This window comes from Micromesistius poutassou (genome assembly GCF_964030765.1).
Source record: "Micromesistius poutassou genome assembly, chromosome: 7".
In the NCBI taxonomy this organism is placed as follows: Eukaryota; Metazoa; Chordata; class Actinopteri; order Gadiformes; family Gadidae; genus Micromesistius; species Micromesistius poutassou.
The window spans coordinates 9,656,967-9,717,914 of record NC_140277.1 but is presented as its reverse complement, the minus strand read 5'-3'; the positions used below and the strand labels follow the sequence as shown (position 1 = coordinate 9,717,914).

Here is a 60,948-nt window from a genome sequence, read left to right as displayed (position 1 = left end):
ACTTTCCATGCAGACAACAGCTTGTACCTCATGACAAACTGGTGCTACACAGGGCTGACTAAGCCCGGGTGCAAGTGTACTGAAGTAAGGATCAAATTGCCACTTTCTCATGTTGACTAACTTAAGTTATCTGCCCTGACATCACAAGTGGAAGTGTCCACCCAGAGACGTATGACTGATAGATTGACTTAACCAACTTCACTTGTCGACTTTCCCACTTGTGATGTCACTACAGAGTCGACTGGCTCATAGTGGCTAAGTGGATAATCGCTGCTGCTGGCAAAATTGTAGACCTTTGAAACTACTGAAGTACGGTACTGAAGTAAGGATTTATAATAATAAAAATAAAAATGAATTGGGTTACTGCTTTTATTCTGAAAACCTGTGATTTTGTGAGCAATTAAACCAAAGGCAACATAACACACAGAATGAAGCACATCAATTCTAATCATATTAACAAATGTCTCGTCTATCCCCCAGAACACTGTGGTATAGTTCACAGGTCCAGCGTTTCACATCCAACCAAGACTCGCTTTAAGTAGACCAACGGAGCAGAATAAATCCTCATGCAGAAGTGTACAGTTTTTATATATCCACACGTTGCTTAATTAGAAACCTATAGCAGATGAAACCCAAACAGGTTCCATACAAATAACCAACCACAGGATTAAAAAAAAATATATCAACAGCAACACATCCTCTGGTGTCGGTCTTTAGAGAGTCCGCTGCATTGGGGGTGCGGGGGTCTTTGCCACGCTGCGGGCCCGTCCACCTACGATCGAAAGAGGGACGTAGGCAATAGAAAAAGAAAAATCAGTGTGTCTGTCTGACACGCTGTGGACGGACAAACGGAACACAAGAGGCAGAAGAAGAAAACTTAAGTTTGCGCTGAAGGAGAGAGCAGTTCAGTTGCGTATCCCGGAGAGACAAGACGCGGACCGCGGCGCTATGCATAGGCAGAGACCCCCTCGCTGACAGCAGATATGTCTTCTGTATCTCTGTCCCTTGCAGCCAAGTAGACACTACTGCAGCCCTTTCGCCTCCCTCCCTCACCACCCACCTCTCCTCCCCCTCCCTCTTACCTCCCTCGGCTGGAGTCCTTGGAGGATGAAGACCTGGATCAAATGAATGCAGGGTCTTCTTCTATGAACACTTACATTTAACCGAGGAGAGGAGTAAATACACAATGTAGCAGCAGTCAAGCAACATGTTCTGGAAGCAAAGCAAAGCCCCGGTAATGGCAGAAGCTGCAATCAATAAAGTTGTAAAATATATCAATGGTATTTTTTTATTTTATTTACCTTCCCCTTCAGGTCAGTACTGTCTGTCAGTACTTTGACAAGTTAGGACCGTTGAAGGCACTGCACTTGTGTTGTAGATAACAAAATCTTTCTTCTCTATGAGCTGAATGATGTGATGTTATGTGGCTGATGACTGTTTTGTTTTAATGCATGCACACATCACATAAAAATGTATAATCTACCTCCAAACAGATAATTTGATGTCAGATGCGCAAGGAGATGGAGGAGAAGGGCCCAGCTCTGCAGCTGATACATTTTGGCATCATTTGTTTCTTCAAATCATTTGTCATTATGTTGAGTTGAGTACCAATTTAAATCTTACTCTTTTTCATTCAGTCTGCCCCAAGTCACCCATACAAGGACATGACATATCCCTCTAATGAACTCCTACATGTTGTGTTACACTCACAATGAACACGCTGGATAAGAACACAGATGTGGTTCTCTCCCGGATGGTAATTTGATACATCTCGTGATAAGATCCACCGATTGTGGGAAGACATAATGAAGAACTGAGTTTGTCTCATAGTCGTGTGTAATTTCCCACACCGCCACCAAGTCCTGTGGGCTCCCCACTGCACCAACACCAGGCCCCAGATCTGTTCGATAACCATCATTCAAAATTAAATTATAGTACAGCAGTGTCCTGCTTCTTTCCCCACTGTTTTCATACGTTATATCCTAGTACTATTGCAAACACATGGACAGACAGACACAGACGCATGGCACAGACAAGATAAAACAATCCGGAAAAAACACGCACGCGCATTGCAGCTATGTATATCCAATATTTACATAAAAATCGCAAGAGTTCCTTCCAAAAATACAAGAGCTTTGAGTCCGAGGAGGAAAAAAAAGCGGCCCGTTTATTTTTTGAGGAGCGTATTGGCGTATAAATCTGTACACATCTTCTCCCTCCGCCACGGCGTAGCGGGCAGCGCGGTGAGCGCTTGTCTGTCCACGCACGAGTGGCGGAGAAAAAAAAAAAGGAAAACAAACCCAGGAGTATTCACCGAGGCCCAGCCATTTCATAGTCTGCGTTTCTGCCACGGAAGAGCCGACTGCCAAAGAAGACGTATTGCTCTTCCACTTGGTCATAGACTCCCAGCATTAAGACACATGGGGCGCTGCCTCCAAGAGTTTGATGTCTGTTCGGGAAGGCAGGTAGCCTGGCAGCAGAGGGAAGGGAGGGGGAGAGAGGGAGGGAGGGGTGGGGAGAGGAAGGAGAGGGAGAGGAAGAAAGAGACGGGGGAATTATTTTATTTTTATTTATTTATTCTCGTCTTATTATGCAGCATTGAAGTATTAACATATCCACCGTCGTCTTTTATTTTTTTGGTGTGTGAGTGTTTCTCTCTTCCCCCCTCCCGTGTCAACACATCTATCTAGGCCGCGGGCAGGGAGGTTGTTCAGCTACTTTAGGTAAATAAATCAGATGGAAATCGGATCAGGAGGAGCAGATGAAAATGCTTTCAACGCTCCGCTGCTTTCCCTCAGACACTAATTAATTTATATGGACAGCAGGGGGGGAGGGGGGGGGGGGTACCCATCCCCCCCCTCACTCACCGTGCACAAACAGTGCACGTGTGTTTAGCATTGCATTAACACACATGTAGATTGGTCATGTGGTTTATTAGCACAACCCACACGGGGGTATCTAGTCTCTGCACCAGTGGCTATTGTGTCTGCTGTACAGCCTGCGGCACACGGTTTGGGGTCTACAGTATTTCAAATTGAAGCCCACAAATGTAGATTTGTTTGATTTCCCCCCATGTCTATAGCAGCCTAACCTGTTGGCAAGATGCCCCTCACTCCACTACCTGCTCGGGAGATGGAAACTGTATAATAAATGATCCGATGCAACAATAGAAAGGCCGCGAGGGGATACAAGTGTGCTCCCAGGTCAAGGACAGAGAACAGGGAACCTCTGGGCACAAACTATACTGGACAGAAGAATAACAATGAAACAGCTACAGCCTATTGTGATTCTGTCCTTGTTTTGGTTTTATATGCAAATACGGAACATGAGTGAACATGAGCGTCTGCCTAACAGTGGTACGTGTTGTAAACAATGTGTTGCTTCAATCAGTGTCTGGAGATATGAAGCTACGAATGGGTACCAGCCCTCTGACCATCTGAGCTGCAGTGCCTCTCTTCTATTCACAGCGATCAGTCAACGAGAGCATCTCCACGGGCGACTCACGTCTCACACATGCATCACACATGAGTGTTTTGGTGTACGCCCAGGGTAAAGGTGAATCAGAATCAGAAGCAGGGGTTTCATAGTGTGGGTCCCGACCCCGTAAGTGGGTCACAGCCAGAGCCGGATTAAATAAATGGACTACACTAGGCAGACTGTATTTTTTGGGCCCCCTCCATCGATGTTATTCATAAATTGAAATCTGAAACTTACCAAAGTTACTAATAAAAGTTAATTCACATTTTACATAGTCTTTGGTTACAAGTTGGTTATTTGTACACCAAAATAAGTCATGTGTTGTATATTAAACAGTCTATCAGACTATTTTTTGATTTTTATTATTTATATGTTATTACACGGCTCCATTAAATGCTATTAAATTATCCTTATCTCTTATCCATTGCTAGTGTCATTGTTAAGGCAGTAGTACCAGTAAATCACCAATAGGTGTCAGCATTGCAGGTTCACAGCTGTCGGACGGCTCGTGATTTTCACATGATTTTTGGGGAGGGGTTTGAGTCCGTCCGCCATGATGGCATCCACGGCTATCGGTTGCCAGGGGCAACGTTGTCAGAGCGGCATAGAGACAGATGAGGAAATACGCGACATAGAGACGCAGGAGACATTACGAGATAGAAATAAAGAAATAAATGGAGAAGAATAAGGCGAAGGAAAAGGGCCCTAGTGAAAATGCAGAGAACACACTCTCATCGACGAAAATCGGCCAAGATTATCCTGTCTCTAGTGTTCCAAGATATAATCTCATCAACTCCAAGAGCACCCGATCGCAAAATCGGGGTTATCCAACATGATAGATATTTTCGGAATGTTGAGTGAAGGGCAATTTCCACCAGAACCGTCACGGAAGCGGCACGGCAATAAAAACGTTCGCCGAAGACATTAAGCCCAGTTCAGACCAAAGATTCGCGACGCAACGACTTGCAACGAGACGGTTTTAGAACGTCGCAGGGGGAAAGTTGCAGCAGTGTGAACTGGTCGTCGCCAAAGATTGAACATGTCAAATCGCCAGGTCCAGTTTTAGAACGCAACGATGTGGCTATTTCTCTTCAGCCAATCAGGACACAGCACAGAACAATTTAGGCTTATTAAATAGGCCTACAAGTTGTAGATCCTTATCTTTGGTTCCAGAACAACGATTGTAGATAACGTTAGGCTTGAGCTGATTCATTGACATTATTTTAACGGGACCACCGTTACCGTTACACGTTAGCCGTTGTTATGGTTACATGCTGCCAGTCCGACATGTTCCCATTCCGACAGTCCTGTGCGCGTATGCAAATTAGCCATGTGCGCCAAACAGAAGAAGGGCCCTATCTTGCGCCCGGCGCAATTTACTTTCTACACCGACGCATGTGTCGTTGCTAGTTTGCACCCGGCGCAAAGCTGATTTTCCCCCGCAGCAACCAGGCACCACTACACTTGCATGTTAAATATTATGATGTCAAAGATTATGCATAAGTGTGAAACTGCATAGAAATAGCGTGTGGATTGTGGAAACATTTTTTTTCCATAGGGCTGCATGAATGAACATGAATGAAGTACCTATAGTAAGCTATGCCATGCGTTAAAATAATAATAATAATAATAATAATAATAATAATAATAACAATAATACATTCGAGAAAGTATATTCCAGGCTTCCAAAACAAAATCTAGTTTTAGGGTAAATGATTGGTTAAATGATTTGGGAAAGAACAGCTGATACAGCGGTAAATTGTAGGCCTACTTTTAAATCAATGCATCTGCAAACACCGTACAGCAAACACATATGTTCTTGACAAAGACATCGTGCACAAGCCCATTACTTTTAGGATTGATGAGTATTTGATCGTGAGAAAACATTTTAACAGTTTTACCGCGAGTGAGTGTTTAAAATAATGAATGAATGCGGGTGATGCTTGGTGCGCGTGTGTGTGCACGCCCATCTGTCTAAACACACGCAAATTAAACACGTAAGTGTATGAGAAGGAAATCGAGTCAGTCGACCTGCGATAAGCAGCTGATTCTGAACGAACTCGTCTTCGAGATGGACGTGTTCTAACGCATTTTAATCAATGAAATGTTAACACAACAGTATATATATGACCATTTAATTTTCGGGGAATTTTAGGGGAAGCCGAGCTTCCCTTGCAGTCGAGAAGTCGCCACTACGAAAGAATGCAATGTATCCAACTAGCGGGATCTAAACAAACTAAGCTCCAGCGAATTACTACAATGCAGACGTAGTGGAGAATGGCGAAACACAGCAACTCTAGCCTACTCTCAACCAAAATAAAACTAATCGCAAACCTAAGTTAGGTTACTATTTAGCAGGATGGAAGTGATGCTGATGCGGCTCTCAGCTGTGCCAGAGCGTTCACAGTTACTAGGGAGACCACCTGCCGTCGCCGCCCGGTGCAGCGGTGTGAACTGCCCCGTTTTTAGAACGTCTCAGCCCGTCTCGTCGCAAGGAGTCGCAAGGAGTTGCGAGTTGCAAGCAGTTGCGTCGCGAATCTTTGGTCTGAACTGGGCTTTAGAAACCATTATAGTCAATGTAGGCTATTCCACTGGATACGGCAGCGGCACGGAACCAAACCGGCACTACTTTTTTTGAAAGTTGCCGGTTCGCAGCCGTGTCTCACAACACTTGTACAGCCATTCAGTTTATGATGTTTATGATCTTTATTCATTAATTGCGCCGCGGCCGAACTGACACGGATATTCTCTGATATTATGTAAGCATAAGCACCGCGGAAACCACTGCTGTCAAAAGACGCTGATCCATCTTCACTGTTGACGCGAGTTGCTCTACCTCCACAGCCCTGCAGCGGGCAATTATCGGACAAGATTGCCCTATAGTGTGTGGTGTTCCGTCTTGTGTTCGAATCTCATGTATTTGTATTTACGATCGGAGAGCAACAATCGGCTGAGATTCTCTTTATGTGTGTGGTGTACATTCGACTCAAAAATCGTAGTGTGGGGCAGCCTTCAGTGCGTTGTCCATTTAGGGAACCAGACAAACTGTAGCCCACTGTTCTTATGGTTTACTCGACGATCGTGTGAGGCATTGGAGCAGTTTTTAACGCAGCAGTTATTTCCAGGCATTGTTAAAACAGTACAGAATTGCAACAACCTCCTCTGCTAGCAGCTACCGTGTCAACAATAACGCAAAGCTCAGCTGCACTCGGAGGGGCGTACCTTCCAACATGGCGGGAAGGGGAGGGGCTCTGTGCCGTGACGACAACTCCTCATTCTCAATAGCCCCCCGCTGTCTCTTCTTTTGTTCCTCTTCATTTTTTTTCTTAAGTCCCCTCGGACTTAACTGATTGGCGTTAATGTGACGTAACGTTAAGATAAACAACGTCAGTATTTTTAGTTAATTAATATATATTGATATATTAACACTGAAATAAATAGTAGATAGGACATTTGTAAAGGCTATTTCAATTTTTTTTTTTGTTGTTCTTCTGTCTGGCCCCCCCCCCCCCCCCCCAATCAGGCCCTAGGCACGTGCCTAGTTTGCCTTTGGGTTAATCCGGCTCTGGTCACAGCAGGGCACCAAGTGGGTCACAGCAGGATGCGTTTATCTTTTCTTTTCTTCAGAAATCGAAATGCATGTCTACATTCTTTGCCCATTTCTTTTGATATGCAAATGTGGCTCAAAAATACATTCTATCATGTTGACGCTAACTTTAGGCCTACGGGGATCTTGGTTAATTGCTCTGACGCTGCAGCAGTATAGAGAAATCTTTTTTGATGGGTCGGTTTGGGTGCCAAAACTTCCTCCACAGGTGGCCCGCGCTCTCAAAGGGTTCAGAAACGCCTGATATGTCGCAGTTAAAACGACCAGGTGGGCGGAGCCTTTACCTCGGCGAGGGGAGTCCATCTTCACGTCGAGGCGCTCTAGTGATGTCATCGCACCACCCTGGACGTCAGCCACCACCATAGAGGTCACCGTGGGAATCACTTCCTGTTCCTTCTCTGGCTGCTCCACTGTGTAGGCGTCGCCGCGCAGAGACTTCCTGTTGGGGGTTTGGGAGCACAGACATTAAAGCATCGTAAAAGTTTTTACTTCCAGCCTGAAAAGTGCTGGCTTTGATCCCTCATTGCGTGCAGCCTGCTCATTCATGACATGTAAATTAAAGTAGAAATTACCATCTGTAAGGTAGTGGCTAGGGTGTTCGATTCCCAGCCTGAAATGTACTGGGTTGATCTCCAAAATCTGCTTCTTTGAGCAAGATGCCCTCACCACACTTCCATCTCCTTAGTGGAGCACTTATCAAAAGTTGTTTTGGCCATAAACACCTGCTAAATGCCAAACATTTTAAATAAGAAGATAGCAACCTGCTCTTTGACTACATAAAATTCAATGCAAGTCCATTTTAATAAAATGTCATGCTATGCAACTGAAACAAAGTCAATAGTAGTCAATAGGAAGGTGAAGCGCTGAGCTGCTTCATGGTTGTGTTGTCACATGAGGGCTGGTCGGCCATCTTGATGGATTGCGGGCGAAGATCTTTTGTTTTTCAGCGTTTCGAGATGCAACGCAACACAGCACTTTCACTCTCCTTCCCCGCCTCATTTTTCGATCAATACTTTTTTTATTTTGTGTACCCAACAGCCGGCTTCGAAACAAGATCCTACCCGCCTGCCGTTTTTTTACTCTCTGTGATGTGGAGAAAGAACATATAGATTGTATTAACAGAAAATACTAAAACACTTTGTTTTGGGGATGGGAGGGGATGGGGAGGGGGGGGGGCTAGACCTCATTGTGCCCCCCAGGAGTTTGTCCTCTGCCGGGCACGTGTCGTTGTATAATAAATGCACTCGGGGGGCTTATCTCTTCAACCTTAGGTGCCATTCCGCACGCTGTACCTCCCACCCAACCACTGTGTTTAGCATTTTCCCGAAAGGTCAAGCTTCTCCTTGTCAGACAGATGAATATTGATAACTACGGGACTCTGACACCCGGTTCGCCATGCGAAGAGAATTGATTAGGCTGTCATTCCACCGTAATACTGGGCTGATTGAGACAGAGGAGAATTGTCTTATTCCTTGAGGCTATTATTGTGTCGCAGATGTCCATAACTGCAGGATGTATGGCGTTTGGATTCTCGGGGGGGCCGCAGGGAGGGGAAAGTTTTGAAGGTGTTTTAAGGAGGGGAAGAGATCCAGTCAGACTGCGCTCACGTCCATTATGCTAGACACGTGACCCCGCCTTCCCCGTCGGTGGAGACGCTGAGCCCTGCTAATCTGCTGAGTGATGACTGCTGGGGGTTCCACAGAAAGTGCAGACTGCAGTGCTTTTGTCTGGGTGCTACGAAAAGTCTGTGGACCAATTGGACTGGGAGGCGACGCGGTTAATTGAGTGATGAAGTCGCGTGCCAATTTGAGTTTGGTAAGAGTTGTTTGTTTTCTGGTTGCCGCTTTTCAGATGAATGTTTTCCAACAAGAGTTGTCTGTTTCCAAAAAAACATTTTCAAATTTTTATGTTATGGGTTTTAGACTTTATTAGACACAACAATAAGTTGTGGGAGAGAATAAAAACAAAATCAAGCACTAGTCATAAATTGGTAACAAATGTTTATTTAAATAAAGACAAGATGGCAAAATAAAAGAAAAGCCGACACTTGTTTGTTGTCTTGTACTTGTATTTACTTGTCTGAGTCAAGGCACTGTTGTACCAACCCTGACCCCACCTTTAAAAATGCTGGCTCCACTGTAAACGCCCCTCCTATTCAGCTGAAGGAGCAGTGGACAAGGTCTCTCGCATCAACGCTTAAATCAGCAGGTGACCGAGGAACCCCATCAGAAGTTATGCACGTAATGGCATGTGTTTAACCTAGAGAGAAGGGGTCATTTGATGCACCACTCTACAAGTGGTGTAGGGGTTGGGTTGTCTTATAAGGTGGCTGTACCTTTTGAACTTGTATATGGCGAAGATGACCAGGCACATCAGAGCGATGGACACCAGCATGATGACTGCCGCACCACTGTGATGGTGACTGTAGATGCCACTCTCACTGATGTCCACTAGGGGCGCTGTCACACCACCACACACAAAGCACAATCAGTGAAATACAGCACTCTGGATGGATTTCTGTGAAAATACAACGTACAGCATATGAAGGTCTAATCTTATATGACCATTCTTAAAGTATATTAGGTACTATATAGGTGTATAATAAGTATATTATACACTTTATATACAATGATTTCAACAAATTCAGTTAACATTCATGGCATTATGGTATTTTGAATCTACACTGATGGGATAGTATACTGTAGTTTGACTCCCAGCAGAAGTTGCGAGTTGGAACCCTGATGTGAGCAGTGTCTACCTGTACATCATGTGAGCAAGATGCCCCAACCCCTGCCTGCCACATAGCCAATAATTATTCCAAAATATTTAAAAACACCTTTGAGTCACTTCGGATAAAAGTGGAAAATGAATGTGCTCAAAGTGCTACATGATGTACTTGTGATATTTTAAGGGAACAACAAATGTCTGAGCTGAGACTAATGACAATACAAAAAAAATACTAATTAAAACAAGTTTAGAGACAACAACACATTAATCAGAGAGCGATTGATTAAGAAAGAGTCACATTTCAGAGTACCTAACAACTCCCCATGAGACAGACATGTCTGTCTGTCTGGGTGCAGTGAGGACGGACTGGGGCGGTAGGTAAGCAGACTCACCGGGAGAGAGGCGCGTGGCATAGACGTTGATCAGGACTCCCGGCCTCAGGCTGAACTTGATCAGATCCTGGTTCAGGGCACTCATCAGGACCTGGAAGAGCTGGGGGGGGGGGGGGGGGGGGGGGTTGAAGTGATGAAGGGATGAGCAGAGAATCTTCTGGAAGCATCGACGGCAGAGCAGCCAGACTCCACTGTCATCAATATTTCAAGTATTCCCATATGATTGCAGTCTTTCTGTAACTGCCGGTCACTACTGGGTTTGTGTCTGTATTTACCATTTTTTAACCAACATGCATATATTTGAATGTCAATATAATGCACACATGTACACAAATGCAATTACAATACACACACATGCATGGACCGCATCGGCATTGTGGGAGTCCCCAAAGCATGTACTATGAGGAAATGAGTGTTGTAATTTTCCCTCCAAAGTGCTCAGATTTTCCTTGTTTTTCACACCTAAATGAAGCACTCATTAAGGGATCCCGGAATGACTTCCAGAGCCCATTTGACTCCTTAGTCATGCCTCACTAATTCCATCTCCCACTTTCTCAAATCTTTCTTCCAACGGTTAAAATTAGACCGCGCCACGCAGTATGAATAATTACTTTTTATTCTAGTGGCATATCAGGGTCAGTAAATCTATTACACATTTTAATGGGCGGCTCCACACACACACACACACACACACACAAGTGTGTGTGGCCATGTGCCCGCACACACATGGACACTTCACAAACACCTGCAGATGGACACACACACACTACATAGTGAAAGACACACATATACACAACATACAATCAACCACAACACATAATGATACATTCACACACACGTTGCACAACGAAAAACACATAAAGACGCCATACACTTTATATCTTTCCTCACCTATCTCCCTCTCACTCATAAACACACACACACACATACTGACATATATATATATACCACCGAAAACCATCCTCATTAACTGAATATTCATTGCCAACACACACACACACACGCACGCACGCACACGCGCACACACGCGCGCACAGAGCAACCCCAGTGCTCTGAGTCTAGCGGGGAAGTGAAGATTTATGACAGTATTGTGTGCAAGGCAGTGCCAGGTAATCAGACAGCCTTTAGATAAATAGGTCTTCGTAATTCCCTCAGTTTGCTGTCGACCTGCCAGCCCATCGTTCTCCCCCTGTTCTAGCTTCAATTACACCATTGCATCGATGTAATTAAATACCCATTAACTTGGTGCAAGACAAACTATGAGCCAGCCAAATTATTATTCTTCCTTTATACTTATTTTCTCCCAAAGAAATTGCGGTTTATGATTAAACAACATGGAGCATGCCTACCTGGAATTCACTGCGATGATCGTTAGTTGCTCATGCATATTCAAACCGTACGGTTACGCCATAATTAATGAATATTGAATTTGTCCGACACTGCGGTGATGTGCACGTACTGAATAGTAGCCTGCAATATATAAACGCTAATGATATATATATTTACGCATTCTGATTAAATCTATCAAAATGAATCCACGCCTGTGGATTTATTAAATTAGTATGAGCTATTCAGGAGGGCGCTTATATATATATCGTGATTTTGTTGTAATGTTAACGTCCTGTACCCATAGCAGCGACGTCAAGTAGATAGGTGAAGAGTGCCCTCTAGTGTTAACAGCATACATTACACTTCCTAATTGTAAGTCCTTACAACATTCATACTGAGAATGTAGCTTAATAATGTACACATGTAATCATAGAAAGGGCTGTGCAGTGTAAAACCATGCACTATTCAAAAGATCAGTCTCGGTAGATTAGACTGTCGAGCAGTCAAACTTGAAAAGAGATCAAAAGTTCAAACCAGAGTGAATATCTCCCAATGCTGGTACTACTAATATATGAACTACCTGATCCAGATGGGCTGACTTGCCCTCCCCGCTGCCGTGTCCGGGTACGATGAAAACCTCGGCAGCCGTAGGAAGTCCAGGGAAGACAGAGACCAGGACCTGCTCCCTGCTGATCCCCGTGGCCTGCAACCCCAGAACAAATGGACCAGGATCAGTGGGGGGGGGGGGGGGGGTCAGCATCAACACAGGTCATAATACAGTGTGGCCTAAGTTTCAATCGAACCACCATGGCTCAACCATGCAGATGCACAAAATGTATACGTATACAATATATAAATATGAATGTTATACAACTATGACCTTTTAGTTCAGCTTTAGTCCAGCACTCCAGCAATCCAGTAGTGTGAAATCTTTTACTTTACATCCACCTCTCAAATCTGTGATTCTCTTTAATCATCTCATCTCTTAGTTCTTGCAGGCTCCCCCCGCCCCCCCCCCCCCCCCCCCGCCCCACACCAAGTTGCTAAGCACTGCTGCACTGCAGTTTCGCTGCACGGAAACCTCTGCATGAACCTCCATGACTCTCACTTGGCATTTGAAGAATGAACGCATGCAATTAAACAAACAACTATTTGCAGTCACCAACGCCTCCGCCGCGCGAGGTGCTTTAGCGGGCCCTGGTGCCATAAAGCCCTCCTTCGGTGGCATGGCGGTTAATTTTCGTGTTGGGAGAACGCCCCCTTCCCCCCCCCCCCCCCCACCAAACCCTGCCTGCTCTGCTCTGCTCTAAGTATTGCTTGGCTAAGTGCGGCCACGCGGGCTGTCAGCCCGGACCACGCAGATCAGCCCGGACCGCCCGCCCTGAGCTGACAGCCGCTGGTAAAGGGCAGGGTGCTTTTAAGTGAAAGCAGAGGTCTGCCGTCTGGCTGCCAGTGCAAACTATGCTAATGTATGACAAGACAGAAGGTCAGAATGTGAATGTTTCATACGCCGACGTGGGTATATTTATATATGGGTCCTGGTATCTAGGTCTTTTATGTAACCTGCTGCTTTCTGACATTCCTGGATACACCCCCACTGGGGGATAAGCGGGGTTCAACCTACACACACACACACACACACACACACACACACACGGGTGTGTTAGTTGTGTCCTTGTGTTTTGCCAACATCTGTATCCCTTTAATGACCCGTGCGCTCCGAGGTGTTTGGACAGGCGGCCAGGGAAAGTGATAATTACACGGCTAATGAAGGTGAAACGGTAGTGCAAATATATATCAACATGACAAATACAAGCATGCAAACTAATCGCTATTCGCTCATGTGGCGCTCATGACGGATTGTTTTTTTTACTATCTAGTAATGTGCTTCTAGAATCTACTTAGGGAGTCGAGGCGTGTCTCCAGGCCTAGATCTGTGGTATAAATAAAATAACTCACTCTGCGAGGGCATATACATTCTCAGCACGGCTCGGGGAAAGTACAGCGTTGGGGTCGTGTGCCGAGTGAATTATAATGGGACACGTGCGTGCCGGGGAGGTCTGTAACCCGGTTACCTGGACCACCGAGGTCTTGACCACCCGGCTAATGTCCTCTCTCCACTCCGCCACCCCGGGGTTCAGCTCGTCCAGGTTGGGGGAGAAGGCCAGGACATTCGACCGGAAAGACTCTGCAGTAAGAGGGAGGATAAAAGAGAAAGAGAGGGCGGGGGGGGGGGGGGGGGGGGGGGAAAGACAAATTACAGTTCAATACGGGGAGACATCCCGGATCAGTGTTTTCTTTGGGTTCTGTTTCTCCGGTTAGTTCCGACTCTTTACAACTGTAATGTGTCACAGCTTTTTAAACTCAACGTTAAAGCTTACCTTTGCAGTTAATGGTGCTTTTAAAGAAGCTGTGAGTCGTGTTCTTTGGTCTAAATCTACCTCTCAAAGGTGTCTGAGATTCAGCTTTTGCTGTTTCTGGTTCTTTGTTTCCCTGTCCCTTGTTTCCCTTGTTAGGCCCTTTGCATGGAAAGTGCCATATGAATCAAATTGATTGATGGATTTTATCAGATTACTTTGAGACAGTGAGAAGGTTCTAGATCAGCACTTCCAAGTCTTTTGTTTGTGTGAAAAGGACTCCACTTGTATCTGCTCTCCACATATGGTCTTCTTAACCCAGTATCAGTATTCACCAGTAACATCAATGTCCCAGTGAACATATGCCAATAAAGCCACACGAGTCACTAGTGGCTAGTCTCTTTTTAATGCAGGGGACTTTTTAAAGCTTTAGAAATTATTATTTTTATCAGAAATGCACCATCAAATATGTATAGCTTAAGGGCAACTTTCAGAAGCACACCATTCAATCAAGTCCTATACCAGTGACAACACAATCCTACCCAATTAATGGAACTACATTTCAATTCTATTCAATGTTTTTTTTTAAAGTGTGCCCTGTGTAACCCAACCAGATTACGTAGAAAGTAAGAATCTAATCATGATTCCGAACGAGTCAGCAATCCCCTGCGACCTGTAATTGCAAATCAGGCAACCGTGAGTGGTGCCCGACCCACATATTGGGAACCACTGTTCTAGATGTTGCTCTCTGGGGGGTAACAGCAGAACTGGAAGGTCAACGAATGGGGGCCAGGGCTCCTGGGGGTCTCACCGTACACCGCCACGGTTCCCTGGTCCTGATGGACGGTGTTGCCCGCGGACGCCTGCACCACCACGTTGTGGAGGCCCTCCCTGGAGAAGGAGCACGAGATCCTCGCATCCAGGGTCACCATGGGCTGGAGGGGGGACAGACAGACAGACAGACAGACAGACATGGAGAGAGGAAAAAGAAAGACAGAATGAAGCAGAGGAAGAACAAAAAACACAGACAGACAAATTAAGAGGGCTAGAAATAAATAGACAAAGACATAAAGAAAGAAGACAGACAGCAAAATAATCAATAAAAGATGAACGAGGGCCATTAAGTGGAGACAGAAAGAGAATGGGGATAAGTGATTGTTGCAACCTATAGCAGCACAACATGTGGCACAGTGTTGTAAAATAAGACACCTTGAAACCTCTCTGGCTCTTACTGATCTGTTTAGATTTTTCCACACCATGTTTGTGTTTTATGTTGCTTCTCAAAAAATGTATATGTTTAATATATCAATGGATAAACTGAACGCCATTTTAGTTTAAGTCTAAGTCACTTTCACGCCAATAAAGCTTTACGACGGTAACACAGAGGGGCTGCTGACCTCCGTCTTGTTATCCAGCCACCAGTAGTAGGTGACGGCCCCCACGGCCCCGGGCTCCAGCACCGTGGACAGATTCACCGCTCGGTTCCTCAGGGCCACCGGGGGAGACAGGAGCCGGACCCGCTCCAGCTCACCTTCAACCGGGACACACAGAGGACACCGTTTGAAACCCAAAGTCAAAGGGCTCTATGCTAAATGTTTGCACGACAAACGGTCATTCAGTGTTGTGAGACGGTCGAGATAAGATATCATACTTTAGAACACAACCCAACGTGCAGGATGTTGATAGGAATCGACATGGTTTAAATATGAGGAAAAGCGAAAAACAAATATATACAGGAAAGTATATTTATGTACAGAATGCGCAAAACTAGACGTTATGGGTGTATGGACTCCCCGAGTCCATCTCTAGCCACACTTGTCAAAAAAACTGAAAAAACACAGAAAGTATTTGTTAATATACAGGTATACGCAAAAAAATACGACAACAAAACATATATTTTTAATGTATAACATAGAATACAGCACATTTTGCAAAAATGTCAAAAAAATTTATTCTGTAAAATAGAATGAGTCAAACTGGGGTAGGAAAGACTTTAGCTGATTTGTTTCTTAAAAGAGAAAAGACGGAAAAATCTATATTAATATTCATTCCAGTCACGTATGGCTGCGATTCCTCTGGCCTGATTCACCAAAAGGCAGGGACATAGTCAGGGGCTTTTGTCATTTCTGTTCCCTTTCAACAACTCTGCCTTCCATAAACCCCACAGTGTTGTTTCACTCCTCCCAAACGTTCCTCATGAAATCATTCCCAAGGTGCGATGGCAACGACACAAGAGGTTCTGTGAAACCACTGAGCATAAAGTCAGGGCCAAGCGAGAGGGACGGAGGGAAGGAGGGAGGGAGGGAGGGAGGGAGGGGTACATCATACTATCGCTCCATCTGTCTGAGGAGGAGCGTGTTACACCTAATTAACCTTGCGCCGCGACCGTGTGATTCGGGCGCTCGCGGGAACCGTTGGCCAGTGGTATTAATTAGAGACACCTGTGCAAGCGGGCCTCTGACCAGACGTGGTTACGGGCCGACTGGAGGCCTCATTATGTGGTTTGGCATGTCAAGACCATTACTGTGCACCGGTGCCAAGGAACTCCTTGTGTTTAATACCTAATAAGTCAATTAGCAGACTTTCTTTATTCAAAGCGACCTGGAAGTGAAATCGGATACACACATGGTATGAACATGAAGAAGCAGAGGCGTTTTTGCTCAGGCATTCCTACGGGCTGTGGACATAGGAAGTAGGAATCAAACACAGTACCCTCCGACCGGGGAGAGTCAAAACACCCTAGCCACTAGAGTTTTTATCCTGGCTGTTTTCCCACATTGTAATGTTTTATGCTAATATTTGATCCCCCTCATGTCCACAGTCACGTGCAGGATCCTAGAGCAGGATGCCCTACCCCTCTATCTGCTCCTTGAGGACATGGATCTGAACTAACTGCAATTCGGACAACAACAGTTCCCTGAAGAAAATACCAGTTGTTGCATCTTGATCAGTCGCTGTATCACTGACTAACAGGTGTCATGGCAACTATGATAACCATGGTAATGAGGGGATGTTTTCTCATCTCTCCCTTTATTTATAGTTTTTCGGACTCACAGGAGACGTGCAGGAACAGGGTGACCTGGTCCGAGCCGAGGTGGTTGCGAGCCATGGCCGAGACGTGGTAGATGCCCACTCGGCTGTACACGTGGCGGATCCCGTCCTCGATGGAGCTGGTGTTGGCGTAAGACACCGCCGTGCCGTCGCCAAAGTCCACCGTTATGCTAGTGGTGGCGCTTGCACCCTGCAGACAACACAACACACCAAACAATCCATATAAATGGTAACAACAGTGTCTAAACTGGCACAACATGAAATTGTCCGCTTCCACCTCAGCTTCCAAGAATTTAAATCCAATAAAATCCTAATGAAATGTACATTGAAATTATGCATTCATTAATTGTACAAAATGATACAACTCAAAACTAAACTAAGATACACACATTACTTTGCTGAGATGGAGATGGTAATTGATCACTTGGCCAAGAAATCAACCTAGTGACGCACAGCCCACTAACCAATTACCCCTCACAGAAACAAACAACAACAAAACAACAAAAAGACAAGACAGAGCTATTCACCGAAACCGTTACCCAAAACAAAACACAAACACACAAATGACCACAGGTCGCACATTGAACTTTTTGTTTTCAAGACAAGGTTTGTTATTCCTCAGCTTCACCCATTTGTGGTCTTCTTTAAAGACAATTACAGTTTCTTATTTCAACAGTCACAAGTAACATTTACATTATTATAATGTTTACAAAAATAATAAAAAAAACATTGATATTGATGATCATGATATCATGATATCACCACATTTCCATTCCCCTTCTTAAATGGACAATAGACATTTACCAACCTAAACATCTGTAGTATTAATATGTGTTTTTTTGGTTTCTTTTTGAAGCAGTGCACCAATCCAAATCCATTGCGTGTCCATTTCTTGTGTGTTAACTTACTTGGCTCATGAAGAGCTCCTGGGTGTGATAGCACTGCAGTGCGCTATCACTGCCAGCTAGTCACATTTGAACGATCGAAAGCAATCCCTAAGGAGAAATACACTTCCTTCCTTCCAACATTTTTCTAACTATTATTCATCCTGGGATTCTTATGAAAAATATTATTCTTTAGAGAGATAAACCAAGTCCCAAAAGTAAAACTAATCTGAACATCATGTCACCTTGTCCACAATCATCACACATTATGACATTACACACACAACACTTTATAGGCACAGAAAACACACACACACACACACACACACACACACACACACAGTGTGTGTTTTTCAGACAGAAAGACACACACACACACACACACACACACACACACACACACACACACACACACACACACACACACACACACACACACACACACACTCCTGGCGTCAGCACCTCCTCCAGGAAGACGAGGAGGGTTACGTTGTGGCCCAGCGGGGCCACCAGGGTCTGCTCCATGGTGAGCAGCTGCAGGCCCCTGGGGGCTGAGCTGGGGCATCTCTGTCGCCTGGGGCCCGGCCGTGCCCCACCTCCCACCGTGCAATTATTGGACAAAGCCCTGCGGTACCTAGAATACACACACACACAAACAATAAGGAAACTATCTATCTATCTATCTATCTATCTACAGTCTCTATCTAGCTGTCAACATCTACCTTAGAAACACATAGAAACGATAGAAACAAAGTGGAGTCATGCTGTGAATGAATACATTACATGTACATATGCATGCCTCTCATCTCTTATTAAAAGGACTACACATACTCTTCCACAAACACACACCACAAACGTTCACCTTCCCACAAAACATGAGGAAGGTGGCGGTATTGAGTCACAGTTTTCATCAAGAAGCAACATCTCTCTCTCTCTCTCTCTCTCTCTCTCTCTCTCTCTCTCTCTCTCTCTCTCTCTCTCTCTCTCTCTCTCTCTCTCTCTCTCTCTCTCTCTCTCTCTCTCTCTCTCTCTCTCTCTCTCTCTCTCTCTCTCTCTCTCTCTCTCACCCGGTTCTGTTGAGGTAGCTCTCCGTGGCGACGGGGCAGTCTCGGGACGCCGCTTTCGGGACGAACCAGAACGCCGGCGAGCACCTCCCGTCCGTGCCCCTCTCGAAGCCGTAGTCACTAGTCAGTCAAGCCGGCGAGTTGCCATGGAGACAACACACACACACACACACACAAATTAGATTTCAAATGCTCAAGAACAATAACTGTAACAATATTTTTGTCTTGTGGTAGGCAGAGGTAATTTTATTTATAGCATAATGTTCATTCTGATTACATCTTATACTAAATGTTCAAATTAAATTAATTCAGCATTTGGAAAAAAACATTTATAATTTAAGATTTAAAATTGGCAAGTGTCAGCATTTAAGCAAGATAAATAATGAGAAAATTATCTGATTCCCCTTCTGTTATAGTATGCATTTAAAACCTCCTAATTATTTGTCTCTAGCTCCTTCACTTGGCCCTGAAAATCCAGTAACTTCCCTGGACATTAATCGATATATATATATAATCATTTATAAATATATATATAAATAAATGTCCAGTCTGTCAAACTTCAATTGGCACTGAAAACGCAAACTCAAACATGAACTTCCCATAGTTTGTATATATATATATTTATTTCCTAGCATTCAACATAAATAGTGTCTTCACTTGGCTCTGAAAACTCAAGCTTAAAAATTAAATCTTCTCATAGTTTGTAAGATATATATTTATTTCTTAACGGCGGTATACAATAAAATACTCATCTTAACCATATCAACATTTCCAACTTTCTGATTTGAATTCTACTCTATTCAACTTCACTTGGCACAGATAATTCAAACATGAACTCTTCTTCCTGTAGTTTGTATCTATATACTGTATATAAATAGAAATCCTCCTAACAATATCAACATTTGTGAAAATGTCTATAGTCTATAGTCGCTCTACCTTCTGCAAACTCAAACATGAACTCCTACTGAAGTTTGTATATATTTATTTCCTAGCATACACCATATAAAAAAACATCTTAACTACACTACAACAGTTCTAGCATTTGAAGACCAGTCTGTCCAACTTCAACTGGCACTGAAAACCCAAACATGAACTCTTCCTTTACCTTGTATGTTTATTTCATGGCAATCGCCACATAGAAAAAAAAACACATCTCAACCGTATCGACATTTCCACCATTTGAAGATTATAGTCTGTCCAACTTCACTGAAAACCTAAACTCAAACAGGAACTTTTCCTGTCGTTTGTATATATTTATTTCCCAGCAGTGGGTATAATAAAAAAAAAGGCCTGCCTGTGGAGATTACGAGAGTGTGATGTATTGGATTCACTGATGCAGAAAAGAAGAAATGTGCTCAACCGCCACCACAACCACAACCACCCCCACCAACACCACCACCACCACCACCACCAACCCCCCAACACCAACAACACTGCTCTCACCACTCAAAGTCTGCTTCGGTGCACGGACATGGCACTGAGTCCCGGGCACGCTGCTGGTCCCTGGTCTTCACGCACCGGGCGCTGCCTTTTAATTTCTGGAAGGTTCTCTTCACGCCCATGATGCAGACCTCCCCCTGTAAACACACCATGTGCTGTTGTTGTGGTTGGCTGGAGTAAGGGCGGGGCTGGACAGGACATCATGTGACCTGACATCAAGTATCAGGTTTATTCCTTGATAATTAAAAGTTATGTTTCCCGGGCTGAGGATGAGAGGGGCCTGTGAGGCCCTTTCAGACTGTGGGCTGGGATGGAGGGCTTTGCCCGATAACACACATGACAAATAACCAAGTGCAATGGACTTGACTGTTGTGTGAGACAAGTAGTAGTCAAAATACCAGCTGGCCCGGCTTTACCTCATTGTGTAGTTGCCAGGTCAGGTAGTCATCCGGCTGACAGCGGTGGCTGAAGAAGGCGCGGAAATCGATCTTCACCAGCTGCCACTCGGACCGATGGCTGAAGTGACCGAATATTCTGCACAGAAGCAACACAGTCACATTCATCTCCAGCGCTCAACGTGTGGGCGCTCGGCGGACGCTCTCATCCGGAGTGACGCCGCAAAGCGAGGCCGGGAACAACCGGGGCATACGAGCCGAATCGGGGTGGGTTGGGAGAGTGCTGAGTGCAGCAGGTTTCTGAAACATGACAGGACAGGGTAGCTGGAGGAGACAGAGAATGCTCGCAGTAATGTAGCACACTGCCCAAGCGGCCGCCAAGAACTAGATCAAATGCTCCCCGAGCTCCCACTACAATAAGCATAAACAAATAGCAATTTTTCAAGTGACTACACTTTCGAGACGGCAAGCAAACAAAACTCGTCCAAATGTTGTTTTCAGTTCTTTGACCTTTATATTAATAAATGGAGTGTTTCAATAAGGTGCTATATCAATAGAGCAATATTTCTAGTTTTCCCCTCATCGCTATTTTTCTTCTTAATATTATAAGGGGCATTTTAGTGGATAGCATAGTGTCATGGCTAGGGTGTTCAAATCCCAGCCATAACGTACTGAGTTTGATCCCCTACTGTCCGCAAAGCTGTAGACAAGAAACCCAACCCAATACCTTCTCCTGAACAACCACGTCACTTTGGGCTAAAGTTCTGCATCTTCTAAATGACTAAATATTAAATATTATATTAGACTATTTCAATGCTAGAACATGGGCATCGGTTTCGATACCTAATCAAAATGTGTTCTAACCTTTGTTCAATCTGTTGTAACTGCAGTTTCCTTTGGTTTTCTTTTTGACTTGTTAATACATGTCGTTTGTCGGTCCGGACCCCGGTCAGTCCAGTTTTGTCTGTCCGTCTGTCTTCACGACGTGTATGGGTTGGACCCAAGGGTATTAGTATTGAGGTTTCGGTAGCAGGTCTACGTACGTCATAATCAGGGTGTCCTCCCCTGGCTCCCCCAGCACCCCGTCGACGTAGAGCGGGGAGGAGGTGAAGCTGTACTGATCCCAGCGCTGGCCCTCATCAAAACTCAGCCTGGAGGAAGGAGGAGGAAGGAGGAGGGAGGAGGAGAAAACGGGTGACCAGGGGGACCAGGGTTACAAAAAGAGGTCAGCTCCATCAGAAAGGAAAAATAAAAGGACATTTTACAGTTTTTCTCCAAGACATAATGTATTTTTTCTAGTTCAGGGTTCCCTAGGTCTGTGTATTGTTAGGAAGGTCGGAGAACAACAACCAGGTGACTAGGGGGCTCAGGGCTACAAAGAGACGTTTTGTAAGAAAGACATAATAAAAGCGCAAGCATGTAACGGTTTGGCTTGAAGATCTGTGCTTCTTTTTACAAAGACAGCTGTGCCATATATGAAGGATTCAGAAGAAGTAGAACGAGACTAGGGATTGTTAATGGAGTTTATTAAGTAAAACGGTTTCGCCTCGAGACATATTGTCTATTTTCCAGAATGAAACAACGATGTATGGTTTGGAAAAAATGAGCGGCTAGGGACAATCACTGCAAACAGAGACGAATTCAATCATAATGCAAGCATCCAATGATTTAAATCAAAGGGAAGAAGAGAAAAAACTGACTAGGGGGCAGACTGCTAGAAATAGACAGACTACAGGGACGGCTATTACAGAGGTGAATTCAATCAGAATAAAGAAAAAACCCAAAGCAAAGGCGTGCACACATTTCCCTGCAAGGCATAATGCATATATTTCTGTACCAGATATGTCTTATGGGCAGCGGAGTGTGTCGTATGGCCACCAGAGCACCCCCTTGGTTCAGAAACAAGACGCTGTATTCCTCCTCAAACACCTGGGAGAGAAACCCAGAGCAAGCCTGTTAACAGCGTTTGAGCTGGACTTGTTATTGCAGAGAGACGGCTACAACAAACGTCTACTCGTCTGAATATTTGATGGTGTGGATGGCAATTCTTCCAGATTCAGACAAAGTAATTGCCTGAATTGAAGGTTATAGGGCCAGGCCACCCCCATCCGAATATATATAAACATAATTAAATTTATGTATTTTTAAACAACTTAATCTCTCAAAAAGATATTCACACACACACTGAAGTTAAGCCAGTCAAGTATCAATGGTTTGTTATGAATTTTTTATCACACAATTTTTTTGTCTAAGCGGATTTATTGAAGCCGAAAGCAAAAATCAATCCGCCCTCTCTTTGATATGAGTTCACTCGGCCCAGAAATACAAAAAGAATTGTGCTACCTCTCTCCATGTGTTCCCGGCATCAGACGTAATGAAAATGCTGACGTTATTGCTGGTTAATTCAGGGCCCATCACACCTGCACACAAAGATATTTTTTCTTTCATTAAGAAGGACATGTTTATAGTCATCAAGTAAAAGAAAAAACTATATACTGACACAGGTCTCAGGTCGAAATGAATAAATCTCATTTTGCAAGAAACATTTTCAAATATGCCAGTTTGAACCTTTAACACATGAGGGTAGTCATGCAGGCCAAGCACAATTCATGCGTATCCTAGTAGAAAGCCAATCCTACGAATACAGAAAACCATTTTTTCTCCACTGTCACAACTGTAACAGGAAGAGAATGCTGCCAACAGCAGGTACCATTAGCTGTGGAACAAGCGACTATTAGGTAAAGTCCAGGGTCTACTGACGGTTTCCGTGGCAACCGGCCATCAGTTGAAAGAGTTGAACATTTACCGTGTTGCATAACATCCTTACCTGACGCAATTATAATTCCTGGAGCTGAGTCTTTGCTCACAATGTTTCCTGAAGTGTAAGGGTTCTCAGACACATGGAGGTGTAGGTGCAAGGAACAAAATGGCTGACACACAGGAGGATATAAGGGAGGGAGAGATATAGGCAGACATTAGTCACAATTATAGTTATTCCCTGAGAACAGACAGGGGCAGGCTGACACTTGTCAAAGTGAAAGTTATGCCCTGAATATCTTTATTTAACAAAAACTCTGTAGAGCATGACTAATCTATTGTTGGTTTAAAGTGAGATCCACGGTGAAGCCCTCAGAGGATCCCATATGTGGGATAAAAACACATTGCATAAAAAATAAGTAAGGTTAGGAGTTAGAGTATCTATTTTTACTAGTAAAGGACATCTTTCCTAATGCCAAATGAAAATTTGAATATTTTAATAAAAAAAGTTGTTATTTATTTATATTTATAAAACTTTTATTCCTAAATATGATTTCACCTATTTTTTTGAGGTTTTGAAAGGGCTCTGAGCTTCATAACACACACACAGACACACACACACACACACAAACCTATATATATCACCATGTACCTGTTCACAGTATACCGTGTTTCCCTGGAGATCTCTTGCAGGAGCCTGCAGGAGCTGCCAGTCCCTCCCCTTGTTGTACGTTATGTAAGTTCTTACTTGGCCGTCAACGACTTTATTTGACAGGAAAACTCCCTTAATCCCAGCTACCTGTAGGGGGACGTGGGCAGGGGGAGGGGGGGAAGAGGAGGGAAAGTTGTCAAGCTTTCCACTGTTCCAACAGTACATCAAAATGATGATAAAGTTAAAGCACAAACGAAAAGGGTTTGTTTGCAACAAGAAAAGGCGTCTGGTCACATGCGGTTTCTTTTTCTGACAGCAATGACTATTTTGGATCCTTCTGTAGGGATTCAAAACAAAGTAAAAAGCGCGGCTTGGAGACTTTGCTACTTTATCTGCCGAGAGGATGCAACGACAATGCAATCCAACCATTCCCTTGGTCGTCCACGCCTGGCCGCATTTCCTTTTTTATGTTGATGGTGTGCAAATCTTTGTACATGGACCAAAGTAAACATTTCTTCGGTCGGCCGGCCAAGGGAATACCATCTTGTGGCAGGAAGAGAAATGACTGCAGTTGAAGATAATCTATAGAGGGAGGCAGAAATCTGTAGTTTCCTTCCAGGGTCTCGAAGCTTAGACAGGATTTTGTTGAGCCTTTGTGTCCTGTGTGTGAGGTAAAGTACTCTGTACTCTTACACTGTGTGGAAGAGAGAACAAGAAAGCACTGGCCTGCGGTATGCTAACGCTGGTGTCAGGACCTCAGTGGCTTAGTGCCGGGGAGGAGAGACGCTACTAAATGTTTTAGTTCAGGTCACCATGAGACCACAAGAGAGGAGGGAAAGAGCAAACAAGGTTCAGATAGGGGTTGAGAGATTTAGACGCTTCGGGGCAAAAACACGAAGAAGATGAAGTGAGCCGTCTTAAGACTATTTATACACAATAAACCGACAAGAGATCTGCCATAAAACTATAAAGTTGAACTGGTATCTCATAATTGATCCATGCCATCATGTGCCTTTGGCAAAAGTAGTTTGACGAGAGAGAAAATTATGGATGGATGGATGGAGTGATAGATGGATGGATGGATGGATGGACAGAAAGAGTGATAGATGGAGTGATAGATGGGTACCCTGGATGGATAATGGATGAGCATTTGGATGGTGGATGAACCGATGGATGGACAGATTGATATATTACATGGATGGACGGATGGATAGTGGTTGAATGATAGATGGATGAAAGATTTATGGATGGAGAAATGGATTGAAGGACGGATGGATACATGATTTAAGGTAGGACAGATGAGAGAGGGGGTGGAGGCAAGGTTGACTAGACAGTGTGTATGGATGGCTATATGGAAAGAGCGATTATTTATGCATGGATGGGTGGGTGGGGGGTTGGGTGGTTGTTCCTACTTCGTAGAGGTCTATCATGACGTTGCCCTCTGGTCCACCACTGCTGACCACGTTCTCCAGCACCAGGGTGAAGAACAGCCCTCCCTGCTCTGACGTGTACAGGTTGTACGAGTCGTTCTGGTGCCAGTCCTGGATTGCTGTCACAACTTGGTTGTCATCCGTGCTGATTATCTGCAAGTCCTGGAAATAGGAATGGGAGTGACAGCCACATAATTAGCAGAGGGTAATGAATGAACGATTGCAACTGTGGAAGACATTTCTGACTGATGCTCAACGAGGAAGCTAACTTACTGAGGAAGCCAACCCACTGATACTAAAAAAGCTGATTGTGGGAGTGTGTGGGGATGATGGCTGGTTTAAGCAGCCTCATCGGGCCGAGTCAGACTGATTGGACTCTGGGGCTGGGTAAGGCTGCACACCGGTTGTGCATTGGGAAATCAATGTGCACAGGTTCTACCAGCCATCACCCCACACACTCTCCTGCATGGCAGTATTGATCACCATCGTCATGCTCCAAAAGAGCCCGGAAAAGCCACCTATGTAGCGCGCAAGCTAACTAATGTTAACTCTTTTTTTTATAGCCAAATGTGATGAAAGGACAAAGCCAACAACTAGCTGATGCAAGTGATGAAGATGTCCAACTTGTGCTAACTGAGGGAGTGAACATTGAACAATATAATACCAAATGTCCGCTTTACTCCAGTTTGTATGAAATTCGCCCCAACCAAATTGTCTCACCTTGGGCAGCGTGTACCTGGGGAGCTTCATGGGGTAGAAGGGGTTCCTTTTATAGGACACATAGTGCACAGACTGCCCCGCAATCAGCACCTGGAACAGCAATATCACCCAATCAACAACTATATGCTTTAATAACATTGGCTAGCATCACAGAAAGCCACAGATAAAAAGTGTAGTGGAGAAACACATCATGGACAGATGGACAGCACCTGCAGGAACTGTGCATACCTAACATCTCTAATCCCTTTCTCATCCACATGTCTGTATGCTTTATTACACATGCTGCTATCCCCAGAAAAGCAGCCAAAAACAAAGAAGGAGTTCATAAAGAGTACTTGGTGGGGGTGGTGTGGGGGGGGGGGCGAATGCTTAGGGCCCTTACACAAATACATTCAGTACAAAGTCATCCTTCATCACAATATTGCCCTCCCCCTCCCCCTATTAGTTAATGAAAAGTGGGGGAATTGCACATTAAGCAAGCGATTCAGCACCGGCACTTGCATCGCCGTTTAATTGTCTTTTAATGAAGACGGACCGGGCAATAAAAACCCCACCTGGATGAACACGTACTGGTCCTGAACCACCAAGGAGTCGGGCCGGATGAATCCCGGGAACGGCCTGCCCTTGTTTCCCTCCGAGCAGTTCTGTAGCTTGCACGTAATATACTGGGAGCCTGCAGTGAGGCAGGCAAAGGGAAAGTTCATAAATAAATATATAAATAGAAATATAACCTTCAGCGTGTCCTCCATTTTGGGTCTGAGCATCACTTACGCTGATGGCATCCTAAGCCAGTTCTTGGATACAAAACAAAACAAAATAATAATAATAATATATAAGCCCTCTGAGGTCAGTGTGTGTGCTCACTAATAGATGAACGGAGAGCCACAGCGAGGGAGGCACATAGCGGGACAGGGTGACCGAGGGAGAGGGAGAGGGAGAGAGAGAGGGCTGTCATAGTGTCTTAGCCCAAGAGAGAGCGAGAGATACAGACAGAGACAGAAACAGAGACAGAGAGAGACACAGACACAGACAGAGAGAGCTGTCATAGTGTCTTGTCCCAAAGAGAGAGACAGAGACACAGACATAGACAGAGATAGATAGAGACAGAGAGAGACACAGACACAGACAGAGAGACACAGACACAGACAGAGAGAGACACAGACAGAAACAGAGACAGAGAGACACAGACACAGAGGGCTGTCCTCGTGAGACAGAGAGACAGAGAGAGAGAGAGAGAGAGAGGGCTGTCCTTGTGTCTTTTCCCGAGAGAGAGAGAGAGAGAGAGAGAGAGAGAGAGAGAGAGAGAGAGAGAGAGAGAGAGAGAGAGAGAGAGAGAGAGAGAGAGCTGTCCTCGTGTCTTGGCTCCAGAGGCGATGCCCCTCTCCCCAGGGACGAGACATTAACACTGTGAGGGCCTCATCCAGAACTGCTTCTCTCCGCTCTGTGGGCCAACTCAGAGCCGGCGCCCGGGCATCGCAGAAACAAATTAGCTTAATCGCATGAGAACCGTTTTCATGCTGCCAATTTAGATTTTGAAGAGACGTCCGGGCAAAATACACACACATGAAACAAGGAATCTAGCTCTCAGGCATTCAGTAGATTAAGCTGTTTCAATAGGAGCCCTGGCGCAAGAGAAAACATTTTCATCTGCCGTCTAGTTTTATTTCAAGAAGAGTAAACAAGCAGGCCTAATTAGAGCATGGCGGCGTAAACCCTTTTGTACTCCTGCCGAAAAAATGGCAGTGCAATAATTATCTTGGAAGAAGTGCATGTCACTATGTGTTTGTAGCCTTTTGTGTGAGATAGGATAGTACTTTAATCACCCCAGATTGTGCTGGCATGCTAGTCTCCAAAGGACCCCTCTGGTTAATGATTTGGAATCATAAAAATGCATGAAATTAAATCAAATTAAGCCCATAAAAATCTGGTAACGGCGTTCAAATCCCTGGGCTTGGTCTGCGATGTTGTCTACCTGTAGTAGGCATTGTTGCACAAGATGCACTAACCCCTACTTGCTACTAAATAACTAATTTATTTGAATTCACTGTAAGGCCCTTTGGATAAATAATTCTACCAAATGCATACATTGCACAATTCATTTCTTTAGCTGCTTTGCACTCTGAGCAGTTGTAAGAGGGTCCTCAGACACACATCCACACCTTCAAGTCCATATTCACCCAGGACCTCCATCCTGGGTTTTGGATATATGATAATGGTTCCTCAGTGCCTCTGGGTCGGTTGAAGCCACACACACTACGCACACGCACACACACCCACGCACGCTTTGGTGACCAAGCCTTAACTGTATGTCACTTTGAAAAAAAGTGTCTGCTGGAGTCCTAAATGTAATGTAAATGTAATATAATGTACTGGACGTGTACTAACGTCTATCAGACACACTGATCTCCAGGTGAATCATTCCTTGCTCTTTATCCAACCCCAGTCGGGACCTGCAACAACAAACAAGAAAATTAAGAACTTTAACATTTAAACATACTTTAATCTCTGCCCTCTGAATTTAATCAGAACAATGAAGTAATTATTGTAATGCAGTAATTATTGTAAAAATAAATAAATAATAAACAGAAGTAATTGTAGCATCCATATATATATATATACATATATATATATATATATATATATACACACACACATACATACACAAAATAGCTATGTTGATAATTATGAATTATGCTCAACAGACATTTCCGTTTCCCACAAATTAAGCTCAGTGTTAACCATTTTGACCCATAAAATAATGAGCTGAAAGATCATACATGAAAGATACGTGGTTGGAATCCAATGTTTAATGGCAGCATTTAAGTGCATTTTGACAGCGAGTGTTCACTTGTTGCAATAATGGCCGCTCTCGGGTCTAAATATAGCTTTCTTGTCATTTTCGATTCGCCATCTGGGGTCTGAAGTATGGGATAAAGTAACAGACCCGCCCGCGCCTCTATCGACGTTTGGTAATTGCCTTGCGGACGTTTTTCACCTTTAATAGACTCTTTGTTAAATCCCACGTCGCCGGACTATTGGCCAACAAGCGACCAGGGACGGGGCCCTCTGGGTTCCCATTGGTGGATGAGACCACACTGATAAACTGTGGCCTGCTTAATTGTCTGGCTTGGGCCACCATAAGTTGTGGTTAATGTGTGGTTGTCAGCTATTAGATAAGATAAGGGGTGTTTTCTCCCGGTGCTAAGTGTGATATAAAGAGACATTTAGGCTGAGCTCTTCACGTGTGAACGGCTTTTATCTATTCTTTTGGCTCCGTTAAAGAACAACAGCGTGGCTAGAGCCGACATTGACAAACCGTCTAAGGTGGGAGCCTTTTTTCACAACCCAAGCCTCATCCATCCATGTCTGATTTACATTGTTTGGTATTCCAAACAATGCAAGTAACATTGAAATAGATCTAAAGGTATGTTCACAGTACTACAGAATACAATCTGTTCATATTATGATGAAATGACTGTACTATAGACTATAATGATGAAAATACATAAATGCATACAAGGTCCAATAAAATTACAAAAAAACAAAAAACTGACACATGCATTTGAATGCCATAGGCTCCATGTATTATTCCTCACCAGTAGAATCTGTTGGCGACAACGTTGTCGTGAACAAGCTGCCATCTTCTCCCAAATTCGACAGACACATAAAGCTGGAAAACAGAAGGGGAGGCATCGGGAGTGATTAAACAAAATGTCTGTCGGAAATAACCAGCCGAGGGCTTTAGTCTTTAGAAATCTGTTGGCAGTTGTAACACGTGTCATTTCTTGAAATTCTGGGATTAGGCACCTAATTAAACACTTCTGAGGTCGATGCTATGTTTGGAGACAAAATCACCAGAGAAGAGTTGTTTCCAAATGGAAACGCTTCCACACACACAGTAGATGTTCACAATCATCGTGGTTTGGGACAGCCGACATTTTGTCGTACTGGCAGCGTAATCAATCAACTGTCTGGCACAATTTTGCCAACATGATTATGCAAGAGCTGGATACAGATTGGTCGCTAATTAAGTCAGCATACATTTTTAAAGAGGAATTATGGGATATTTTGTCCTGTTGTTCATCCTTCAACTCTGTGTGATTTTTAAATTATTTTTATTTCATTTTATTTGTCAAGAAAATAACAAATCTTAGAAAAACGTTTCATCACTTTCAAATAAGAAAATGCTAGCAATAGCCTCAAGGCAAAAGTACCTTTATTTTTGCTGCCAATGGATGCCGTTTGACAAAGCTTTCTGGCTTCACCGGCTCCATTTATCCATTTATCTCCCTCTAACCATGGCCCTGCGTTTCCTCACTGAGTATCAAACATTTCAGAATCAGTCCTTGGAAGTGGAGTTTGATGCCTGTTGCGCAGGGCATGGTAGACAGCATGATTTTTTTACTCAGGATAACGAAATTGTGTGTATCAATGGAGTACCTGTGTGTGTGTATGTGTGTGTGTGTGTGTGTGTGTGTGTGTGTGTGTGTGTGTGTGTGTGTGTGTGTGTTCGTGTGTGTGTGTGTGTGTGTGCACGCGCGCACGCGCGTGTGTGTGTGCACTGCAGGTGCCTCTGTGCTTGAAAGAGTGTGTTTTATTTTGCGGTGTGTGTGTGAGCAAATAAGTGTGTGTGAAAAAATGGATGTGCGTACACACACAGGCAGGTGTCTCCTGTGCCTCAAGCTGTGTGTTTTTTCTTTTTAAGTCTGTGCTAGTCAAACAGCGTGCAAGAGGGAACTTTGTATCATTTGATGAGAGTCTCTTCTGTCAGCTGCCTCTATATCTTTATCAAGGACATGGTACCATGCTGGGAAAAGCAAACTCTGCTGTTTGTTTTAAGGAGAGGAAAGCAGATTCAGCCGGCTGTGCCTTGGTGTCTTGGGTAATGAGGGTCCAGACACAATTAACAAAATTAACAAAAAGAGAACATATTTTCCATTTTCCGAATACAAATTGCCTTAAATAAAACATCCAAAACTTGTATTTCTCGACTTGTGATTCACAAAGCAAAAAAACTAAAATAAATAAACGACCCTAAGAAGGGTAATTCGCAAACATAGAAGACATAAATAATAAATATTTCAAGGTCCATCACAAATAAACAACAAAAACAACCACACAAAAACATGTCAGATTTCTCCCTGAAGCCTTACTGCATTTTACTTTCCCTTTCATGTCTCTCCTACTTTTTTCTACCTTGACTTTCAGTTTCAGTTTCACTGCGCCCGGCTTGCTCCGCACACGCATTACCTTCTGATCGTGGCTGTAGGCCAGGATCCAGTCCTCCTGCTCGGGGTGAAAGAGCAGGCTGAGGATGTCGAAGCCCAGGCTGTGTCTCCGGTAGGACGCCCCCTCGTCGGCACTAATGAGCAGACTGCTCTCCACCTCGGGGTCAGTCAGCAGCATGATCTGAGATGAGACGAGACAGGGTCATGAGGAGGAAATGGATAGACGGTGCCTCGAGAGACTCCCATCCAGGGCGCTCAGATGTGCAATCAAATCGTATGGAGTGGATAATATATCACATTTCTATATAAGTGGGGTAGTGCAACATTGCACCAAAAAGGAAACTAAGGCCGCCCGCGGTCTTACGGGAACAATAAGTATGTGCTTCGTTGTAGCTGTTTTTCTCTAATAGCTGCTGTAGGCGAAGAGATGGGGGTACCTTTCTTTTGTTGTTGGGACTAACGTACAAGTAGCTCAGTATTGTCTTCAGTCCCACTCTCTCGTTCAGCTTCTTGTAAGTAGTTCCATAGTCGGTGGACCTGAAATGGGAGTTAAAGGATGTCAGTGAGCTGTTGTGACCGGATGAAGGAGGATGGGATAATACTTTACAAGTTCAAAAACACTGACAATGCCTTGTAGTCTCAAGTGGCCAGCAGAAAATGATAAGTCATGTACTAATCACATTTTAATGACCTAACTCAACTAATGATTGTTCTCTGTACAGTTCAGGATGCTATAATCACCAGCAAAACATATGAAAATATATAAAACAAAAATAATTAAGCATCTTTCATTAAAGGGACAGTATTTTGCCATCTGTTGCAATCAGTTTGCCATCGGTATTTCAGCATTTCTGTCAAGGCTTTGGCCCTGGCATTTGTGAATTGTGAACATGATATGAAAAGGCATCTCATCTCTATTGTATATCAATGAAGCATCCCTGCACATGTATTCCTGCCAGTCCAATTACAGTTCTCAGTTGAAGGAGATAACACAGTAATTGCAGACCTTGTATTAGTAAGGTGGAACTGCTAAGAAAATCTACCTCTTACCTCCATAAAGAACTCTCCGTCACTCTGCCTGTGGTGAAGTCAAAGTATTTTGTCAGCATAAGAATCACCTGGAGAAAAGACAACAAATGAACCACTCGAGTATCAGCACAAGCGCCATCTATTTACAAAAGCCTCCAAAGCGACTTGTTTGAGATACATTTTGACTATTCTACTAGCGTCTAGGACTATCCTGCCCCCAGCATTATTATCAGTGGTAACAAACAAAACAAGACAACACTTTTCTTATCGATCACATAATGGGTTTCGAATGGAATCTGCCTCCACAAGGAAGGGCTAAAGGATTGTCGGTGGGCATGTGCTGACATGGCTCAGAGCCTTTCTGTGGGAAGAGTGGTATATTAAAAACAGTGTCATCTTGCACACCAAGGCAGATAAAGATAACTACGTACTTTCATTATCCCTGTGGGGAAATTACTTTTTTTGCGCCACAACAATAGAGGACAAGACAAAAATACAAACACTGTAGACACCAGAAAACATTGCACATTGTAAAAATATTAATAATATACATTTTCTGAAAAGGTACTAGTGATTTTTGAGGGTTAGGGAGTTAAAATTGTTAAATAAAGGGATGGATGTATAAAGTATTAACCGAGCGTGGGGCAGTACATTTATTGAGATGAATGGCTGGCATGTACTATTATTTATTAGCTTTTTGGTGCTGGTGGAAGGGTGGATGGGGCTGTAAAATACTACAATCGGTGAACTATAAATAAATAAACAATACGTCATTCTGTCATACCTGGCACAGGCATCCATAAATATCTCAAGGCATCTCTTTGTAATAGGATCATAAAAAGTGACATAGTGTTGCAGAGGTTTTATATGAGCCTTTACTTAATATGAATGAAAAAGCAATAAAGATTGCAAGATAAATTTCAAAACAGCCCCACATGTTAATTAACAGCAGCCGGGATGGAAGGGGGGGGAGGGTGGGGGGAGGGGACAGGCCTGTTTGCATCAAATCCTTTTAAAGAGAATCTCCCTTTCCTTCTCTGCTTGTCTCGAAGACTGGACCACAGGGACAGCACTCACGTAATAACGTGGAACAAGTTCAAAGTAAATGATTTCCCTATTTTACCTCGAAAGCAAAGAGAAAAACATAAACTCTTACGAAAACAATGTTCTAGCTGCACGGGTTCAAACACAACGGTAAAGGCTGCTGATAGATTGAAAGGCTGCTGTCCGACTGCATCAAATACGCATTTATAACACAGCTTAAATGTAAGTCTTCTATGGTGCTTGGACAGTCGCTCTCTGCAGGCACAGAGATGAGAGCATTACATTACATACAGTATTAGCAGTAAATTAGCGGACACTAAATGATCAGGCCTAATAAGCATAAGTGCTTCTGGCTATACACACTTTATCCCCATCAGAGATAAGGCAACACTCGGGGGAGCTCCAGCTCGAAGGCAATATAAATGACTGATATTAATAGAGACTGTCGGCCTCCTACTTCTCACTCTTTCTCTGCTCTCAGTGTCTCTTCTGTGGTGCCTTCATCTGTAGGTTCACAAAGACCTTCCTTGGTCATTTACTTAGGTGAGACAATTTACTATTTCATTTTTCGAATCAACCTATGGTGAATGCAGAGATATGTCAATACTGAGCAAGTGTAGGGGTTAAGGCATCTGGCTCATTTGCCTACGAGTTAGGCTGTGGACATTGGGCATCAAAACCAGCACATTTGGGTTGGGAGTGGAACACCTTTACCACCAACAACTAGTCTATCCCTCCCTACCATCCCTCCACTATCAGTCTAATGATGTATGTTTTATTTATTTATATAATATTACATCTGAAACATACTCATCTGTTATTTGTTCAAGTCATGTGCCGGGAGTCGACTGAGTAAACAATATGCTTACTGAGGATGGTTTTCATTTTTCGTTTAAGCAAAGGACAAGCAAACACAATAAATTGTATCAATCATATTAAATATCTTGTTTACTTTCCAAACAACCCCAGCCATACTGGACATTGACATAAACAATAGAACAATCCATATTAGTTTACAGAGATGGACAAATTACTTTTCCCCTTTGTTTTGCAAGGCAATTAACTTTATGCATTTCCTTGGGACGGGGTCCAGTAGAAATGTCCTGTATCATTTGTATGCACCACAGAGAGCCAGCTGGAAATCCGGCTTCTACGTGACAGTCATTGACAGGGAATGGTAAGTCCCCCATGCGTACCGCATAATACTGCTAACCTATACAGAATCTATTCTGAAGGGCCTTCCAAGATGGTGTCAATCACACTGCAGCTATCTGCCGGGTCAAATATTTCTTTGGGGGATAACTGTGCTTTGTGCTGAATAAAGGCTAAAGTTAACTTCACACCAGTTTCCATATCCTCCTCTCCGATTAAAAAGACGAGCATAATAGAAAGTAGAAAGTGTACCAGGATGATGGATTGATGCTATTATTAGACTGTTGGGTTGAAAGTATTTGACATATTTCCCTTCTTCCTCCAACATGCGGTATACTTTTGATAAATATAGTTTAGATGTACAGACAGATGGTAAAGAGTGATAATGATAGAAAGATGGACAGACAGATGGAAAGATACTTTAATGATCCCCAAGGAAATTCAAGGTTTTCGTGTCGCATACCAATTCACGTGACAAAGGAGAAGAGATGCAAAATGCAAAAATATGTGTTGTTTGCTGAAGAGAAATTTTTCTTAAATTAACTTCAACACATCTCTTCATGTCTAGTCCATGTCCTGACAGCTCCTCTCCAACACTGAATACCTGTGTTACCCTAATCTCTGACCGGATTATTGCCATCCGTACACCCTGCGTACCAACAAGCTCTACTACACCTTCAGAAGGGGATTACTTGACATACGAGAACGAACAAATTGATTTTCAAGTCCTAAATCCTGTTCAAATCTCCGACCTACTGACAAAATGAAAAAAAAAAAACATGGTTGAGTGTCGAGGAATGAATAGGGTTTTAACAGGGAGTTAGAGGGCTTAGGTTGAAAGGGATTAGCCAACGTAACATGAAGACGTTATGTGAGCAGGAATAGAAAAGGAGGAGTGGAGTGTAGATGTAGATGGAAAGAACGGTGGGGGTGGAGGTGGGGAGGGGGTCCATTAGTGGGGGTGAGGGAACACCTGAAAGAGACAAATTAATCGGCATACAGAGCAGGTATTAGAATCCCCCCGCCTCCTCCCCTGTGCTCGCTGATCAAGGCTTAAATCAGCTGTTGGAGTTCAATTCCCTTGTCTATAGACCTGCCAGCGTGTTTAGCCGACGCAATTAAACAGATGGATGATTCCATATAAGAAAAAGCAATTGCGGCACATGGTTCCTGAGCAGAACAGGAGAATATCGAAGAGAAAATCACAGCATTACCTGAAAATAAAAAGGACATGGGGTCGGAAAACACAATTAATGTGACATGTTTTTTTGTGGCCAGACTAGTGAGCTACCTGACAGGGGAAATGAATGAGCTAATGTGGTATTTTCCACTGGAGCATTTGCTATGATTAAAGTTACGCTAAATGCCCCTGATGACTTATCTTGCTGTTAACAAGGAGAGTACAGAGAATGTTTTATTGTTATATATTCCACAGTTTATTTAATTTACCTTTCCTGTCCCTCTCGACCCAATTCTATTTTCATCCAACTCTAAAACATACTAATGGTTTATTATCTAGCTTACTCAACCATATTTAATAGCTGTGGACGAGGTCACTGCACAAAACTCTAATGCAATTTTAGCCAAGTCTTCTGTAAACTCCTACACAGTTTAAATGAGCACTCACAACTTGCCATAGCGTACTATTGTCCTGATTTCCCACATTAACTGTAATAAACACAAATAATCTTGGCAAGTGCTAATAATCTCGATAAATTATTATCACACAGAATAATGGGCCAAAACGCCTCAAGGAATTCTACTAATCCAAAACCATCCAACCCCTTTATGTCCTGTAGAGATATTTACATGAAATATTTATATATCTAAATAAAACAACAAGAAAACAATTCCATGCCTAAAAATGTTGTTGATGGCCTCTGGGACCGGCAAGGCACAAACTTCATAAAAGCCTCAACATGAAAAAGCGTGGCTATGAAAAGCACATCCCTATGAAACAGCATCGCTAATCTCATTGACAATAATGCGAGAGCTGTCCGTTCCAATTCACACGTTTAGAATAATTGGTAAACTGAGGCGTAAGCAAAAAGCAAAAAAATAATGAAATGGTAACACATCAAGTGTATCTTTATCGCACTTGTTGTAACCCCGAGAGAGGCTGGTCTGCCACATCAATTCACAACTCTTTATTAACACAGACAATGTTTCCGAACAGAGCAGATGTTGGATTCGGTGGTCGTTTGAAGTCAGAGCGGCTGGCTTCCTCTCTTCTAACAGGTCAACAAGCTCATACATTATGGAGTGACTTCATAACAGAGTCGTCAAAAATAATATTATTATTCCTGTGGCGATGCCTCTCCTGTCTACCTTTTGAGGGTTCAAATTGTATTTTGGTGGTTCGGTATCTGTATTTGACATGGTTGGTCATGGTTGTTACCCAGACATGTTTTGTTTTTTTATTCATAAATATGACCAGCTCTTCAAGTAAGTGGACAAGCTCATGCTCACCATGTTATACATTCCAAAAATGTCCTATCCCTTAATATGCGTCATCCTGTGTCATTATGAAGAAGACGTTTATTTGTGATCGAAAATATCTCAGGCAAACTATACTTAAGTTGTAAAATAAAAAGACACCAAACTTTTTAAACAGTTGAATACAGTTGAATATAACTCCTATAAGTTGCATGAAATCCCACTAACTGACAACTAAAAAGGTCCATATTCCATATTCTCATGTTCAGAAAAGACCTCTGTGGCTCAATATCTTACATTGTATATTTATTTTATATCCTGTAGGAATACAGTTATTTTCCATATTTTCAATGCACTCCTTGTGTGTAAAGGCTCACTTGGCAATAAAACTATTTCTGGTTCAAATGCTGAGGTTGGATAAGCTAGCCTGGGAGGAAGCACAACGGTATCATCCTTTCATCCCTCCATGGCTGGCTGCACCAACAGCTAGGGCAACCAAAGGCTTTTCCCAACGGTATGGGTGTTTTGGGCAGCGATTGATTTACAAATTAGGGTGTGGCCTTACGTTGTTCAAGACTCCGGCCAATCAGATTGAATAATAGTAAGTGACAGTGATGCTCTCTTCGTCCTTCTTAAATCCTGTTCAGCAAAAGTATTCTGTGCAGGTTATATAAGGGCTGATATTATGCCACCAGGTGTGAGTATGATTAGCCATTACAAGCCGAACAAGCAGGACATTCCCACTTGTGGTCACTCAAACACAGGAAAAGGCAGATTTTCAAACGGCTTGTAATGGCTAATCACACTCACACCGGGTGGCATAATATCACCCCTTGAACAACGTTACTGTGTATTTTTATTGCACCATAGCTACACTTTCCTTGGGCTCCGGCATCGCTTTTAAAATGTCCCACACTGCAGGGATTCTTGGCTTGCCATGGTGCCTTTTGGAAGAGGCTTTTGACAGACTTGAAGCCAGGCTGATGAGTAGAGAAACAGAATGGGTTGTTGGGAAATCAGGAAGGTCTCACAAGGCTAAGGATGTTGACTTCCATCCAAAATCCACTGGGTTCGAACCCTATTGTCATCGTTGGGTAAGGTGCCTAGCAACCCGTTCGCACCATAACCACCTGAAGCTGAAGTCACTATGAGCAGATTTGGGGAGAGAGCGTCCGCTAAGTGATTAAATAATGAAATAGTAATAGCGGTGGAGGGTCTGGGAGGAACACTGAATGACACATTAAGCAAGCTGTGTTCTTAGGATACTTCTGCTGCCTCCTACCGCCTGTCCAACATGTTGGGGTTTCCAACAGAGATCAAAGCGCAAGTGTTTATATGTAGTTCAAAGAAGAGATGCCTCCTGGATTGGTAAATGGATTGCATACTGGTGGATAGATAAAGGCATTAGAGTTAGTTGGTAACACTTTCAAAAAGAGTAAATTAATTAATATTAGTAAATGCAGTAATAAAATTTAATTTTCAGTTGATTAACAGGTAACTAAGGGTCTAGTCATATTTTACCAGCGGGATTCATGTTTACTAATGGTGTCTTGTTAACTAAGGTTATGGTGTTCATGTTAACTATGGTATTCATTTATACATTATTTATGTAAGGTCAGGGTAAGGGTTCACCCTAACCCACTAACCCTAAGCCCAACCCATAACATAACCCCTAAGCTAATGCTATATAATAGTGCTTATTACTGCATTAACTAATTCACTAGTTCATTCATGGTTGTTTAATGTACCCTTATTTAAGTGTTCCCAGTTATTGAGTAACTTAGTATTGTCTTATTTATTCCCTGACCATGATATGCATTGTGGAACTGTTAAAAAATATATATATTGTCTTTGGAAAAGATATTTCCAAACTCTTGCAGGCACTGACCAACCCATGGGGATTGAGAATGCAAATGACCAACATAAACTCAACAGAAAGGCAAAAATGTTCCCTATATTTAGAAACCAATTGCAGACTTGTCTGTAAGATACAATAATTTAGCAGGGAAACAGAAAAGAGGTTGTTATATTGTGGCAAGATAGAGGTGACAACAGTTTGTGTGTGCGTGTGTGTGTGTGTGTGTGTGTGTGTGTGTGTGTGTGTGTGTGTGTGTGTGTGTGTGTGTGTGTGTGTGTGTGTGTGTGTGTGTGTGTGTGTGTGTGTGTGTGCGTGTTAACAGCGTGTAGTGAGTGTAGTATTGCAGTTTTCACACCAAAAAGGGGATTTGGTATATGCTTCAGAGAACAAAAGTTGTTAAGACAGTTAAAATAGCCCTCTGGCTATCACTTGTGTGATTTAAGGTGTTAAAGCAAGGGCTAAGGTAGGGAGCTGGAGCCTGAACTGTGACTTAAAACAGAAGTCGGCTCCAGATTACATTTATTAAAGTGCATTTACTTGATTCACACTGTTACAATACAATACACTACAACAATAAAGAATCACTTGTTAATCTACTGTTTATGGGGGGGTTCAACATCTCTCCAGAATCTGGATGTAAGCTGAAGGCAGCTGACACTCTCGTCTGAACAAGCATGGAGTAGATGTTTGAGGTATAAAGCAGAAGATACAAAGGTTCAATCAAGAAGAATGGAGGGGTAAGTGCATAGCCAGGTATGGATTGTGCATATAAGGTCATAACCACAGGTGAAGAGAGCAAGGTGCATCCAATAGGGTCCAAACTAGAGCAGAAGAGAACAATGCAGAGTGACCATATTGGAGTATATGAATGAAAATCATGTAGATCTACAGACTAGCCTACAGTCGTGATGGGTTTTCTAATCCACAATTGTATGATAACCTAACCTGTGTTTACTTGATCCACATTTCATATTCTAAGCATCCCTGGAAGCAGGGATTCCTGTTCGGTGTTCCTTCTCAAGGTTCCTTCCCTCTGGGTTATGGAAGACTTTCCTTTAAACCCTTTAGACGGCTTAGGGATAGCAGGGGGGTCTTATAGGGGGGTCTTATAAGTGGGCCTGTGAAGCCCTTTGAGGCTGGAACTGTAATTAAAGGTGAAACAAATAAACAATGCCTTGACTACAATAGTTCATTGATGGCCAGTTAGTCCTGGAACAAGCTGCAGACGAGGCAACTCAAGGTTCAATCAATATTTTATAAAGCCATAACTAGTTGAGCGCCTGCTTCCCTCGACGTACAATGACATTCAACATTTGATTCCACCTATCCTGGGGCTGCGATGCCTGCTGTCTGCAGTAAGTTGTCAAATGACATTCGTCACTATGATTTTAGGTTTGTACAACAAGCACTTGCCTATTAATATGCATATTAAGACCTGGGGCGCTCCACATAGCCAAATACATAAATAGCAATCAGGCAGTGGACTGGCACAGTCCCTCAGCCCAGTCATCACCAGGATTGAATATTTTCTCGACAAATTCCAAGTTACCAACATGGAACCAACTCCCCTAAGTCGGCAAACAGATTTATTTGAACATAATTTCCATTTGAAAGATTTGCAGTTTCACAGAGTGCAACAAAAAAAACATTATTCAAAGAATCACAACAGCAAATAATGACAGCAATATATCATTGAACACTAGTATGCACGCACATACACACACACACACACACAATTCAAAACAGACATGCACACACACGCACACAGGCTGGTACAAGCACAGATGCGTGTGCGCACACGCGCACACACACACACACACACACACACACACACACACACACACACACACACACACACACACACACACACACACACACACACACACACACACACAATGGGCAAAGGGCTCACATATATAACATGTTAAACCGTGTAACATATTAACATGTATGCATTTTGGTATTGAAGCAACCATGAAGAATACATCAGCTCAAGATGTAAGGTTAATGCCAAGTTAGCTATTGAAGAATTGGATAACAAAAATGGTATCTATATTTTCAATAAAATATGAATTATATATAAGAGTAATTATGTTAAATAACATCACATGACAAATAGACTCAATCTTTATTCAGAAACAGGTTTTCGGGGTTTGGTAATTGTCCTGCCTCCCTGCTTTAGTGCGCAATGTGCCCAAGAAAGAATAAGTGAAACGCATCAGCACTGAGGATGACGCAAACACAGGTCAAACTAGACCCATGTTGAACTCAAATTAGGCTAATTGACGTGTTCATTCACTCAGAAAGATCCCCACTCTCACATCTCCACCGGCAGTGACAATGAGTGAGGACAGTTGGCCGAGCAGGAGGTTTAACGGTGCGCAAAATTGGAATGAACGACCCATCATACTCACGCTGCTGTTCAGTCCAGACCAGTGCACCATGGCTTGGTTATGGGCCGAGTCCCCCGTCAGGGCGAATGAAGTGCTTGTCAGCTTAAACTCAGTCTGGCCCGAAAGCGAGGACGTGTCTTCCTTACTATTCCATTGCAATTCGGGCCAAGTTTCACTGCGCTTTCTTCGACGCGTAATCACAGTGAGGTCATCTATGGACACGGCGTTGTGTTCCTCCTGCGCTCGGCTCATGTGATCGACGCGATGTGGGACTCTGCGATGTGTTGACACCCCCGAGTGATAAACTTTCTCTTCGCCGTTGAATGCGTCCTTTTCTGGACAAATCGCCTTTTGCGTTAACTGTTGCTGATGCTCTCTCCAGGAACTTTCTTTTAATCCCACCGATCCGCCTCCTTCGACTCGTTGACCGCTCTCCGGAGACCCTTCGTCCGATGTGCCATCGTTTAATCCGACAAACTCACCGCTGTTCCGATCCCCATCCATCGACCGGAGGTCCGGCTGCCGCTGGCACGGTGGGGCGCATCTCGCCTCCGCTGTCGTTACGCACACGAGTGAAGTTAACGCCAATAGACAAACGCACTTTGCGACGGGCCAATACGGACAGGAAACTAAGTTTTTCTCCATTCTACGTCAAGTGCCGTGGGTCATTCGCGTTGAGAACATGAACATTTCGCTGTGGAGCCGCCGTTCTGTGTCATCGCCTCGACCGAGTGGAGTCCGCACTGTGGCGCGCCGGGGCGGTGCGCGGTTAGCGCTCCTCACACTGATGCAACCGACGCGTCAGAGGAGGGGCTGGGGGGGCTGCTGCTTCTGCATGACGGGAGAAAGTCATTATTAACCCCGCATCTGGATCGCAACATTGATCGCGGAATTCACGGTTTTTGAACTGCTATGGTTCAAGGGTTGATTTGGTTTGTAGACAATTATTGTCCGCTGCTTAGAAGGAACGTTGGCCCGATGCGCTGGTAGCCATACACTCCAAAGAATATGGTAACGCGTTGGCACCGCTCGTTTTGCATGTTTAATTTTCACTTCGTTAAATGCGACAGGCCTTCATAATAAGTGTAGGCCTATAACTGTATAACTGTCTACTCGACTCGTTGGCTGGTTTACAGTTTTTTTTTATTTCAGGACAAATATCAAGAAGAAAAAAAGAGCAGCCATTAGTGGATCCCAACATCGCTGTATAGGCCTATATAACACAATTACACCTCACGCAGCCAACGGCCAATTGAAGGCTATTGACTATCCATTGGGCGGCGATCCAGCAAACTTAATGTTCCGCCGTTCGAACAACTCCAGCCTGCCCTGCCCCTATGATTACTTTCTATTTCTGAGCAGCGTATAGTCAATAGCATGAGGAGGAGGATGTTGTTGACTAGTGACAGATGCCGAGGCAGCGACTCTGTGTATCGAACTGTCGTCCGCCCACCCCTACCACCTCCCCATCGCTCTCCACGGAGACGTGCGCCCTCTCCCGCGCACGGGTCAACTGCACTCATTGGAAGCCATTAGCGCGCGGCCTGCACGGACGGGCCTGTCACAATCCGTTTGAGTTTGGCCCCCGCCAGACGGAGGGAAACCACTCCGTAATGCAGATTGATGGCTGATCGAGAGGCGGACAGCGGCTAAAGCGGATCAGCTCCGGATTGGAACAAAGTAGATAGCAGGGTCTCGCTGTGAAAGAAAGTGCATGAGCACCGCAGGACCCATTCAAATGGATTGAATAAATATTTAATTATCTTCGGTTTTAAGTTATGTTCTGTGGTTTCGGTCGCCTGAAGGAATGAATTTCCAAGTCTGAGTTTGACTAGAATGTATGTGGCAAATGCACACAAAACGGCCGAAATTCAAACGAACATTCCAGGCATCAAATAAATGCGAAAATGGAGATTGCAAGAGTGGAATTCATAAACCGTCTGAAGAGAACCATATTAAAACACAAATGCATTGAAAGAGAATAAATAATTGCACAGCAAACCGGCATTAATAAATCTTAGGCTGAAATGTCACAGCGGAGCAGGGCTGATTCCAGAGCAAGATGTCACATATCTGTTCATAACAAGCAGCCAGGAGGAAGCATTGACTTTTACCAGCAAAGACTGCTGCTTCAGCTGTACGCTGGCCTGCATGAGAAACTGCTAGGGTCCCCATCACCACTGCTCTCGGGCTCAGGAGGAACAGGACATAAAGAGGAGAAGAAGGATGCAATCTGTATTTGCTCCTTCTATTAATTCAATACAAACCAGCCATTTGTTAGAATATGGAGAGGAGGAATAAAGAGGGATGTGGGGGGGAGGGTACTCTAGTACTTACTCAATGTTAACGGTGCCCGTCCACTTCACGTTTCAAGTTCAATTTCCCCATCCTTTGTTACCCACGAGCAGGTGAGCAACAAGGCTCTCTCTGATCAAATCAAAGAAGATACATAATGGGGGTTTAGTAACAGAGCTGGACCGACCAAGCGTAGAGTACAGTACGTGACACGTGCTGTACGCCCACTGACATCATCATCGTCTTAACGAGACATCTGTGATTGGTGGTTAATCATCATAAACAGCAACATATGAAAATCAATACAGAACCAGACACCCCCCTCCCCCCCCTCCATCTGCAAATGACTGCAGTACGGACGTGAAAATGGTCAGCTTCTCGTGACCCGGAGAGGGTGCTTTGATGGGTATTGAGATTGAATAGCTTCATGGGCACCGGAGAAATCCAATGCAGTAATTGATTCAGCAAAGAGCAAACCCCTCAATTATGGACTTATGAAAAGACGCAGTAAAGTGCAGAGCAGAAAGGAGCCCCGTTGAAGTATCGATTTCCATTTGATTTTGGCAAATGCCTTTGTCTAGGTCTGGATGAATATTTTACTCCTTGATGTCTTTTTCAGAAAATCGTTGCGGTTTGTTATGAGTTCTGCATAATGAATTAATAAAGCGCGGCACTGCGCTATTTATAGGGAGGTGTAAATGCAAATGTGGTGGCTTGACTTGCACACAAGCAGCCACGTCATACATTATTAACAGAAACGTACAGGCATGGAAAGAGCGAGGTGATAAGAACAATAGTTAAAGATGTATTTTTTTCTCCATTCTAGTTCCACGTGCTATCATTTCCAGGATTGTTCTAATTACAAAAGCTCAGATTCCTGGAGCCTTCAAAGGGGCTGCGGTTGCCCGGTCGATGCCGGACGGAGGGAGAGGTTGAACTGCAACGGCGGCCATCGAAGGGTCCAGCGGATCTGTGCTCTGACAGCCAGACAGCATGGACCCCATTAGGACTATAGGGTTGACAAACTGCCACGCCGCAGCCAACGACTGGGAGCCGTCAACTCCAGCGCCATTCTTTGAGCGGTAGAAGTCACACTCCCCATGGGGAGAGACAGGGCAGGATATAGTGCAGTACCGGGTAGAGTGTGCGACTCCCAAGCCGAGGTGCCCTTGTTTCAATCGCCAATCGTCTACCACCTGACCTGTTGGCACCATGTGGAGCAAGATGCCCCCCGAAGCCCTACTTGCTCATGAATGACATGTATCTGAATTCTGAATTCACTTTGCTCTCTCTCTCTCTCTCTCTCTTTCTCCCTCTCTCTCTCTCTCTCTCTAAGAAGTCAAGAAGGCACATGCAGTGCACAGGAGGTGACCATATCCCTCAAACCCATCCTGGTGAACGTCCCGGAGAACCTGTCTGCACAGGGAAGATCGACGGTAATGAAGAGAGTCATGTGTAGGGAATGAAGACTCAAACAACAAACCTGCCGACACTGGAGCCATGGGGCTCGTGAGCCGGTAATAGACAATTTCACCCACCGCACGGCATCCCTGGAAGAGCCAATATATATGCAATGCTGAAGAGGGTCTGGAGACAGCCCACACAATGGGAGGAATCCTGTCAATCAGGTGATGTACTACTGTCTATATACTTCCCCCACATTCCATCCCCAATAACGTTGCATGTGAATGTACAGTAGCCTGGTGTTATAATAGGCTCATAGGACATTTACAATTAGTACTTGAAGGTTAATCCAACGTTGTCAGAAGTCTGGCGACAGCTTCTAAAGTGCCCTGATCCGTGTCTTTCAGATTTACAGTTGGGCCTTGAAACATTTGACTTTTATCAAGCGGCACTCAGGGAATATGCTGACGGGTATTGATCACCATGACAGACAAGGGAACAGTAGGCTACGTGATTAATGTATCCTTTTAAAAGGAATGAAGAAATAGCCAATATATAATGAGGCAATATATTTCCAACTATAGTGCCAACAACTTTCTCCCCTCGTACCACCTCAAGCAATTGTACTTTGTCACTGTATCATTTTACACAATACACAAACTTGGAAACAAAACATGATTAGCTTTATAAACATTACAAAGTGAAGTCAACAGTGAGTAAGACATTGACCGTGACAAACAGGGAAACTGCCAACCTGGGAGGGGGAGGGGGGAGAGAAAAGCAGGCGGTAGCTGTCCATGGTGCTGCCTCAACAGCTTAATTAAACCAATCACATTTCATTAAAGATTTGCAACCGACATCATGACTGCGTGCCAAAGTGGAGAACACCCCCGGTCGACACAGCGGACCCCTCCCCTACTGATGGCTGCATTGTGGGCACGTCTGCCACCAGGATAATGGGCCTCCACATCCAATTAAACTCCAAATTGTTCCCGCTGCAGTGTGAGAGAGGCTTTACCGTTTCGGCGGATTTACTCCGACCTGCCTTCCTCTATCTAATGAGCTAAATAACATTGTACGGGGGACTGGAGTGTGAGGGTAGGGATACGGAAATATCACGCTTCCGTTGTTTGGATTATGCAGGCTACATGAGAACGTTATTTGCTTGCATCAATGCAACCACCAAGAGCTCACTTACTCAGAATACGTAAATAAATAGTTATTTTATTACATTACTAGGCACATCTTTCGCGTCATAATGCCTAGATGTTATTTGTTGCTCCAATGCCTGCATATCCCTCACAGGATTCATGTTTATCTTAAGGAGGCTGATAATCCAAAAGTAGATGAGGGGGATTTAGGCACGATTATTCAAAACACATAATAATCCAATTGATACTTGTATTGTTTATCAATACATTGCTCAGATACTGACAAATGGTCAATACAGCCCGTCGATTCAGCCCGTCGATACAGCGCTTTTATAATTATTTATCAATATGTTTGGGTGTGTCAAAATGATCCACCGCACACACACACACACACACACACACACAAAAACACACGCATTCACAAACATACACACGCTGCACCTGTTGATCCGAGGTTATCAGTGAGATTGTATTTTAATGTATTTAAGAATCCGATATGTTCTGAACCACGGTGGGATGGAAAAACTTGGCAGAAAAATGACAGCAAATGTATGATTTATGCATTAGGGTTTTAAAGTTTGAAACAAACTTTACATGCAGGTCGGGGGTATACATATGTTGTACCATTATGAATATGAAACCGTTGGTATACAGGAGGGTATAGAAAACACGATGACCTTACACATGTGGGGCTGCGTCTTCATGAAGAAGAGGTGTTGGTGGAGTTTATGCATTCTCAGATGGTTATTCATGAAGCTTCACAAAAATGGGATGCTTCACAAAAAAAAAAGAAAGGTCGAAAAAGAAAGGTCACTGTGTGTTTCTTTTCAGAAAGCGCAGACGCTTTGAAATAAACGTCCAGGAAACACGCACCACTAGTGTTGTACACTAGGGGTGTAACGATACACTAAAGTCACGATTCAGTACGTGCCTCGGTTTTTAAGTGACGGTTTTGTATGTTTTTCAGTTTCGTTTTTTTTTATTAAACAATTTTTTTGGATTTGATCTGATTTTGATTTGATTTATTAAATTGTATCAAACAAATGCCTTACACAAATGAAAAGACATCAAATACAATTGAGGATAAAAACACAATAAAGTCCAGGACTTATTTCCATTGTGGTCCTCAACACTTCGCTACGTACCGAAATGAAACATGCATCAAATCGTTAGACCTGTACCGAAAAATGTCAGTACACATATCGTTACACCCCTATTGTACACAAAGCAATGCTCTTTTCTCTAATGAGGTCAACGCAAGTCTTTCTTGGCTATTGGAAAGGCCAAACAAAGGCAAATGAATAAAGTGCACATTCATGGGGGAGGTTGCTTAAAAAGAGGAAACTCCCACACATCACAAAGTAAAATCGAACACCCTCAGCCTACAGAGGAAACCCTTTTCATTTTCAGGAATGCCTTTCACCAAGCCGGGATAGAGAAGGAGAGAGAGCGACAGAGAGGGCAAGAACGAGAGCGAGAGACATCCGGCAAGATATCAATTATTAACCAAAGCTTATATCACAACCTAGCAGATCAAAAAAGCAATACTTGAACGATACTACTAGGGGGCATGTTGTATATTTAGCAACCTCCAGAAAACACAAATCTCAAAGACGGAAGGGTTAGTGTTTCACATCTGACATGAGCGGGGGCACGACAGGGCCGTGTTCAGGGAGTGGCCTGGGGGTGCCACCCGCCGCCCCACGAATCGGATTTGCCACCACAGGCGCCAGTTTGATTGGCTCTCTGACCTGTTTACATGTAAACCGAAAGCATCAGAGCAGAATCTGGCATGCCCAGAGAAGAATACGTTTTGATTTGAGTCAACTACACCACTTTTATCCAGCACCAATCCGATTCACCGTGCCCCAGGTGTTTATTAGCACTACGCTCGGCTGTAGGAACTTGCCTGTAGGAACTTGCCCCAGTGTTTATTAGCGCTATGATCGGCTGAAGGAACTCACCCCAGTGTTTATTAGTGCTATGATCGGCTGAAGGAACTCGCCCCGGTGTGGATGCGCAGACGGGCGTCAGAGCAATGAAAACAGCAGACAGTGGCTTCAGCCTGGTCAGTCTGAGTAGAAAGTAATGGTAGCGAAAGACAGAAGCCAAAAAATAAGGAATTCAGCTGTGGAGAGAGTCAGTGTAATGATAAGAGATTAGGCCAATTTTAACAATCAACAGCTAGAAATTCCCTAGCTGGCCGCAATACCAAGAATATTAAAGTTATATGCAGAGCCACAAAAACACAGAGTCACTGACTATAGGCTTAGGTGTGTGTGTGTGCATGTGCATGTGCGTGTACGTGTGTGTGTGTGTGTGTGTGTGTGTGTGTACTTCATGCCAACACTTTATAAGTGGCAGGAGTATCATGAAGTTCAGGCTTTTGACTTGGTCCACCGAGTCAGACACATGTGTTTCTTTATCATTTCTTTGACAGGCATATGTTGCAGCATAGGGGAGCCCTGTCGGCCATGTGAAAATCTTTGTACCGTCTCGTACGAGAAGCTCAGGATTTCTCTTCACGTCAACATAGAACACGCACTCCGTGCTTTAAAAAAATGCATGAATATTTGATGATATTGCTAGCAGGCTACGAATGGAAGCGCACAGACATATTTGCATTCCAAACTTATGCAGGAAACTCCTTCGTTTACTTCACAGGCTTTGAAAGTGCAAAAGGATTGGCATTTATTATCTCTCTCATTAACTCATTGCCATAACAGGATTTTCGGCTTAAGATGTTATTTTCTCTAACCACTCCTGGGAATTATTTTTCTTTTTGATCACTTCTGAGTAAAGTAAAAAGAATATGCGACACCTGCCACAATATTGTTCTCTGTGTATTGCATGTCACAAAATACAGTGCTATTTTTAGGATTTGCACTTTCTGTGCACTGTGTTAAAACTTTTTTGACACCTCAGCTGCTGCCAATGCACAGATGAAACTGATTTGACAGCATAAGCATTGTTAAATACAAAAGCTTCCATCTCAAAAGATAACATTGAGCCATTACTCAGGAGGGGACCCTGATAGACATCTCCCTCAGGTGAATGCATCATTACATAATGACTAAATCTTGTTAACCTTTGTTAAGACATTCATTCAAGTAGCTTTTAACAGACCACTCGGGAGCATGGCTCTTAGAAGAAACAAGAATCATTAAACATTAAAAATACACAGTTCACTTTTCTTCGCTGAACATAAAACATTCAGCATGCAGTCAATGGAAGTGGACGGTCATTGAATCTCGAAAATGTTCCCGTCCGGAATCCATTGACGTATGAAAGTGGACTTATTCAAAGACATGACACCTTGCTAGGTGACGTCGTCACTGCATCATTAAAACTTGTTCCTCAAAGCACTCTATCATCTCTGCTCCCACAGCCTCTAGCTCTACAACCAGCAACACAAAGAAACACTGGTGTGTGTCAGCAGGTACTACATGCTATAGGCCTTCATTTATTTCCACCCTTACAACGTTTAATTAAGCTTAGAGTGTGACGGGGACGGCTGGGGGAGGGGGGGTTGTGGGGGGTTTAAATCTTGACATTAACCAGTGGAAGGTTGCAGGAAACTCATTAGTTGGAACGTCCCCCCATGTGAATTGTGATGAGTCAGCCACGCCAAGCATCCTCATTATACACATTATACACACACACACACACACACACACACACACACACACACACACACACACACACACACACACACACACACACACACACACACACACACACACACACACTCATAAACATCTGGACTGGCAGATCGCTAAGGGCGAGCTGATGAAAACATGCACACATGCCTGAACATGGGGATTCACAAACACACACACACACACACACACACACACAAATAAACACACATATCACACACCATAAATGAAAATGGACACAGACACACACATATGACTGAACAGGGGTACACACAGACACATGCACACACTGATTCTTGAACATTAGCACACACATACATGCACACACCTACCTGAACAGCTACACACACACACACACACACACACACACACACACACACACACACACACACACACACACACACACACACACACACACACACACACACACACACACACACACACACACACACACACACACACAGCTGAGCACACTTACACAGGCTATTATATGCATTACAATCAAACAAATCTTCTACAAATCTTTTCTTGATTCTAATGATTCTCGATTCAGTACATAAGGGGTGCTTATTTCAGGCTCTACTCCAGTATGCTATAAAAAGCTGTGTGACAAATTAGGGCACGAAAGCATAGTACAGTGTGTATAAGATAATGTCATTTGTATATTTCAACAAATATAGAACCTCATTGGAATAATGTTAACACATAAAGGCAAACATAAAATAATGGATTTGTGGAAGTTGTGAATGGATTTAGAATCATAAAAGAATCACCATCTTACTTGAATCAATGTTTTTCACCCAACCCCTAATATGCATGTATTTGTACATGCATTTAATAGCAGCAATGCAGATACAAACAAACACACACGCACACATTAAATAAAAAAATGCAGTCTATGCATATGCAGATCCTCTAATGCCTGATCACCCACCTTCACACACTCACATAAACACACACATGCATGCACACATGCATGCACACACACACACACACACACACACACACACACACACACACACACACACACACACACACACACACACACACACACACACACACACACACACACACACACACACACACACTCCCATTTATATTGCGTGATTTACAGCCCATTTAACACACTTGTTTGGGAGAGCATCCACAGTAGCGACAGGAGGGTCGTAGCTGTGGGCTGTATCAGGGATGATTGCTCCTGAAGACCTTTCACAGAACAGATCGCACAGCTGTCACTCATTGTCTCTCATTTAATTTTTACTATGTCTTTCATTTAGGACAGCGTGTCCTGTCCCAACCTTTTCCTGTCCCCCTATAGCCCTTCATTGACATGAATACAAAGTACCTGAACTACTCTTGAACTATTCTAATTTCATCATGATTCTTATTGTAAGTGGCCTAGATGGATTGAAATGGAAGAAGCTGAGGCTTACTTTGGTTTCTGTTCTTTATTTTAACGATCAGCATCAACAAGCAACATATTTAATATTTAATCAATTCAACGTATTAAAAGTTGACGTGGTATTTTTTGCTTTGTAGGTTGAAAAAAGCTAAATCAAAGACTTTAAAAGTACCCCCTGGAACGTGCTCAGTTGGGAAACACTGACTTTCCATAGAATACAGAGAATTCATACATGCGTCATTAAAGATGAGCAGGTTGCTGTTAGGGCCTCTCCCTCTTGCATGCATATAGGTTAGTCTGCAGACAGTGGTGTTCAAATCAGCAAGCTTTTGGCAGGGAGTTGAACACCCAAACCACAACCAACACTTTCGCTTTTTCACCAACAAATGTGTTGTTTGTACAAATAACTATTCGGACAGCCCCTACATACCTAAATTCAGTACCATACCCAGTTTTCTATTTTAATTGGAAATTCCCTGCAGTGCTACATCGTTCCGTTACAAAATATAACCTCAGCAGTGTTGCGCTTTGCTTTGCAATGGCTAAACACACACACACACACACACACACACACACACACACACACACATCTGTTTTGTATTTGGATGAAATATCTCAGACAGCATACATCCACATTCCCAAGGGACCCCGATACACACATGAATTGTTTTTATCTTTCTTCAGACAAAGTGAGACCAAAGACTCACTTTGCCATGCCGAGGGAAACCAGCTTCAGGAACATGGGAGTTTCATATTGACAGAAGCGCCATACTTTATCAGGCCGTGTTGCCATCCCACCAGACCGCAGAGTGGTGGTGTGTGGGTGAGGGGGCTCATGTGGGGGAACCAGGAACAATACATGTACGTCTGCCATATCGACTTCCTGTATTACAATTTGAGATTTATGTACACTTGCACCACAAAAGACTTGGCGTTCTGAATGGCCCACAAGAATCAATGGGGTCTGGAGGAGCAGCTTTTTACCTAATGGGGAGTTCGCTGGTGTACTGAATTAAAGGGCATCATCAAAAATCAATAATTGAAAAAAACTGCCACTTTTGGCCATCTGTTTTGAAAGTATGCACACAGCAGGTCCCAGGAGGAAACCTGAAGAGAAAGACTACTTTTTGTTCCTATTTAAACTTTGTACAGTATAATGTGCAGTACAGGCATGCGATGAGAACAATATATGAGTCCCATGTTATAATCGTTATCATTCTGTCAGGGTTGACAGACAAATAAGGCTCTCTCTCTCTCTCTAAGTTGATGACTTTCTCTGACTTAGTTGATGTCTGCTCCGACTATCTCTTGTATTAAAAAAAAGCTCTGATATCTTTTTGTTGATAAAATTCAAAGAGTTCCTTATAGTAGCAATACATTTTGTAATTAAAAATATGGCCACAGTAGAACAGTAGACCTACGCAGTATACACAGAGATGTTCTGAATACAGAATTTATAAAACAAACGTTGTAAATGTTATAAAACACATGGCTTATTTTAATAGGAACCCTTCCCATTAAACAGAATAAATATAAAATATTGTGTAAGTTATTCCAACACACATACCTGCAGTGGAGGGAAAAAACCTGTCTGCCTTCGGATAAACTTTGGTAGTGTGCTGAGTTCACAGTATCTGCGTTGATAAAACAGAATAAAATACATGACTGAACACCACCTGAACAGCTAACACAAAGTGGAGAAAGTTGCTGGCGAACTGTACCTAATTAACATAATTTGACGAAATGGGATGCTAATTAGTTTCTTCAGTGGACAGCTTTTTATTTCACATTACAGTTTTAAAATAAATAAACGACATTACTTTCAAAAGTAAAAACTAAAATATACAGAGAACGTTTCACAATAGACACTCACCTCTTGCTTCAAAGCCACGCCGTTCTCAGACAGTACGGCAACCTGTCGAGGACAAAACACCCGCAATTTACTTTTACATACAGTATGTCAAAGCGACATAATGTTCCAGGACAAAAAAGATTAATTTAATGTTTTCTATGGCAAATTACAAAAAAAAACGATGACTACAATTTTTGCTCTGTCGCACACACACACACAAACTGGTAGGCCTGGTCTCCAAAGAAAATGAGAAGGCCTAGCTGGTGTTAGGACAATAACCTCGCCCCGAAGCAAACATCGACTCTGACCTGTTGGCACCCTGTGGAGCAAGATGCTTCCAAACCCTTACTTGCTTATGACTGACATGTATCTGAAATCACCTCTCTCTCTCTCTCTCTCTCTCTCTCTCTCTCTCTCTCCCTCTCTCGCGACCAACACATATTTCAGTTTTCTGATGAACTGATGAGGAAGCAGAGGGATTTGACACTTCAGGACTACTAACCCTGTGGAGAACATACCATAAGGGATGTTCTCCCCGAGTCTACAGGACATTTACGTCAGCCGTCACCTGACCAGGGTCAGGAAAAGTATTGGACTCAAGCCACCCAAACAATAGCCTCTTCTGCTGGCTGAGGCCGGGGAAGAGATGGCATGTGGGTAGGGCAAAGACAGAGAGACTCAGGCAGAGCTTCTACCTGTGCACCATATGGTTCCTGAATGAGAGGCATGTCAAAAGGTCCATGTGATCCCCACACCCCCACCGAGCGTACCGACATGCTCGCCATAGACTCTCACAGACTCTATGAATAACTCTCATTCGAATACGGCACGCCGTCACTTGTCACATATGTCACATATATGCTGCTGCATATACCGCAGCACTGTACATTTAATGCTGCTTTTTCAAAGCATTGTCTGGACAGATATGCATATGTTTGTATATGTATATATACATGTATATATAATTATATTCTATTTAAATTAATTTGATTTTGATTTTCTCTTTTTTATTGTTTATATACTATATCAACTATATGCTACTATAATTTCACTCTTATACTTATCGTTTAACATTTATTATGTATGCACAGTCAAAGGAGTAGGCAAAGTAAGCATTTCACTGCTAGCTGTGCAGATGGCCTTGAATTGGCCTAAAATCACACTTTCATTTAGCACACGTTTATTCAGAGCACCTTACAGGTGAATCTGAGTATAATCAAGGCATGCAATCAGAACTGGAGTGGCGTGAAAATAAATCCAAGTACAGGCAATAATACATAATGTGTCTCTTATCTTAAACACAAATAGCCTGCAGTAAACAACATGAGCAATTTGGAACTAAATAAATATTGCTGATTGCAGCAGTAAGCTTCCATTATATAAAAAAAAAATTCTAATGACACTCTCCTGAATTGGGTCTAGGTCAAGTTGCCTTTTGAATGTAACATGTGATGGAATGGTTCTGTTTTCGTTTGCATTGTGGTCACAGGTGTCTCTTTACCCCGGTCTGTGTAGATCTGTCGTGCGCATTTCCGAATCCACTCTGGATCCACAGGGTTTGTCGGTGATTGTAAGAGTTTTGAACAGAGCTTAAACAACTGTGATATAACACCCCTAGTTGTTTCCACACCTCTCTATCAAATGTGCTAATTGGGCGATAGCTGCATGCTTTTTCCCAGCGAATCAAAAGAGATGGAGAGAGACAGATAGAGAGACAGTAGATGTACAGAGATGTTCTCCCCCCTCCCCCTCTGTCATGGAGACACACACTCCCTGAAGATTTGCATCTCTGTTTAAAGAGGCAGAGACCAAATACCTCCGAGACGACTTCTGTGGAGTTCTATTCCGAGTTGCTGATGCTGAACAGACGCTTGTCAGAGAGGGCCAACATAAAGGGGCTGAGGAAGAAGGGCAAAAAAAATGTTGCTGGTTCAAATTAGTACTGTAAGTAAGTCGGAGAGAGTCATACACTGACGTCAAGACAGGTCTCGCGCCGTGAAATGCTATTTATGGAGCTGTAACTCCACTGTTGAGGTGCCAACAAGGCGCAACCTCACCATACAGATACGCTGAATATATTTCTCTGTGAAAACATCTACAACAAGTAGAGCAAAGCCTGGGTAAGGAGGAGGAGGAGGAGGGGTGGGGAGGAAGAGGAGGGGGAGAAAGGAGGAAGAGGAGGAGCAGACACAAGCAAGCGCACGTGGGTTGTACTTAGAAGTTTCCAGGGGAACTTCTGAGAACATTTTTGATGTGACAGCATTAGAAATGTTGCCGGCATCAAAGGTATAACTTTTAGTTGGGGGCGTGGGGGGGTGAGGGGGGAAGCAAAACTCACACTAATGATCAACTTCCTTCCTGACATTTAAATCTGACGATCTGTGGGAGAGAGAGATGTGATGGACACCAAAACCTGATGTTTCCCTCCCTCGCACGGTTCATAAAACGTTATCTTATCTCGTCTTATTTTACACCAGGAATGCCAGCTTTAGCTATTACGACTCGATCTGATGGCTATTCACTTGATTTGTAATTCACAGAGGGAGGGAGAGAGAGAGAGCGAGTGGCGAGGATTCTTGGAAACTCTTGGAGACATAAGTAGGTTATAATTACCTCAACGTCAGTCTTGAAGATATATAAGACTTCTGCTGTATATTCCTGCCGGTTAAACATGCAAGCCTCGTTGAAAATGTGTCAAATTTGTCAAAACATTTGGAAGAAAATTGCCAAAATAGATTCTATCTCTGTCTCTCTCTAAGTTCCTATATCTAATATGGATAGCCGTTTAAAGTCAGCTGATGTTTTTGGAGGCATGCCAAGTATGAATATGTTTTATAGATGGAGGTGGACCAGGGGCGTTTACCCTCACCCTGAACACATACTTTATTCCCTTTTCTAAAAAGGCTATAGAGAACCTTCCTAAACTGCCATTGTAGAACCAAGGAATGAAAGAATGCGATTTCCGAACTCTCCCCATTCCAAGAGAAAGGTTTTTAAATGTTTTATTAGCACCATCCACATTTTTGAGATGTTTGACGGTAGATTCTTGGGCTTCTCTGTGGCACAGTTTTCCAACTTAATGAATAAAATATAACCCCCCCCACACACACACACACACACACACACACACACACACACACACACACACACACACACACACACACACACACACACACACACACACACACATACGGGTGTTCTTAAGCAACAAACAGAAGATGCTGTCTGGATTGGTTGTCAACAACTTCCAATCGGAAACCTGTGAATGGTGAATAAGATCCAGAGATACGGTGCAGCTCACAAGCTACGCTGGTTTCTGACAGGAATATATATATATTTGGAAATATTAAGGATAAAGGACAACAGAATATGCTATTCTTTTAAGCACATTGCATGAGTAATTAGTAGCAATGAACTAGGCGCGTTGCGATTCTGTCAGGATCGACTTTTTTTCATTTGTTTATGAACATTTTTCCAAGCTCTGTGACTGCTCACTGCATCTGTTGTTTTCATTCAACCAGAAGTTATTAATTGGCTTTGATCATGTATTCAGAGCAATAGGAATTCATAACCGCAGGTGATGCTAAGTGCTCACTGGAAACATTGTACTTCACTACAGAACAATGCAATAGCCCTCTCTGTCTCTCTCTCTCTGTCTCTCTCCCTTTCATCCTCTCTGTCACCCCTGCCCCAACCTTGCTCCCCTCTGCTCTAGTTATCTCTTTTTCTCACTATCTCTCTGCTTCGCTCTCTCTCTCTCTCTCTCTCTCTCTCTCGCTCTCTCTCCCACACCCCTGCCCCCTCTCTCTTCCCTCCCTGCCACCTTTATCTCTCTTGCTCTATATCACTCTTCTGTGCTCTCCCTATATTCATCTTTCCTATCTGCCAATCACTCCCAATCTCTCTCTCTCTCTCTCGTGTACACCTGTTTTGATGTAAGGGTAAATTGAATGTTTCTAGTGTGTGGTACATGACAGTGTGCGCTGCGTGCAAATGTTTCAACATTGTCTAATCAACCGAGTAGACACACATGGCCAGCAGGAATCACGACATTACTATTGAATGTATAAGGGAAGATTATTATAATCTATTCTTTGTTTTTACCATATCAGCGAGCTGACATGGATACCCCTATCTCTCTGTCTCTCAACTCTCTTTTCTCTCTCTCTCTCACTCTCTCTCTCTCTCTCTCTCTCTCTCTCTCTCTCTCTCTCTCTCTCTCTCTCTCTCTCTCTCTCTCTCTCTCTCTCTCTCTCTCTCTCTCTCTCTCACGCTCATTAGGGTTGATTGAAGATGGTCTTCAGAGAGCGATGGTTCAATTCCTGGGTCAGAGGGTTAGGATAAAGGAAGAGATGCGGGGGCAAATGTGTAACTCCTTTCATTGAATCATGTGTTCATAATCACAGGATAGAGAAATGAAGCACCTGACCCAAGGCCATGTTTAATGGGCAGGAGAGGCCTGCGTTCTTATTGGCTGGGGTAGATTACATTTCTTTGTCTGTTTCTGTGAATGCTGCATAGAAAATCTGAAAATAAAGGAAGCAAAAAGGAATCTTCCATTTCTTGGAAGTGTACAATACAGAGACAAAGACCATATATATTGGACTGCCCACGTAGCTACATGATGTATAGGTTGAGAAAGTACTTTAGATTAACTGAAAGGGTGAGGACGGCTGACCATTTCCATAGAGGAAGAAGCCCTTCCAGCTGAATATGGTTATGTATGAAGAGTCAGTGCTAGACTTTTGAACAATGAAAACATATGCATTTATTATCCTGCTTTGACTTCCAACAACACTACTTACAACTACCATTACTATTATAACTAATACAGTACAATACTATTCCTATAGTAAAAAAAATTATAAAATAATAATAATAATAATAATAATATAGTACTTCAACTAACTCTACTGCAAATAATCATAATGACAATAACAATAATAATGTAGCTGCAAACTTTCAAATTAAATAAAATGAAATAATAAAAGGTAATTTGCTGCTTTCTATTGCCAGATCACAACACATGGCTCCCCCCCCCCCCCCCCCCACCCCCCCAGAAATGTCCCGGTGTTAATTAAAACATTGTTCATACGTCAGCAATGTCCTCGCATTAATTATTACATTGTTCATATTTCAGGCTTTATCCGAACCTAGCCGCATCGCTACAAGCTCAGTTCAGGCACCGACCGCCTTTTCAATTATGAACATACCTCCTACCTCGACATCCCCTGGCTTCACACTTCAACCGCTTCATCCTTTCTAAGACAAAGTAATTACCAAACTGGCTTTTTAGTGGATTTGTGCCAGAAAGTGTGTCAGACTTAGATTATAATTTATTTATGTTCCATTTATTTTACTCAGAAATAGGCATTCAATTATTCCACCCACCCTGAACTGCCTATAAAAGATCAAGTGTTAAATGAAAACATAGAGGTACACATATTCAGGTTTTCTATCTACAAATATCTGTATATTGAAGATATACATATACAGAACATTTGCTGCAGCTTGATGTCATTCTTTACTTTGTTTCCTGGAGATGAAGTAATTTTTTTCTATTTATCAGTGGTCTTTGAGCTCCGGAGAAATCTTTTTTCTCCTCACTCTGCTCTCTTGCTCACACTCACTGCAAGGAGAAATGCAGACACACAGTGGCTTGATTGTTCTGTCTTCAAACCTGCGATGGAGAGGCAAGACCAAAACACAGTCTAAGTGGACAAGCTTTCAGTCGGCCTCTCTTGGCTTGTTTTCCCCGAGCGGTGCGGTTCGGTGCGGCACTGTTCGTTTATATTGGCGTTTCCGAACCGTTTATCTTTCTCTACACCAGAGTTTGGATGTGTGTACTCCAGGATTAGTTGAAGGGCCCCTGTTGTGTGTGTGTATGTTTGTGTGTGTGTGTGTGTGTGTGTGTGTGTGTGTGTGTGTGTGTGTGTGTGTGTGTGTGTGTGTGTGTGCGTGTGTTTGTGTGTGTTTGTGTGTGTTTGCTGGGTTTGAGCATAATACCAAAAAGCTTGAGGTTAAATTGATGAGATGTCAGACATCATGCTTACATGCTCATGAAGAGTTTACGTTTGTGTGTGTGTGTGTGTGTGTGTGTGTGTGTGTGTGTTTGTTTGTTTGTGCGTGCATGCGTGCGTGAGTATGTGTGTAAGTGTTGTTTATGTGTGTCCTTGCATGTGTCCTTGCATGTGTGTGTGTGTGTGTGTGTGTGTCTGAGTGAGCGCATGCACATGGATGGATTTCCATGGATGTGCGTGAGTGTGTGTCTGCATGCCTGTGTAAATGAATTTGCACGTATGTGCGCTAACGTGCATGTGCGTATGCCTGCATGTGTGTGTGCTTCTCAGTGTTCTCAGTGTGTGTGTTTGTGTGTGTGTTTGTGATCCTCTGATTAAGTGCCAGTCTGATGAAGAGTGACACAACACAGATAGCGTCAAATTGAGGTTAACCAAACCTGTTATGCCTGTGACCCCTTCCCCCCACACACACACGCACACACAGAGACACACCACCCCCTTGCTACACTACAAGCAATACAAGGATGAAAGATACAGCCCCCAGTGACGTCACACATGCTCATGGCACTCAATACAGAGCACCGTCGCACATTCAATCATAAAAGATAACAGATAGTTAGATACAGATAGATAGCGCAATAGTGGACAAATGACCCAAGACAAGAGAACGCCGGATTGGATTGGACTGTTCAGTCTTTAGTTACAAGATGAGATAAGATATGTTATTGTAGGCCTGCATTTATTTGTAAATTTGTATGGTATTTTAAACCCTTATGAACTTAAGGAGACTGAAGAGAGACAAGGAAGGAAGCTGAAAGGCTGTAGTATGGGACTGCAGGTCGGACCTGGGTTGCTGTTAGGCGTATCACCTGTGTGGTTTGCGCATTAGCGGGTTGAGCCACCACTACTGTGGGCTCTGATAAGAAATTCAAATCCAAACCTAAAACATCCATCTGTACTCGCTCATTCAGCTCCTAGGAGTACCCCTCCGCTCTCATATTTTTCGTTGGCTCACCAGACATAAAAGACAGATAAACAGACATATTATCTCAGACATATAATGAAAGTTTCAGGATAAAAATAATTGTGTGTCACAGTGATATTGACTCGTACTTGGACTCCCCTGATGGCTACCAACTTGCTCATTAGCCAGCACCACATCACCATTGACAATCCCTATTTGAATACTACTATTTATGCCAAGTATGGCACCCATTGCTCTCCTTACCATCCCTGGAGGGAGGGATCCCTCACTTTGCATTCCTTCTAAAGATTTCTTCGTTTGTTAATTAAAGGTTTTTGTCTTGCCCTTTGGGGGGCTAGGGTAAAGGGGGTTTCATAAATATAAGGCCCGTAAATCCCTTTGAGACTGTAACTGTATTTAAGTTTTAATACAAATAAAACTGACTTGAGTTGTCGTGACTTGACTAGGCCTATTCATCCCACACAGAAGATGCTGGTCGCGAAATATAGTATCAGATTGTGTGCATGTGTGTGTGTGCGCATGCGTGCATGGTTGTTTGTGTGAATGTGTGCGATATAGAGGGTTGTTTGTGAAACTGTGGCAGAGTAGATATGCTCACATTGTTTTGAGCCCAACATCTTTTGATGTAGTGTGTTCAGCAATGTTTGAATTGGGAGAAGCAATGCAGCACATTTTGGCTCCGCTGGAACTGCTGCATTGCTTTTAGAATTGCAAGCATTGCTTCTGAACTCACATTTTTAGCCGACTAGTTGGTGCTT

The 60,948-nt window shown here is 43.4% G+C and overlaps 1 protein-coding gene across 1 annotated transcript; it reads right to left on the bottom strand.

Annotated features, from left to right (window-relative positions):
• Positions 1-2,383: 2,383 nt before the first annotated feature.
• LOC311350183 (VPS10 domain-containing receptor SorCS1-like) lies at positions 2,384-41,883 on the bottom strand (the record flags this gene model as incomplete). Its single annotated transcript, XM_084470192.1, has 28 exons — positions 2,384-2,470; positions 7,369-7,523; positions 9,420-9,543; positions 10,204-10,303; positions 12,113-12,235; positions 13,608-13,720; positions 14,701-14,824; positions 15,287-15,420; positions 16,944-17,130; positions 18,287-18,458; positions 18,892-19,008; positions 20,332-20,465; positions 20,745-20,862; positions 21,767-21,874; positions 22,561-22,652; positions 23,067-23,143; positions 23,551-23,653; positions 24,133-24,279; positions 25,545-25,724; positions 26,283-26,372; positions 26,837-26,955; positions 28,668-28,732; positions 29,879-29,952; positions 31,533-31,691; positions 31,948-32,047; positions 32,561-32,628; positions 41,444-41,696; positions 41,825-41,883. The coding sequence occupies 28 exons, from the start codon at positions 41,881-41,883 to the stop codon at positions 2,412-2,414; spliced, it is 3,354 nt and encodes a 1,117-aa protein (XP_084326318.1). The 3' UTR covers positions 2,384-2,411.
• Positions 41,884-60,948: the final 19,065 nt, after the last annotated feature.